The 70580-nt window shown below is 47.9% G+C and overlaps 2 protein-coding genes across 5 annotated transcripts; both read left to right on the top strand.

Moving 5' to 3' along the window:
• Window positions 1-15830: 15830 nt before the first annotated feature.
• Window positions 15831-42332, top strand: VSTM2B (V-set and transmembrane domain containing 2B). 3 transcript variants are annotated; one of them, XM_077310257.1, is made up of 6 exons: window positions 15831-16164; window positions 16940-17828; window positions 18848-19032; window positions 25246-25275; window positions 27789-28269; window positions 41559-42332. In XM_077310257.1, exons 2-6 carry the CDS (start codon window positions 17756-17758, stop codon window positions 41645-41647), a joined length of 858 nt encoding a protein of 285 aa, XP_077166372.1. In that variant the 5' UTR covers window positions 15831-16164; window positions 16940-17755; the 3' UTR covers window positions 41648-42332. The 3 variants fall into 3 exon arrangements, with proteins under 3 accessions (XP_077166372.1, XP_077166370.1, XP_077166371.1); XM_077310255.1 differs by having other exon boundaries at window positions 16860-17828; XM_077310256.1 differs by lacking the exon at window positions 15831-16164 and having other exon boundaries at window positions 16423-17828.
• Window positions 42333-58792: 16460 nt separating this feature from the next.
• On the top strand, window positions 58793-65884 carry POP4 (POP4 ribonuclease P/MRP subunit). Of its 2 annotated transcripts, none has more exons than XM_077310324.1 (7): window positions 58793-58939; window positions 59864-59916; window positions 60661-60884; window positions 62078-62155; window positions 63112-63173; window positions 64541-64642; window positions 65530-65884. In XM_077310324.1, the coding sequence occupies exons 1-7, from the start codon at window positions 58933-58935 to the stop codon at window positions 65664-65666; spliced, it is 663 nt and encodes a 220-aa protein (XP_077166439.1). In that variant the 5' UTR covers window positions 58793-58932; the 3' UTR covers window positions 65667-65884. The 2 variants fall into 2 exon arrangements, with proteins under 2 accessions (XP_077166439.1, XP_077166441.1); XM_077310326.1 differs by lacking the exon at window positions 58793-58939 and adding an exon at window positions 59011-59264.
• The last annotated feature ends 4696 nt before the right edge of the window (window positions 65885-70580 follow it).

Genomic DNA, 70580 nt, shown 5'->3' with positions numbered 1-70580 from the left:
AGGTCATGCAGACAGGGGGGGAAAGAAGGCCCTGAGTGGAAACTCAAGGTCTGATCCCACGGCGCAGCATGTGCAGGGTTGCATATTGATGGGATCAGGTCCCTGCTGCAACACTGTGAAGCATAACACTGTGCCAGGGCTGAATTGTGGGAATCCTGAAGCCAGTAAATCTGGGGTAAACTAGAGAAGGATGGTCTCCTTCCATGTGACCCTGGGTGTATTGGGCAGCCACCTGTAGCCTATCCCACAGCTTAGGGTGGCCCATCAGCCAGAGCCTGGGCGTGTTGCTTCTTGGCTGCAGCTTGGTGCAGTGGGCCCCATGAAGAGGTGAAGGGGCCCCCTCCTTGGAGACCTTCAGGAGGCACTGCCCGGCCTGCCTGTTTGACAGGGCTCTCGAGGGAGGTTGAGTGGCTGGCATTCTTTTGGGGTGGGGGGATAGAGATTTGGAATTAGCTATTCTATTTGGGAGGTTAACTATTATTGGAAGCCACCCTGAATCTCAAGGATGGATGGATGGATGGATGGATGGATGGATGGATGGATGGATGGATGGATGGATGGATGGATGGATGGGTGGGTGGGTGGTTGGGCTGGGTTGGGTTGGGTTGGGTTGGGTTGGGTTGGGTGGGTGGGTGGTGTGGATGGGCTTGCCAGGCAGGAGGCAGTGAACAATCAATTGAGGACCCAGACATCAGAAGAGCTTCCTTCCCACCTTGCTGTCAATCCAGTTTTCCTTTTGAAGTTAACTCTAATAGGGATAGATTCAATGAGTAGCCGTGTTGGTCTGAAGTAGCACCCTTAGGACCAACAAAGATTTATTCAGGGTGTGAGCTTTCGAGGGCAAGCACCCTTCGTCAGACTATGATCTTCTTACATGACAGGGAATATATTGCAAAAATGAATTCTGTTGCATCTGTGTCACAACCAAATACAGCCAAACACAGACACAGATGTAACAGAATTCATTTTTTTACAATATATTCCCTGTCATGTAAGAAGATCATAGTCTGACGAAGGGTGCTTGCCCTCGAAAGCTCACGCCTTGAATAAATCTTTGTTGGTCTTAAAGGTGCTACTGGATTCTGATTTTATTCTAATAGGGATAGTGAGAGGACCACTTCACTCGTTACAAAGCCATTGTGTTTGTCAGTGGATGACACAAAAATTTTGTATCTCATGTTCAACATTGCCTCTTGGACTTGCACGTGCCCCTCCACAACATAGATTCAGCTTTCCACATTCCCAATCCCATCTTCTCTATCTCCACCCAATCTGTAGAGTTGCAGTCTACAGAAATGTGTGGCCAAGAGAGTAGCATAACTTTGGCCCTGGGCCTCAGTCATCAGGACACACTGAGAGGCACAAAACTCCCATGGGAAGCCTGGTGCAGAGTCCTTGTGTTATCCACCAACAAGCACAAGGATTTTGTCATGGGTGGAGTGAACTGTGTTTCTGATAGATGAAACAAAGGAAGGGATCGAAGAAGTAGCTGCTCCCTTCCCTGAGGATCCAGCTGGATGTATCTACTTTTTACAAAAAATAACTACAGAGAAGATCCAATCATACACCTCCCGACATTGCTGGAGGTTTATCAAGTCCTCTGCCTGTCGAGATGGAGCGATGGGCCTTGGGTGCCACCATCTTGCTGTTTCCTCTCCTTCTCCGTTCCACCAAAGTCCGTATATAGATCCTCCTCAAGTGTCCCATGCGAGAGTCATCTTCGCAGCCTCATTCTCACCATCTGCCTAAGGATTCCAAATTCATCCCCCTTCAGATTCCCACTTTTGAAGATCACTCCGAGCCGAGTTCCACAATAGTCTCTGCAGTGTGAAAGAAAAACAGATGGTATACCCAAGAAGCATGTATGTGTGAAAAAGAGACAGAGAGAGAGAGAGAGTGGAGCTAATGAAGGAAACTCAAGAGCAACACAGCGCTACTGATCTGGCTCCCCACCTACCTCCAGGGACAGACGGAGACATTAAAAGAGCCCAGGAGCAAAACCGTGAAGCCCCTCAGGTAACTCTGTCTGGCTACCAGTAGGAAACTCGGGGGTCAGGGTGGGGGGGGGAGGCTACAACATCCCAGGCATGGTGAGAAAGATCTTCCTGATAGGATGGTTCCACAGTGGGTCAGGCTTCCTCGGGAGGTGGTGCACCCTTTGACAGCCATGCTGAGTTTGTGGACCCTGGCGGATCGTGAGACCAGGGGCAGGAAGGGATGAGCCAGCATTCAACTCCCGTGCCTCTCTTTTACGATCACCCCTTTGGGGTCAGAAGGAATTTTTCTCCAGTCCTGGAGGTTTTTTGCTGCCTTTTGGGCAGAGTGAGGGGTCAGTGGGAGAGGGGTCAAATGGGGAGGTAACTGTGAATTTGGACTAAATGAACCCCGTCCAGCTCTGTGCTTCTATGTCATCCCACACCAGCCTTCCCACCCCCCACCACCACCACCCCTTGCTTCTGCCCTTCCACAGCCCATAGAAACCAGATCTGTTCAGGAGGGCACTGTAGTAACGGCAACACAACTTCAGGGTGACCAAATGGTTCAGGAAGGCATTTTTAGAAAGGGAACAGGGCTGTAGTCTGTGCCATGGTGCGTGGCACGTTATTATCTCTCTGCTGTATTATTATCCTGCTCGTGCCGTTTTGTTCCCCACTTTTGTCATTCCATTTCCTGCATTGTTCGACACATCATGCCTAATTCTTTTTTGCTTTGTTTCCATTTTTTGGTAATCCTATTGCATCGGTTATTAGGTATCTCATGCTACTCGAAAGCATTGTTGTGCCTAGTGTAGCCCGCCTTGAGGCTCAACGGGGAAGGAAGGAAGGAAGGAAGGAAGGAAGGAAGGAAGGAAGGAAGGAAGGAAGGAAGGAAGGAAGGAAGGAAGGAAGGAAGGAAGGAAGGAAGGAAGGAAGGAAGGAAGGAAGGAATATTCTAATTCTAGGAACCAACTTGGTGTAGTGGTTAAGAGCAGCAGCTTCAAATCAGGACAGCAGGATTTGTTTCCCTGCTCCTCCTCATACAGCCAGCTGGGTGACCTTGGGCTAGCCACAGTCCTGTTAGAGCTGATCTCACAGAACAGTTCTTTCTGAGCTCTCTCGGCGCCACCTACCTCACAGGGTGTTCATTGTCGGGAGAGGAAGGGAAGGCAGTTGTCAGCTGCTTTGAAACTTCTTTGGGTAGAGAAAAATGGGGTATTAAAACCAAATCTCTGTCTTCAAATGCTGAGGCAAGTCAATTTTGCCACCGTTTCCTCTACTCTCAGAATAAAGGGGACTGGGATAGGATTGCCATCTCCAGATTTGGGAAATAACTGGAGATTTGGGGGGGGGGGGGGCTAGGAGGCAAGGGACTTCAAGTCCAGATTCTAAAGAGTCCATTTTCCACAGGTGGAGATCAGTTATAATCTCAAGAGATCTCCTGCTCCTACCAGGTGATTGGCAACAAGATGGGAATAGATGCCTATCCCAACCAGTGGCCTAAAACATGTCCAGACGGTGTAACAATTTTTTAAAAAATGGGAAAATCATTGCTAAAAGATATTTCAGAAGCAGGCAGGCAGATAAGCTGGCCTTCGTACAGGGAGGGGGAAAGGTCTTACTGGGTGTCAAATAATGGAGAGCAAAATGGAGAGACAAATTAATTATTTTAGCATTGCATCTTAGCATCCTTTTCGAGATGTGCTAAAAATTGCCAAGTAACCGTTTGGTGTCTAAAGGATGAATCACAGTTAGCGACCAGCTGTGTAAACAATAGATTCATTACTTTTCATGCTGCTTTAAAGCTGGGGATTTTCTTTCCACTTGGTAAAGTTGCAAAATATGCAACTTGAGAGAAAACAGCTTTAAATTTACACTTGAATTTTTGTGTCAAGTATTGGGGGGGGGGGGAGGACATCAGTTGTCAGCAACAGGCCAAAGGGTCAAACGCCTGACACTGAAGGCGAAACTTTTCTTTAAATTGGGCATATGAAGCCACCTTCTACACAGTCAGAACTTGGATCTAGCTTGATATTGTCTGCTCTGAGCGGGTGGCCAGGGCTGTGTGCCAACATGTCACTACTGGTTACAGCCTGGAATTGAAAATGAGTAGCTCTAGGAGTTGCTGGAAAATCTATGGTTTTACTGTAGAGTTTCCAGTGATTCCTAGAGCTACCCATTGTCAGGTTGTACTCCCAAGTGATGTCATTGATGTCATATCCCCACACCGAATCCCTCCCATTTGTTGGTAGGTTCAGCCTGGCAGCCTTAGATATTTCCTCCATGTAAGATCAAGAAGAAGAAGAAGTACTACTAGTAGTAGTAGTAGTAGTAGTAGTAGTAGTAGTAGTAGTAGTTGGTTTTTATACCCAATTTTTCACTTCCTGAAGAAGATTCAAAGCAACTGCTCTTCTACTCCCCACAACAAACACCCTGTAAGGTAGGTGGGGCTGAGAGAGCTCTGATAGAACTGCTTGATCAGGACAGCTCTAACAGGACTGTGAGTAGCCGAAATGTCCCCCAGCTGCCTGCAAGTGAAGGAGAGAAGTAGGAAATCAAACCTGTTTTTTTTTTCAGATTAGAGTCCGCCACTTCTAACCACTATACCAAGCTCGTTCTCAGAAGATCCTGGTCCATCACCTATGGATTGCCTGCATTTGCAAGTATGTGCTCACAGAACCACTCCTTGGGCCCTTTATGTTTCTGACCCTATGTCCACTCCACAAAAGCAGAAAGATGAGATGCATAATCCCTTTTTCATGTCCCATTTAGGGGTGTTCTATCCCAGCACTGTTTACTCTCAAAGACGAGAATTCTGCAGACTTTCTAACAAATGAGACAATTTAGGCAGCCTTTGAAGTGCATAAGAGCCTAATACATCCTTTCTCAACTTTTTTACTATTGAGAAACCCCCGAAGCATTATTCAGGCTTCAAGAAACTACAGAAGTGGTGCAATGGTATAGAATATGGTTAGAAAGCAGAGCTGTGGACATGCCCACCCAAAGCCCCTCTCCTCCCCACCTACTCCAGGCCCATCATTACTCTTTCTTGGAGGAGGTCAACATGATCATATCACCCAATAAATTTTTGTCAAATTTAAAAATATCTTTAAAAATTAATTAACTCCCACCCATCAAGGAAACCCATCCAGGGCCGTCAAGGAACCCCACAAAATCCTGGTTGAGAAAGCCTGGCCTAATACAAGGTGTAATCTAATACAACTTGTGTCTAATACAATGTGTAAGTGTACTACAACGTGTAATCAGAGCAAAGCTGCCTCACAGATTTGGAGAAACGTTACCTTTCTGACTTGCTGTAAAATATCTAATTGCGTGTGATCTGCTCAGGTGGCCTTTAGTTAATTCCTTGTTTATTCCTTAAGAGATGATGCAGCCCCTCGCCCTTTCCATAATGCCTCGAACGAAGGAGGGACACGGAGCAAAGATGCAACGGAATGATGGCTCCAGGACAGATGGTATCCTAGATTTGCAAGAAGGGCCTTTGTATAATTAACCCTGGACTCATTACTTCTCAAAACGATCCCTCAGCATCAGGTGCTTCTGTACGTTATCGGCAATCTACGTTAAAAAAAAACAAACCCTCTCCGTTACAATGCTAAGCTCACAAGGAGAGGGAAAAGATGGAGGACTGAAGTAGAAGCCGTTCTCTGCATTTCCAGTTTTATAAATCAGGAGGCATTCGCCAAGGCTATTATTGCTAATTATTCCTTTCCAGAAACCATCACATTTTGCAACTGTTGATGAACTGTTAAGACCGAAGGAAGCTGTCCGTCTCTCTAAGGATATGGGTAGAGACATACTTAGTTCTTATCATTTGTCAAAAGCACAGGCTGTAATAAGCCAGCTAGATGCTGAGAATTTTGGGTAAGCTGCTCCGGCATTAGGAGACAGGCTGTTTTATATGGAAGAAGTTCAGCAGCCCGAGCAAAACCCAACAAACATCTTGGCCCTTGTTTAACCTCATGTATGAAAGAACGAGCCTGGAGGGGTGGGGGGGAGGAGAGAAATCAACCAGTTATTGCTTAAGAAAGGTTAAGAATATGACGCAAACCCTCCCCCTCCCCAAAGAAAATGATGGAACTTTTGTTTCTGGGCAACAACGCTGATGTCAGAAAAATGATGCCAGAGAAATGAGGAAGGCTAAAAAAAGCAAGACAGATTAAATAGGTAAGGCCAAAAGAAAACGGACTAGGTCTTTTAAAGGAAGAGAACAGAGGCCATTCCATAGACGTCAATACCTTGGCTTTGTTTTCTAAGTTCATGGAAAGTGGATTGGAATCCTCCCAGACCATCTTGTACAGAAAAAAAAGGAATGCCTAACTAAGTATGTTATAGAACAGAGGTTCTACCAATTTGAGATCCTACCCACTGTTGGCACATAAATAGACCTGCCAGCTGGAGATTTGGTAGCTGGAGGTCTTCTGGTATTGTCACTGACTTCCATGGGACAGAGATCTGGAGAAATTGGCCACTTTGGAAGGGGGACTCTAGGGTGTTATATCCTCTTGGTTTCCCTTCCCAAGTGAGCCAGCTTGGTGTAGTGGTTAGGAGTGCATAATTCTAATCTGGCAAGCCTGGTTTGATTCCCTACTCCTCCCCCACATGCAACCAGCTGGGAGACCTTGGGCTTGCCACAGAACTGAGAAAGCTGATCTGACCAAGCAGGAATATCAGGGGTGTCTCAGCCTCACCCACCTCATCCTACAATAGTATGTTGTAGGGAGAGGACAGGGAAGGCGAATGTAAGCCACTTTGAGACTAGTTTTGGGTAGAGAAAAGTGGCATTTAAGAACTAGCTCTTCTCCTTCTTCAGTAATATCAGTGCTCTCTCAGCCTCACCTCCCTCACAGGGTGTCTGTTGTGGGGAGAGGAAAGGGAAGGCGATTGTCAGCCAATTGGAGACTCCTTCAGGTAGAGAAAAGCGGCATTTAAGAACCAACCTTCTTCGGTAATATCAGGGTTCTCTCTCAGCCTCACCTCTCTCACAGGGTGCGGTCTCTTTGCAATGTAGTTGTTTGAATCGCAGACATTTTTGAAAAACTGCTATAGTTCTCTCCTGGAGGTTTGGCAACCCTAATTAATACATTTGGGTTTTCCTTTTTTGTTGTTGTTTTTTAGCTCTCATTAAGAGGCTTCCAAGAGACCGTAGAGTTTCCCAGGACAACTCTCAGAGGCATCAAATTAAGGCAACATTCACTTCCCCCCAAAATCCCCCGGCTTTGTGGGTTTCTCAAGCAAAGGAGTCTCCTGCACAAATACTCAACCTGGCCTTCTGGATCAGGTTTCCTTGCAAACAGATGAAAGTAAAACATCTCTGGTAAGGTTTAAAAAAAAATAAGGCAAAACAAAATGGAGCTCTCCATGGCCATTACACAGACATTCATTTTGCACAGCCGGAAACCTCTGATAACTTGCCTCTGTCGATTTCCGCACGTCGCGTTGCCCTGCTGAATAATACCGCGACCACTGGGTTAATTCCGGATCTCTTGGCGATCGCTGGCTTCATCAGCCACCTCTGGCTTCCTCTTCGCATTGACCCTTAAAGACCAAACTGCAGTCCCCGCAGGATCCACCACAGGCAGCATCGGGATAAGGCAGTCGCTCAAAAGGTGAAACGCTTGCCTTTTGTCAAGGTAGACCGGTTCAGCTTCCAGCACACGGACAGCCGAAGAAGCCAGGTGACAGGGGTTCGCCTGGGGACTTGAGGAAAGGTGGCTGCCCTGAATATTTGGAAGATGATAGATACATTATTCACTGCCCAGGCTCAGAGGCCAATTCTGCATGGGCAGAAAAGGCCAGGAGGGTGTTCGTAGGGCAGCGGGGATAATCCTCACTTCCATATGATATTGCCACCAGGGTGGGCCTCTTCTGAGTCTGGTGCACATTAGCCAACTGTTCTCATGCTTTAAGGGAATGCATATGTTTTCCACGTTCCCTTAGGCACTCCAGGGGTCAACGGGGCCTAGCCCGTTGGGAACCCATGTGGATGCAGAGGAGCCAGGCCTCTCCCCATCCTACAAGAGAGCCTGCGTGGTGTGATGATTCTAGAATCAGAACTTGAATCAGAGTGGGAAGGGGCTATACAGGCCATGTGGTCCAACTACAGATCAGCCTCAAGCATCCTGGAAAAGTATCTGTCCAGCCACTGCTTGAAGACTGCTTGAAGATTCCCACCTCCTTAGGCAGTCAGTTCCACTGTGAAGATGTTTCCTGATATGTAGCTGATACCATTCCACACATAGATCGAACCCATTACTACTGGTCCTGTTCTCTGTGGCAAACAGGAACCGCTCCCTGTCCTCCTCCAAGGGACAACCATTCAGATACTTCAAGAAAGCCATCCTGTCCCCTTTCGACCTCCTGTTCTCCAGGCTGAACATTCCCAAGTCCTTCAGCCTTTCCTCACAGGTCTTGGTCCCCAGGCCCCAGATCATCCTCATCACTCTCCTCTGCACCCTCTCCGTTTTGTCCCTGTCCTTCTTACAGTGAGGCCTCCAGAACTGCACACAGGACTCCTGGTGCAGTCTGACCAATGCGGTATACAGCAGGACCATGACAGCTAAATGTGTCCACCTAAGATCTGGGAGACCCAGGTTTGGATCCCCTCTTTTATGTAACGCAGAAAAGCCACAGCCCAGAATGGGAGCCTGTGCCTGCAACGTTCGAGAAAACTGTTCCGTGCTCTTCTTACACACCTAGAACATCTTGGCTTGCATATGGCCATACTTTCTGAAGAGAAGGGGACCGGTGTGGTGTAGCAGCTAAGAGTGTTGGTCTAATATCTGGAAGATCCAGGTTCAAATTCCCAGCCGCATCATGAAAGCTCGGCCAGTCACCCCCTCTCTGCCCTACCTCCCTAAGTGATAAGAAAAAGGGAGGAGAGGAAAACAAAGCGAGATGCTTTGGGTCTCATTGGCAAGAGATGTGGTGTACCACTGAATTAAATAAATGTGGGAGGAAGTGCTACCAGCCCCACGTTGCCCTTTTGGTTCACCTGCCCTAGGCCACCTTAGGCCGTGCAGGAGGGAGCTGCAGTGAAAAAGTTTTTGGGAGCTTCGCGAATGGAGAGGCACCTCTGAGCACCATCGATAACAAGCTTTCATTTCATGTCCTCGTCAATCAGCAATTAGCAGCCACGGTGCAGAAGTGGGGCTCGCGCATCCGCTCTGATTGCCCCGTTTCCAGCCTCGTCGCTCACCTGGGCCGCATCCAGAGCGGGAAGCCTCGTCTCCATGTTGCTCCTTCCCTCGCCTGCTCCCTACCCCCCCTCTTCCCCCCAGGGACGAGCCTTGGCATTAATTAAGACGTCGCAATGCTAATGCCTCAGCCACACGCTATGCTGTGTACTCCGAGTCCCAAAAATAGACTGCCGAAGCAAGAATCCCTGTGCCTTTTGCATTTTGCCCCCAATGTCTCCCCCTCCTTGTTGCAGGCGCCACATTTATTAGCATAAGGTATCCAAAGGCCACGGGAGACATTGCTGCCACGAACGAGGGCATGGGAGACACAATCTCGAGATATCACCGGCTGAGAAATGTGAGATGCACAACTGAAGAAGGGGATGAAGAAGAAGAGGAGGGAGAGTTGGTTTTATACTCCGCTTTTTACTGCCCGAAGGTGTCTCGAAGTGGCTTGCAATTGCCTTCCCTTCCTCTCCCCACAACAGACACCCTGTGAGGTGAGTGAGGCTGAGAGAGCCCTGATATGACTGCCCTGTGAGAACAGCACTATCAGGGCTGTGACTAGCCCAAGGTCACCCAGCTGGCTGCATGTGGATGAGCGAGGAATCAAGCCCAGCTCGCCTGATTAGAAGCCGCCATGCTCAACCATGACACTGTGCTGGCTCTGGGTTTATATTTCCTTGCTTCATGTCATTGTAGCCTGCCATTTCTCTGTACCTATAGGATCCTCTGGTTTTCTCTTCCCAACAACCCTGTGAGGTAGGTTCATGTGCTCAGACTGAGTCCAATGCTGTAACTAAAAAGAGTTCCTTAACGGAAGGTCTGTAAGAGTATGCTTGGGAGGGCATGTGTTCGCAGAACGATCTAGGGTTGTCAGGACCCCCCTCCACATGGCCACCAGTAAGGGAGGGGGGAGGGGGGAGGGTCGCCCTAAGCAGACCAACATTGTAGATTGCCACTAGGGGATGCTACCATTTTTTTTTTACCTACAGTGAATGGGTAGAACTGAACATCTCCACTTCTCCTTCCTGCATCCTTGCTCTGACAGTTTTCTCCACCTGATGAATGAATGGATAGATTGATCTCTTTGCTGGGAGGGAGTTGTTTAGTAACCATAGAAGGCTGGCTGTAAAACATTACGACTGGCTTCTGAAATGCACGCATCTGCTCTTTTATTCGGCTAGATCCTTTATAGAGAACTGTGTTTTAGTGCCGCAGCCCAAAACCATGCTTTAAGTAACTTGGATGGAATAAGGCATAAAAATGGGAAAACCTGTAAAATCTAGATGGGCACCCTAGATGAGGAAACGACTGAAATGCAGATGGACTCCTGTAAAGAGGCATTAAAAACGTAAGGAGATGTCTGATGGATGGAGTCACACGGATCCATTGAGTTGACAAGTCTGTTTCCACCCACAGCTATGCAGATGCCACTAGGGTGCCTGCAAGCCAGCGTTTTCCAACCCTTTGGCCTTGAAGCAACCCCTGAAATCTTTTTCAGGCTTTGGGAGAACCCGGAAGTGGTGACATCCCCCTTCAGAGAAGTGGCCGCTGAAGAAGGGGAACTGATCTCCGTCGCCCAGAGATCGATGGTAATCCCAGGAGATCTCCAGATGCCCCCCATAATTTTGCAGCCCCTGGGAGGGAAAAAGAACAAGCCAGCCAGTATCAGAATCCGTTTTCACAAATACAGTCTTGGACATTTCCTGGTGTTCTTAATGGCAAACTCGCCTTGGCTTGGAAGTTCCATCTTGCTAGGAGAGCTAACAGCATTGGCTAATCATATCTTCCATGACTAGTGCCACATTCAGTGTAGAGATCTATCCGTGGCTATTAGCCAGAATGTAAACATGGAAAATTCAGTCTGGTGGTTGCCTATTCCCCCTTGTCACCAGTGGGAGATAGGGGACTTGTTGCCAGATCCAAGTTAGAACGCTGGAGATTTGGGGATGGAGGCTTGGGAGGACTGGGACCTTGGTGGGATCCGATGCCTCAGAGCCCACCCTCCAAAGCATCCATTCTCTCCAGGAGATCTGATCTGTGTAAGTGTGAGGATGAGCTTTAATTCCAGGGGATCCCCAAGCCTCGCCTGGAAGCCGGAGTCCCTTCATGCAGCTCTCTTTCCAAAATGGCCACTTTCTTCAGGAGAAGTGTGAGAAATGTTTTCAATGAATGAATGAATGAATGAATGAAGTTTATGTAGTCTGGGGGTCAGTTGTGATTCCAGGAGATCTTCACTTTCTCTCTCTCTCTCTCTCTTACACACACACACACAAACACCGTTTTTGGTCACACCTGGGAAAACACTGTCCGTTGCTTACAAATGAGGAACTGTAGGACTGGCAGGGGGGGGAGGCAGCCTATCCTAAGAATGTGAACCTTTTGAACTTCCTGCCTTGTTGAACTTTTGCAAAAATTCATAGGAGAGTACAAACCCGCTGTCACTTTCGTCCTGGTTTGCTTGCGATTGACGTCCCATGAGAGGAGGCGGGGAGGGGAGAGGGGCAATGCAATAAAACCTCCCAATTTCATGTTAAACCACTGACATTTGGGAAAGAACTAAAGTGGCACTTGCCAGTCTATTTTCGGGAGCGACCGTTCAAGCACAGCGAAGGTCGCCGGGCCAGAAGAGAAGTCGGGAGCATTTTAGCAACAGCTGACAGCCTCTTTGGATTGGGGAGGGTTGCCCAGCCATAAATCGATATTCTGACCTCTGACTGCAGGTGTTACACGTTTCGTTCCAAACTGTTCCGGGTGGTGTTTCATATGACAGTGACCCCCGCGAATTAATCAAGACAGCATCCCTCAGTCTACCTGGAGTTCAGACGTGAAGCAGAACTGCCTAGTGTCAAAGTATGTGCTATGACATATGGGGATCCGCATTTCCCCATCACCTTAGGGCAGGGGTAGTCAGCCTGTGGTCCTCCAGATGTCCACTGACTACAATTCCCATGAGCCCCTGCCAGCGTTTGCTGGCGGGGGCTCATGGGAATTGTAGTCCATGGACATCTGGAGGACCACAGGCTGACTACCCCTGCTTTAGGGGGGTCTCCTTGTCCCATCAAGAAGCTACATTTGCAAGTATTCAATGGAGCAGTTACCCTGAATGGTGATTGTAAGCTGCTGCTGAGGCCTGCTGGGTGACCTCGGGCCAGTCGCAGTTCTCTCAGAGCTCTCTCAGCCCCACCTGCCTCTCCTGTTGCATGGAGAGGAAGGGAAAGCATTTGTAAGTTATTTTGAGATGCCTTTGGGTAGTAGAAAGTGGGGTACAAACTCCAGCTCTTCTTCTTCCCCTTAATCCACTAGCGCAGTCTGAGCAGACTCTTGCTTGATCTTCGGCTGCAAACCTGAATCTCGGCGTGTTCCCCCGATGACAGCCAGGCTCTGATATTTATGAAGACGGTCTTAAGTAGCTTGTGTTCCTGTCGCCGCACGCTTGAAGGGATGTTTTTGCATAGCTGCAAGCTGATCTGTTTCCCTTCAGTGATACCGTCAGTATTAAGCGGCAAATAACTGCAGGCCAGTTCCTATAACAATTTGGGTGATGATGATGATGTCTTTGGCTGGCAAGGAAAAAACCCTAAATGCCTCTGGCCAAGGATTTATGTCTTCGCCGCTGCAGTAAACAAAAAGGTTTTCCAGCATGCAAAGATCAGATTCCCTGATTCTAATTAAATCGTCGGAAGCAGAGAAGGGTGACCTCGATGGGACGTGGAGCAGAGTGACTTGGTATTGACAGGCGATAGGAAATATTGTCTTAGGATTTGCATCAGAATGGCCCGGACCCCATATGTATGCACGTCACATTTCTCTGCTGTGCACTGTGAAGATTGACTGCTTGGTGCGGGAACCAGCTAGAGATGCTTGGACACTGAGTGGTCCAGCTCACATCCTGTTCACCGGCCGCAAACTGGGAGCCAGTTTTTGAGTGGACTGTTCATTGTCCGCCTGCTGCAGTGGTTAAGAACGGCAGCCTCTAACCCAGTGGTTCTCGAATGACCATTTCACAGAGATCGCGGCAGGGCAAGCAGTTTGTCCAGGGGTGCGCCAGACACACAACAGCCTTGCGGGATATATATAAAAATATATTTAAATTAATTAACTTCCACCCATTCAGGAAACCCTTGCAAGGCCATCAAGATACCCCAGGATTTCACAATACCCTGGTTGAGAAAGCCTGGCCTAAAAGTTTGTGCTGGTATATGGCTCACAAACTGGGCACACCATGAACCATTTTCCTGGTCTGAAGCCATCCCAAGAAGCTTTGTGGTTTGCGGTGTTCTTAAGCCACCTTGACCGCCCCAGTGACTGAAAAGTACATCAAGATGCCTTAAGAAGCATTTGCGGCTGCCCATCAAGTGGCAGCGGAGTTCAATTTCTGTCTGCCTCATGGCCACTTTTTCCTCTGTGCCATCCGTGAGATCGATTCTCCCCTAGGATCAAGGTCAGGCAGGTCAGGAAACTCAATGATATGAAGCTGGCACTCCAGTTCCCATAAGCCTGGGTGGAAATGTCTGTGCACAAAATAACCTCAACATCATGGAGTTAAACAGAACGACATTTGAGTTTGGTGGCGCCTTTCAGATGAACAAAGTTTTATTCAAGAGGCAACCTCTCATGTGCATGCGCATTCCTTCTTCATGCTCGCACATGAACGCGTCTATCGTGAATACAACCTTTTGGGTCTGAAAGGGGCCGTTGGACTCAAACTTTGTGCTGCTGCTTCAAACGAACACAGCCACGCACCCGATTCTATGTTCATGGACTTAAAACAGTAAGACTTCTTTGAAAACACACCAGCTGACTGATGGATTTGCTCACCCTTTATTTTTATGATTGACAGCCAGCAGAATGTTCTGACGGCTAGGTGGGGGAGGGGAAGACCAGAACTCATGCTGGGCTGTGGGAGAACAAAAGTGTAGGGAATATTGCTCATTGCATGGTTTAGAGCAGGGGTGGCCAAACAGTGGCTCTCCAGATATCAATGGACTACAATTCCCATGAACCCCTGTTGCTGGCAGTGTAACATGGGTATTGTAGTCCATGGGAATCTGGAGAGCCACCGTTTGGCCACCCCTGAACTGTACCATTTGAATATACAAAACATTCCCTGATGCACAGCTTTGAACTGCTCACAATTGAATTTCCCTGGGCATGCAAGAAAGGGCCACAAGAGCCAATATACTATGATATTTATGGAATATAAATATTTAAATAGATAAGGCCAGAAACTGGCTTACTCTGGTTTTACTGGAGGTTCAACCACATTGTTGGGAAGGGGTTGCAGGGATGCTGGTTATATTACGGTGCCTTCAAAAGGAGCAACTCAAGCTTTAAACAAGTCAAGGCCATTTCCCAGGATGCAGGGATCATAATTTTAGTGTCCATACGAGCCCTCATAGACAAGGGGAAGAAAGTGGTTTTCAAGGCAAGAGATGTCCAGGTGTGGTATGCCATTGCCTGCTTCTGTATCATGTGCCCATCTTGCTTGGGAGCCTCCCATCCAACCACTAGCCAGGAGTGACTCTGCTTAGCTTCCAAGATCCTGCTCCCTTTATTGTTATTCTAGCTTGGGTTATCCAGGGCCCATTCCACACATATAGGATAATGCATTTTCAATGTGCTTTGGCAGCTGCATTTTCCTGTGCAGAACAGGATAATCTACTTCTAAAGTGCATTGAAAGTGCATTATCCATTGTATGCAGAATAGGCCCAGGTTACAGCACACAGATGCATATATTTATGCCCCCCAGTATGCCCTCGGAAGTACTTTAAGATCCTCTAACGCCAACATTTGGGTGGTCTCCTGGTCTCAACAGGCCCAGGGTCTTTTCAGCAGTGGCTCCAGCCTGGCTGAATAAGCTGGCAGTTGAGATCCGGGCCCTGACGGAACTACCTCAGTTCCACAGCATTCTTCCACCAGGCCTTCCATTGCAGTCAATAAATCAAATGTATGCATAAATATAATTTTAATGATATAAAAATCGCATCAATACGAACATTGTATTTATATAATTTTTATATCCTTAAAAATAGACGTACTCCAGCTGTTTTTCATGGCTTGAGGGTTTCAAAGGTAGAATGAGGCGGGCCCTGGAAAAAGTTTCCCACGGCTGCTGGCTTAATCTTCATCCTATTTTGACAGGGGTCTAAGCTGAGTTCAATGTTGCTTGTTCTCTCTGTAAGCTACCTTACCTTAAAGTGTTTTTTTTTAAATTTATGCATTCTCTAAATATGTTGCATTACAGCGTAAGTCAGCAAGACATTGCAGGCCTGTTTTCATACAAATAAAAAATGGCATAGACCCACACAGGCCGGGGTTACTGAGAGCCTAACCCCCCCCCCTCTCTCTAACACACACAGAGAGACAGAGACTAGAGAGAGATGGAGACAGAGTTATAAAGGCAAAGGGGGCAGCGATAAAATGAAAAGCCCAAGCTTTTCCTCGGGGGTGGGGTAAATGTAAGAACTCCCTCCCCAGGCCTGCGGCCTCTTTCCAGCCCCTCACCTTCCTTCCTTCCTTCCCTCCCCTTTGCATGGAGGGAGCAGAGGACAATCTCACGCAGCCCCCCCCCCCCCGCTCCCAAACCGGAAATCGATCTTGCTCTGAATCAACTAGTCTGTCTCCAGCTCCCTCCCCCCCCCCCCCCCGTCTCCCCCGCCGCATCCACTGGCGGCGACATCTGCCTGCTCCCTCCCTGGCTCTCCCCAGCCGGCCTCGGTGCTTTCCACTGCGGACTTCTGGCCAGCGGGGAGCGCTCCGGGAACCCCTCCGCCCCCGGCTCCGCCGTCCAGCCGCTCCCGGGAACAAGCGCCTCTCCCGGGCTGCAGCCCCCAAGGACTCGCGCTGGCCTACGAGCGCTTCGCAGTTGCTTAGACTTTTCAATAGGGAGACCCAGCTCCGTTGATTATTATTATTATCGGATGGGCTTGCTTTGGGTTGGCTTCGGAGCTTCCTTGGCCCGAGAAGATGGCTTGAAAAGAAGGTAAGAGGGGCGGTGGGGAAGTGCGGCTCTGCTACTGGGGGGGGGGGTAAATCTCTGCACTTCTTCAGACCCCCTTGTGCAGCGGCGCTAGTTGGGGGGGGGGGGGGGTAGAAGGAGGGCCACGGATATGGAAAGGGGGCGCAAGGGGGGATTCGAATGAAGGTCTTGACTCCCGGCCACCCACACACACACTCATTTTGGAAACTTAAAGCGGAGCTTTGCTGGAGATCAGCCGGAAAGGCGAGAGGAGGAGAAACGGGAATCCGTTTCCCTCCATCCTTGGTGGACCGGAGGGGGGGGGAGATCTGGCTTCGCTTAGGAATGCGGTGAGAAGGAGGAAGTCCATGGGATCCGAAGCTGCCCCTGATTCTCTGGTCTTACCCCACCCCCCACCGCCAACCCCCCACCCCAACACGCACACACGCACACACTTTCCCCTTTCCCTTTTACTCCGCTCGCGTCAATTTCAAGCGAGTCAATTTCATTAGTCAGTTTCAAGCGGGCATCACATTGAAGACGGACAGACCGCCCGCCAGGGGAAGGGAAGGGAAGGGAAGGGAAAGAGCTGGGCAATTCCTCGCCTCTATTGACGACGCCTGGCCTGGCCAACCGCAAACAGTGTCTGTGTGTTTCAGGCTCTGGCGTGTGTCGCTTTCCCCCCTTTTTGTCTTTTAATGCCAGCCCTTTCATTTCAGGGAAATGCAAAACTTCATTCTCTCCCTCTCTCCTCTTTCCCCCGCGCTTTGTGGACCTGCCTGAAACGCTGGAACGTCAGATGGTGAAATTCCCTCTTATAGGTTGAGCGGCGTGTTGGTTGGAGAGTCGCGAAAGAGGGGGCTGGAGAAAGGGGACGGGGGTGGGGGGGGGGGAGAGAGAGAGACGATTCGGACCGCACAAGCCCCACCAGACGAGGAGGCGGCGGCGGCGACAGATCTGGAGGAGCCGACCGCGGCAGGGCGACGGGAGACCCCCGGCACAGCACCCCTGGAGAGATACCCCCTTGAAATCTCGCCGCCTTCTCCGGCTCCTGTCGCCCCCCCTTCCCGGAGGCGAGCCCAGATGGGTCTGCGAAGGCGATCCGGCACCTCCGGCTTGCTTCTGGACTCCGGGAAATCCCATTTAACTCAAGGAAGTTGAACTGCGTCTGCGGCAGAGTTGCGAGCAGAGCGGGGGGAGGGGGGAGGGAGAGGCAGCGAGGAGGAGGAGGAGGCGGAAGAGGGGTGGGGGGGGGGCAACGGTTCGGAAGGATCCAGACCGGCCAGATTTACGACCCGGCGCTGGGGAGCGAGTCCTCCGGGCGTCACGACCGGCGATCTCTCGGGGGACCCACCGAGGCTGTGGATTTTACGCGTGCTTCCAAAACCCAGGACGAAATCTTGCTTGGAGGCTTTGGGGGAGGGGAGGGGGGGTCGTCTCTTCTGGCTCGCCTGGACTTCTCCCGGAATCGTGGCCCGGCGCTTTTGAGCCTCCGTCTATGTCCTCTCCTTTCTGGGGTCCCCCCTTGCCATGGGGCTGAAGATCTCTTAGGTGGGTCGTCGTGACCACCCGCTTGCTCCCGCGGTCCTTCGCTCGGAAAGCCGACATAGATGCCATGGGAAATCGAGGGCTGTTCGGCGCCCTTTGTTACCTGATGCTTCACGTCCCTTGGCTCTTCGTGGCGGAGGGTAAGTCCCCCCCCCCCGCCTGCCTGCCCCCTTGGGGCTGGGGGGGCGTTTTGCCTCCCCTCCCTCTCCCCCGTGAAAAAGCCCAAGACTGCTGGTTGACAGCTTTGGGAGAGGAACATCCACATGTCCCTCGGGGCTGGGAAAGGCGCCTTCCCCTCCCTTTCCAAATCTAGGGGTTGATCCGGTTCTGGGAAACCCGTTTTTTTTAATGCACCCCTCCCCTCTTCAAATGCTCCCCTATGAGGGTCTTCTCCCCCCCCCTTCCCCCGTTAGGCTTGCTTGTTGCAGGCAAGCAAGCTTCCTCTGGTGTCAATATTGGGGGCGGGGGGGGGGGGGGCTGCTGAAGCTAGAGGGTGCACACGCAGGGTACACAGCCCCAGCTGCAGGCTTGAGGAAAGCCCGCACTCTGCTGCAGAGATGGAGTCTCTAAAGCACAGGGGACGTGGGGGGAACCACAGCCCGTGGCCTGGGTGATCCATCCGTGCTCCCCCCCTAGCCATGGCGGAGGGCTCTCTCCAGGCAGGGGTTTCGGGAAGGACGGTTCCGTGTTGCAAACTTCTTTCCCTCTTTGCCACTCCGTCTCCTATGGATTTATGCCCAGACTGCAGTGATTAGAGATGGGGGTACCTGGAAGATTGGGGGGGGGGAGACACAAACTCAAGCCCTCATTTTCAGGGAGAAATGTTTTGGGGTTCAGATTCCCTCTTTCTTGTTTCTTGGGAACTTCCGTGGTCTGGGATTTTGGCCAGATCTTCCACAGACGTCTGGGTCCATGGGGGTTGGCTAGATTGCCTTCATGTCCGGTCCCCGCCCCTGGGATTCTGCGATTCTACCTAGGCTGTGCAGAACCGGTGGGCACAGCCCTGCTGTTAGCCAGCCCGGGCTTCCGAAAAACCTCCCTCTGCCCGAAATATTTGGCTCACAGACAGACAGCGTCTTTGGGGGGGGGGAGGTGGATCTCCCGCTTGCTGCCTTCTTGTCATTTGCCATTTTTTTGTTTTGTGTCTGTGTGTCTTCAGCTACATTTACGGAAGTTCCGAAAGATGTGACTGTTAGGGAGGGAGATGATATTGAGATGCCTTGTGCGTTCCGGGCCAGCGGATCCACCTCTTACTCCCTGGAAATCCAATGGTGGTACCTTAAAGAACCAGCCCGAGAGCTCGCCCATGAATTAGCCATCAGCAGCCCCGGCAGCAGAAGCAAGGTAATAGACCTCTGGCCCCACACCCATGACCTCGGCTCCGAATGCGGTCCAGTCCAGGTTGCTGGTTCGGTAGACAGAGCGATGCTAACTTACGGAGAGAGGCTTGTTTCTTAGGCAGCCCTGTCCTCATCCCCAGAGACATCCAGGGTGCATGATTCAGACCCACTGGCGGGACCACCAGAGGGCGCCATAATTGGCAGGGGGGTTGCGTTTTCACGACTGCTCTGCAGCGGCACAAGCATGAGTCCGGGGTCACACGTGCGTGGTTTTGATTCGACGGCTCCAGCGTTGCAGGGGTCTCTTGCATGCACAAATGCACCTCAGAGGTCAAATGGCGCCCCATGCGTACTGCCCGCAATTCAAGGCGGCACACCACGGCTGTGCTCTCCTCCAATGAGCTAACTGGCCTCCAAAATGGTATGGCACCGGTTCCCCACCTGCAGGCTCATCCTGCATTTCCATGGGTTTCCTGAAGGCGGTCAATGGCGACGCCACAAGGCTTCCGAGCCCAGAGTCAGCCAACCCCTGGACAAAAGTCACCCAGCATGACGAAATCGTCTCCCGGTGGTCTTAATCCACCTGCGGCAGAAAAGAATGGCCTGGCAGCAAAGCCAAGGCAGAGCCCTCTGGGCCACTCCCAAATGGGCAGCTCGATTTTCAGTGCCGGTCCATGCAGAGTGGCTCTAGTCTAAGCCTTCTGCTTTTGGCCCGTAAGCTTGTGCTGTTTAGCGAATGAGCTGAAAGGTTCGTCGTGAGCTGAAAGGTTCGTCTCATAGGCGATGCAGTAAATATAAGTGTAGGGGGTGTGGAAGATACAGATAAGCTCACGAGCTGGCCCATCCCCTCCATGCATTCGTAGGTACCAGTATGGGGGCTGTCCAACTGGCGATCCCTCCCAACCCTCAATGGTTCATCAACCCTTGGTAATAAACGTGAAGGATGTGGGTGATTTGGATGACACGTGAATGGGAAGAAGCTGGGTTTCCATCCACTTGGAGATAACTGCATGCAGCAATCTGATGAAATCTGGCCCGGCTGTTGTTCTAGCCCCATAGGACTCTTGTTTTCTCCACTTGGAAGTAGGGTCTCTATCAGGCCCTGGAATTGTAGGATGGTATTCTCTCATGGGGAGCAGGAAGCCAATGTGTTATGATGGGTCCGTCGCTTGACTTGGATTGGGGAGACTCGGGTTTGAAGGCCTACTTGGCCATGAAATTCACTAGGTGAGTTGGAGCCATCCCTTGGTCCAGCCTAACTACATAGAGATCCAGTTTTGTGTGGTGGATGGACTGGGGTCTAGATGATTGGAATACCCACTCTGTTGTGGAAACTTATTGGGTGACACGCTCTCAGCCCAGACTACCTCACAGGGTTGTTGTCAGTGTGAAATGGAGGCAAGGAGGAGGACGCGAGTTGCGTTGGGTCCCCATGGAAGAGCAAAGTGGAGTATAAATGAAATAGATAAATAAATGCAACGAACCCCCAATCATGGAGAAAGAGGACAACCAAAGCAGATAAATTGCAACATAGGAAAGACTGTGAGAACATCGCGAAGGAATAGTTATTGTTTCAACCTCTTAACATATCATGTTTTGAAAAAGAGGTCTATCTAAACTCTTAACATGTGGACATGGCCATGCAAGTACACGTTCCTAGAAGGATTGGCTACAGCTATAGTGAATGGTCTCTTGGTGGAACACTCGAGATTAATTCCTTCTAATCCATGAGATGGACTTTGGTCTCTTCTCCAGCTCAAGGAAGATGACCTGGGAATATCTCCCCAAGTCTCAGAAGGGCTTGGAGAAGGACATTTCCCTCACATGCAGAAGGTCCCAGGTTCAATCCCCAACATCTCATGTGGCTTCCCTAGCAAGTAGACTTTTCTTTTCTTGAGATCCTGGAGTGCCACTACCTATCAGAGTCCTGAACTTGGGGGATGAATGCCCTGGCTTGGTATAAGACAGATTCAAGTGTGGTGAATGGGAAGAGACCGATGGGTATTCCAGACCACTCTGACAGGGCCATAGCTTAGCAAGAGAACACATGTTTGGCATGCAGAAATCCCTGGGTTCAATCCCTGGCATCTCCACTTAATGCTATCTAAGTAGATTTAGAATGACCTCCATGCTTTACACACAGAAGGGTTCAATCGCTAGCATCTCCAGGCTATCTAAGTAGCTAGATTTTGAATGACCTCCATGCTTTATACACAGAAGGGTTCAGTCCTTAGCATCTCTGGTTAATGCCATCTAAGTAGCAAGATTTTGAATTACCTCCATGCTGTGCACACAGAAGGGTCCAGCCCCTAGTATCTCCACTGAAAGCTATCTAAGTAGCAAGATTTTGAATGACCTTCATGCTTTGCCTTCAGAAGGACCCCAGATCAATTCCCCTCATCAAGTAGACCTTTCTCTGCCTGAGAAGATCCTCTGCCCATGAGTAGACAGGACTGAGCTAGATTGGCCAGTACTTGGTCTAAAGCTGTTGCAGAGGTAGTCCAAGGAAAGCACTGATAGGATTGAAGACCCTTGTGGTGGAGTGACATAGCCCATGTTTTGAATGAAGGAGGCCATGAGGTTCAATCCATGGTAGCTCCAGTGGTAAATCTTAGGCAGCAGAGTCCAACCTCAAACGTGGTGGACCCATGGACCACTCCAGATACAAGATAGCTTCCTGCCTCCATTGCCACCAAAATGAGCATTCCATTCCTGTCTGAGAACCAGACAAACAAACCAAGGGCGTGGGTTATTGGCAGTTCCAAACTTCCCCATGCCGATGATTCATCATCATTGCAAGCTCCCCCTCCTTAATCCCACTCTTGAGGGATGGAACCTGTGCACACGTCCTCCCCCTGGAGATGCAGCAGGATAACTCTGCCGTGGGATGATTTATCGCCGCTCTCGCATGTGATAATTAAAATGTTGTCAAAGGGGGAGCAGGTTAAGCCTTCTGGGCCCGTTCCCTAAGCCAGACGAGGCCTGGTGGCTGGAGGATGAGATTCCACTGTGGGTTGTCTGCTAGTAAAACCTCCGGCGATGAATAGCAGTTCTCGAGACAAGGGTGATAATGACCGTCATGGTCAGCAGGCGTAGTGTGGCAGCAAGGCACACATATTGCCAAGAGCTTCACAGAGGGGAGCTCAATACACCCTTGCAGAGGAAAGTGTTACCTCCCTCTGGACAGTGTTCCTTTCAGTCAAGGGCAGACCGTCGGGCATCAAAGATGTTGGACAGGCTCAAACCTTAAAATGCTGGAGAGCCGCTGTCAGTCTGAGTAGACAATACTGACCTTGGGTGGTCTGATTCCATGGAAGGCAGCTTCAAGTTAACTTTCTGTGTTGTGAGTCAGTCCTTCCTTCTGGGTGCAGCTGTGGTTCAGTGGAAGAGCTTCTGCTTTGCATGCAGAAGGTCCCAGGTTCAATCCCTGGTGTCCCCAGCCGTAGGCGAAGAGAAAGACCTCTTTCTGAGACAATGCAGGCTCTGATGGACCAGTGGTCTGATCCAGTATAAGACAGACTCATCTTTGGATGCTTCAGACTTGTCCTGCAAGGGGGTTGGACTAGATGGCCCAAGTGACGCCTTCCAACTCTATGATTCTATGATTCTTGTGACTTCTGTGGCCACACCAAATGGACAGTGCTGCTTGTCCTGGCAGATAGAGAGGATAGTTCCCCACCCTGTGGAATGCAAAGGGATAAATTCCCTACCAGATTTTTCTCTTTGGGTCGAGTGCATCTCAGGCTTTGAGTCCAAATTAGACCAGACTAAGAAGCAGGGGTCACTGCTCTGAGGTCTGCAGGATCAAGGACGGCAGCCTGCTTCCTTCCTCTCATGGAGCTTAGAAGGATCTTGGCTCCTTTCTGCAGGCTTCTCCAGGGTTCTCTCGTTGGCTGATCTAAGCAAGAGGTGAAATAATGGCTGCTGGCTTGTAAAGGGATAGGGCCAGAGGCTGGTTGGAGCTCAGGGTGTAAGAGGCTCTCCTCCAGAATGCCAAGCTGCTTACCTGAAAAGGTGATCCCACGGAACCTTGGGCATCACCTCCAAATCGCCTTCTACTGCCCTGCAGCAGGAGAGAGGACAGTGTGGCAGAGTGGCCAAAGCCACAGGTCTCAGCCAATGACCTCAGCTCAGATTCAGGCAATGCTTCCGTTCTTTCTACCCTGCACCACCACAATGGAAGCCCTTCAAAGAAAGTCCCTCTGTGGCCCCCATCCACTGCTGCAACTGTGGCCACCGATTTAGGAAACCGGTCCTCCTTGCCACCGTGAGAATCCCATCCCCAAGCCAATCGGATTTAGGCAGGTGATGACGTCACCGACGGCGACCCAAAAAAGCTCATTCGGAGCGAGGGCACTTCCCTCTGCGAGGTCATGCCACCACCAGATCTGATTGGCTCCAGGATGAAGTCTCTGTTCCCAGGATGCGGAAGGGCTGGGGGGGGGGAGAGATGAGTGTCATCTGGGTACCGAACGAAAACAGGCAAATGGGAGTGTGTAGGCTATTCCAGCCCCAACTGCCCCCCAACACGCTGAAAATCCTCCCTTGAGAGCGTTCAGCGCAGCTCTATTAAATTAGGCAAAAATATTTCAACGCGCTTGATTTCCATGACATTTGAGTGGCTCCGTCTTTCTTGAGGCAGGATGTGATTTGTTCCGACGCGGGGTTATGTGTTCAGTGCCCCTGTGCCCTCGAGGTTCAGAGCATGGAGTCTCAGATGTGGCTTGCGGGGGACGGATGTCAAAAAACCCTTCTCAGCCACCAGGTGGCCGTTGATGCCTTCCCACTTGTGTCAGCCCACATGACAACACTTCCCTTGGCAGAAGGCAAGGCAGGCGTTTGCAATAATTCATTCAAGACCCCACTTTTCTCCCCACTTGGGGCTCAAAGCAGCTTGGATAGCCTTGTTCTCCCCTTATGACAACAACTCTGCGAGGTAGGCCAGGCGAAGAGTTTGTGACCCAGCAAGCATCTATGATAGAAGGAGGGATTCGAACCAGGGTTGCTTGGAGCTCTAGACTGCCAGTCTGCCCACCACACCAAGCTGGCTGGCTCTCCCCCACCCTCTGGACCCTTGAGTGACTAGATTTCCGTGGGCCCGTTGGGCTGAAGCAAGAGGGGACGTCAATCCAGAGCCCTGGAGTCTGCAGATGCTTGGCCAGAGGCTAATCAACCTGCTTGCTTTGCAAAGCCACTGGGGAGGCTAAAAGGAAATCCACCCTGAGCCCCTTGTAGTGAAAGTAGTTTACAAATGTCAGAAACAAAACCTTTGAAGCAAACAGCGGAGTACTACACTGTGGCTCAACTGCAGCTCTGGTAGATGGGATCCACAGACGTGAGAAAACCCTGGGTGCGACATATACATTCACATTAAACCAGGCTAAATGGCACAGGAGAGGCAAAGTGGTGGTGTAATGGTTCAAGTGCCAGACACTCTCAGCCTAACCTACCTCACAGGGGTGTTGTGGGGTCAAAATGGAAGAGAGGAGAGCAACGCAAGCTGCCTTGGGTCCCCGCTGGGGAGAAAGGCTAGCTATACATAAAGAAAATAAACAATAAACACTAGGGGTGGGCAGGTAGTTATGAATTTCCTACATTCTGCAGGGGGTTGGACTAGATGACCCTGGAGGTCCCTTCTAGCTCTAGGATTCTACAGTTCTCAGTAAAATGCGTGTTCCAAGTCAGTCTGCCACCTTCTCTCCAAAAACTCTCTGCAGTCTCTGGGATGGAGGGTGAGAGACAATACAGAGATGGAGCAAGGCTTGCCCAAGATGCTTCTCCAAGGTCTCACAAAGGCAATAGCGAAGTAAGGAATCAGAATGGGTATCTAGGCCAATTCGCTGAGCCTCCCCCCCCCCTCTGCCATTTCCATCCATTGCTGTTCCACGTTTCAAGGGATCCCTCTGGGATTGGAACGGTTTGCTATATCATCCATTAACTGCCTCCCAGCCATTCTTGCCCTCCGCTGCCATGAGCTGGGAGCAAAGGCAATGACTTTATTGCAGCCACCCACTGAGGTCGGCCGTCATTCCCCCTCAAACAGCCAATCCACGGAGTTGAGAGCCAATTGAGAGCGTCCCCAATCCAAGCCAGGTGCCTGACATTAGCACAGCTGATGGCTTGACTGCCATCAGAGAGCTCTCTGCGGATGTGCATGTGACGCATTGTTCCTCTTTTTTTGTTTAACTCTTTCCCTCTCCCTCTTTGCCTTTTTCAGGTAACAAACAAGGATGCAACTAAAATCAGTGTAAGTGTCTCTCCAAATATATTCTGCTTTTTTTGGGGGGGAGGTATATGTTTTGGCCAAGGGGAACAAGGGATGGGTAGAAAGCATGTTTTCGGAGTAGACAATGGGCATTGTAATGGGGCACAGAATTCCTTTCTCTTGTTGAGATGCAGCCAGCTGGTTCCTCTTACTCTGTTTCCAAAGACAAATGGCTCTTTCATGCCTCTTTTTGGTAGTTTTCCATTAAGCCATATGGTGGCGCTCTAGGCACCCCTTGGTAACTTCAGTCCTTGCTGAGAGATATTTTTTTTGCATTGCACACCACACGGTGGCGCTCTAGCAAGAGAGGACAGGAAGGCTGAGGAAGAGGTTGCTTGCCTCTGAGCTTCTGCAGAGCGAAATTCCGAAAGGATTTTGAACCTCCATTTCTGCCCCTCTTCTCTTTGAATTTCTCTGTGACTCAAAATGGAATAGAAACAGATTCCTATAAAGTGGAACTGGATTGCTGGGTTTCAAATAGAAATCTGGTCAAGAGGAACTGGGAGGATTTCTCTGAACAACGCTAGTCCCCCCAAAAAAGGAGCTCTAAAAGAACTGTAACTAGCCCAAGGTGACTCAAAGTGGCTTACAATCACCTACCTTTCCTCTCCCCACAACATACCCCCTGTAAGGTACGTGGGGCTGAGAGAGCTCTGGCAAGACTGCTCTGTGAGAACAGCACTATCAGGACTGTGACTAGCCCGAGGCCACCCAACTGGCTGCATGTGGAGGAGCAGGGAATCAAACCCATCTCTCCAGAAGCCACAGAAGCCATCAACACCGCGACCAGATTTTGTCTAATTGTCCGCCCCACTCCACAGAACCCAAATTTGCAGAATAGGATTCTCTTGTAATTAAATACCCAGAATTCTGGAAAATTCCAGAGAACCTGCTGGAAAGGGGCTCATGGGAATTGGAGTCCATGGACATATGGAGAGCTAAGGTTTGGCCACCCCTGGTTTAGGGGAAGGAGGGATGTCACCTCGGAATGCCTCACTTTCTGCAAGAGAATAAGGGCGAGATTTGACTGTAGGCATTGGGGGGGAGGGGGGCTGGTGGTTTTGGGCAGGCATTCCGTGCTCATTGGTCTTGTGGCCAGTAGGAGACGCAGCTGGCATTAGAACTGCTTGTTGACTGCAGTGGCTAAAGACATTTAATGAAGGGATGGAGGAGACAGAATGAGCAAGTTGGCAAGATGCTTTTAGATCAGTACCCCCGAGCTGGGAACGGGAGTAAGGAGTAAGCGGTAATAGGATGTTGGCTTTTAGGAGGAATACGGGACAGATGGCTTTTTGGAGGAATACGGGAAAACACTGGTTTATGCAAACATGTGTTCCCTGAACCCCTAACAATTGGTGGTTGAATGAGTGCAGTGATTTAACTGGAATTAATGCATTTAAGGAGACCTTGGCTGAGCATAGGCCAGCCTTTCTCAGCTTTTTGACCATTGAGAAGCCCCTGAAACATTCGTCAGGCTTCGAGAAACCCCAGAAGTGGCGTGATCCTGCAGAATATGGTTAGGAAGGATAGCTGTGGACACACCCCTATCCTTCCCACTCTTTTCAGGCCCATCACTGGCCATTTCAGGAGGAGGAGTCACCATGACCATATATGGTCATATCACCTGATAAATGTTGGATTGGATGGATGGATGGATGGATGGATGGATGGATGGATGGATGGATGGATGGATGGATGGATGGATGGATGGATGGATGGATGGGGGGTGGAGAGAGAGAGAGAGAGAGAGAGAGAGAGAGAGAGAGAGAGAGAGATTAATTCCCACCCGTTCCAAAAACCCTCCCTGGGCTGTCAAGGAACAAAAACGTGGTTGAAGAATCCTGGTTTGGAATCCTGGAAAGGGGACTGCCATCTGCGGATCATAACAGTTTTTAGGAGGAAGAAGTCAAGGCCTGCTTTGAGGCTACCTGAAAGCACTAGAGACCTGTGTTTGCACACATAGATTCCAGTCGGCCCCATGCCATGCCTGTGCGCCCCTTGTGGAGGAAGGCTATGGCCATTTGGAAGCCAGTCTGCCCACTGAGCCATTGGGAAGCACCTGTTTGCATTATAGATGCCCAGTTAATTAGAGGTTGGAGGCACAGGGTGAGGGTGTGTGTGCAAGACTCCCCTTGTGGGAAGGGGACCTCTGGCACCCCTTTGCATGTGGGGAGGGGGGCTCTTCGGGTCTGCAGTGGGGCTGCTCTCCATCTCGGCAACAGGAGTTGGGGGGCCAGCTACCCATCGCTCAGTGGCTCCCGATACCTGGGCCGCCAGGGTCCTGAGCAGGGGTAGTTAAACTGCGGCCCTCCAGATGTCCATGGACTACAATTCCCATGAGCCCCTGCTGGCAGGGGCTCATGGGAATTGTAGTCCATGGACATCAGTTCGACTACCCCTGGTCCTGAGGAAAGGCAAGCAGCAGTCCCGGGGAGGGTGGGGGTGGTCTTGGGCAGCTGGCCCCCTCCCCTCTCACGGCCTCTTTCCCCTTGCAGACGGTGCGCGTCCAAGGCAACGACATCTCGCATCGGCTGCGGCTGTCGGGGGTGCGGCGGCAGGACGAGGGCGTGTACGAGTGCCGCGTCTCGGACTACAGCGACGAGGACACGCAGGAGCACAAAGCCCAGGCGCTGCTGCGGGTCCTGGCGCGCTTCTCGCCGCCCGACGTGCAAGCGGCCGAGGCCGTCTCGCACATCCAGAGGAGCGGCCCCCGCAGGACCAGCCCGTCGGGACGCGCCACCGCCGAGCCCGGCCTGGGAGACAAGCGCCTCCTGCCGGCGCAGGGAGAAGCCGCCGCCGCCGCCTCGGCCTCGGCCGCCGCCTCCCCGCCCGCCGCCGCCGCCTCGGCCTCGTCGTCCTCTTCGGCCGCCTGCCCGTCGAGCGCCCCCACCCTGGCGGCCGCCGCCGCCGCCGCCTCCTCGTCGGCCTCGCCCCGTCCGGGCACGGCGACCCTCCTCCGCCAGCAGCATGGATCAGGTAAGTGGCCCCGCAGCGACACCCGGCGGGCGCGGAGCGAATCGAATCGAATCGAAACGAAGCGCGGGGAGCTGGCCGTGGTGCTGAGGCGGCCGGAGGGGCTGCGACTGCCAGCGGCGCCCGGCCGCAAGGCGCCCTCTAGGCGCTGCGTTGTCCATCCTTCTACCTGGACAGGCTGATAATAGGTACTACAATTCCCAAAGAATCGTGGGTAGAAGAAAGTTGGTTGCACTACCCCCAAATCCATCCCTATGTGTGATTTTTTCAACATGTTGGGTACCAATCTTTTTTGGTACCCAACATGTTTCATGTAGTGCTTGAGGAATGTGTACCCATGCAGGGACATCTACATGTTGTCCTTGTCATGCAGCATGGCAGGCGCACAAATCAGAGGCATTTTGAACAGGGCGTGACCCCCTCACTGGGCTTCCAGTATGTGTGGCTGTAATGTTTACCAGGACCACAAATAAAACCAGGGGTCAGTACCCGGATAGACGTGGGTTTCTAATCTCGTGTCCAGCCACCCTCCTGCTAAATGTAATATATGAATTATTCAATATGCGTACAAAGAAAAATCAGGTGCATGCTGTATATCAAGGTTGACCGGTGCCCCCTGGTCATTGGCAGGGACTGTGGGGGGGACTTACCAAGAGCAAGGAGACGCCCAGGCCATCGGTGGTGACATGATGATGATGTCACTTCCAGCATGCACTGGATGTGATGTCATCATATCACCAGTAACATGGGGTTATTCTGGTATCTGGACAAAAAACTCTATGGCAGAAGTCAATTTCACCATAGAGATTTTGACCAAATACCAGAGCACTCCGGTGTTGCCAGCAATCTGATGATGTCACTTCCCGTGTGCCCTGGAAGTGAGGCCTAGGCCTTCTTCCATTGCCAGCAAGCCCCCTACCAGCCAACTAAGTGGTTACAGGAGAGGGGCCCCAGTGCAGGGGATCCCCTGACCCTGGTAGGGCCTGGAAAATGTATTGTAGGAAAATTGCATTCATGCCTGTCCTGGGCTAGAGGGTCTCAGTTGTCTGTGGGTTTTCAACCAGATCTGCCAGTGATCATCTCACCCTTGTCCCACTGGTTGGTGATTGCTCCTGAGCGATCTCGGGGAGGGAGCCGGCCTCCTCCGGTGGTTTTCTGCAACCAGGAGTCTTGGTGTTTTTCAAAAAGCCTTGAAGAATCATATGTTTACATGGGCCTTTTGGTAATTAGGGTACCTGTGACTGCTGCCAGCAGCATAATTGTTCAGTTTCTCCATTGAGTTGTTTAGGTAAATTGATTTTCTTGTTGCATTGCAATTTAGCCTTGCTCTGTGCCTTGACGTGAGCGCGTTGCCTGCTGAAAAGCGAGCCCAAAATTTTCTAAATCAATAAATAGAAAGTGGGAAAGGGGGGCCGTGCATTCACCCTTAATTGTTTGCAGGGGGAGGGGGGGTGAGACAGCATGCAAGCATAGTACATAAATAAGTATTCAGGGAGACTTGTGTGCCATCAAGTTGCTTCCAATTTATGGTGTCCCTTTAAATGAAGGGCCTCCAGGATGACTACCTTTCATTAACAGCTTGGCTCAAGTCATGCAGATTCAAGGTTGTGTCTTCTTTGGGATGGGTGGGTGGGTGGGTGGGTGGATTTATATACAGCCCCTCTCTGACATACAGGTCTCAGGCGGTTTGCACAGTCTAAAGCAGGAATAGTCAACCTGTGGTCCTCCAGATGTTCATGGATTACAATTCCCATGAGCCCCTGCCAGCATTTGCTGGCAGGGGCTCATGGGAATTGTAGTTCATGAACATCTGGAGGACCACAGGTTGTGACTACCCTTGGTCTAAAGCACAAGAAAGCCAATAAAATTAGCAATACGAAGAGCTGTAAAAGCCACAATGGAGCACTGTTACATCAGCCAAAAATCTCTAATACTTTGTGGACAACCAGAATCTAATGGGGAAAGGGGGGGCAGGAGGGAGGCCTGTGATTTGGAAGGCAATTGCTGAGTCCAGTGGCACCTTAAATCCAACAAAGTTTTATTCGAGAAGAAATGTTGCTTTTTACACTCCACTTTTCAAAGCGGCTTACGATCGCCTTCCCATTCCTCTCCCCACAACAGACACCCTGTGAGGTAGGTGGGCCTGAGAGAGCCCTGACAGGACTGCTCGATGAGAACAGCACTATCAGGGCTGTGACTCACCCAAGGTCATCCAGCTGGCAGCACGTGGAGGAATAGGGAATCAAACCCGGCTTGCTGGATTAGAAGCTGCCGCTCTTAACCACGACACCATGCTGGCTTCGTCAGATACAATGGAGCACACTCACGGAGGCTTATCCCTTGAATTAAACTCAGGCACTGGATTTTGTTCTCCTGCTTCAAACCAACACGGCTACAAACCTGAACCTTTGTTGCGCCAATCCCTCTCCATCCATGAGGGGCTCAATAATTCAGTTCCCCGCTCAGAATAGCGGGATAGTGCTGGGATGGCTGTTGACCCTCCCTCCCCATCCCATCCTGTGAAGACATAATGCTTCTCTTACCCATGCCCCTCTTCTGGCGCTGTTCATTAACTGAGAAAACTCATCTGCCGCCTTTTGGCTGGAGAACACCCCAAGAGTCTGAGAACGATAAAGGGAAATAGATATCTTTAAAAAAAAATCAATCTGATGCAAGGCTAGAGGCTAAACAAACCGAATGTAAAAGCCTTAGCAACACTATTGCTGTCAATAACTGTAAATATAGATATGTATATACATATAGAACAAAGGCAGAAGCAGTCTAAAATCAACTCAAGATCTTGGGGAAGGTAAAGCAGGCCGCTGCTTTCAAAGGCCTCCTATAGGGTCATGTCTGTGGCTGGGGACAGAGAGCTCTAGAAGAGCTTCATGCCGTCTACTGCCTTTTGCAAGAATCCCAGAAACTTTCCCCCTTCCTTTGGAATGGAGGGACTTCACCCATGCCGGTTGTTAGCATCAATCACCACCAATTGTCTGTTAGCAGCTTCCAGCTGGCTTCGCCTTGGGCGATATTTGCTTGGCTTGTTGAGAGCAGCCCTTCTGCGGTGACTCATGAACAGTTGGTGGCTGAGGGGGACTGGGGTGGAGGAGAGGAAATGGGGCAGAGCTTCACTTCCTGTTAATAGAATCATAGAACCATAGAGATGGGAGAGGCCATACAGGTCATCTAGTCCAACCCCCTGTTCAATGCAGGATCAGCCTAAAGCATCCTTGATGAATATCTGTCCAGCCACTGCTGATAGAACCATAGAACCATAGACCTCCAGCTGACTCTACAAACACACACACAGTGGAATTTTGTCTCCCCAGTCCCCTTTTGTTGGCAGCCATAGTCCAGGTTAGTATTTGGGTGGAAAACCAACAAGGAAGTCCAGGGGTGTTACACGGAGGTAGACACTAGGAAACTTCTTCTGCTTGTCTCCTGCCTTGAAAACCCTAAGGGGTTACCTTAAGTCAGCTGTGGCTTGATGGCTCTTTCTACTCCTAACTCAACTCTACATGCAGCAGACTATCTATCAGAATTACAACAGATATTCAGATTACAAAGATCCATTCCCCTGGAAAAAAATGGATGTTTTTGAGGGTAGACTGTATTGTACTGTACCCTGCTGAGGGACCTCCTTTCCCCAAAGCTTGTCTTCCTTGGGCTCCACTCCCAAATCTCCAGGTATTTCCCTACCTGGATTTGGCCATCCTAATTACTATTCCCACTAAGGGCTTTACCATATTCTCATATTCTTTCCTTATGTTTTCCTGCTGGTTTGTTGTTGTTTTTCTGTTCCATACATGTTTTGCTCCCTCTAGAGGTCAATTAAATGTTACATTGTTTTATCTTGGGCACAACTCCCAGCAGATTTAAACAGCAGGGTTTTAGCACAGACGTAAAGCAGGTGTAATTTTGAACTGACCACTAGAGGGTGCAAAAGACGTGCAGACCAAAAAAAAAAACCCTTAGGAACACTCAAAGGAGGAAAAATAAAAATGCAGAAAAGTCTTAAGACTCTGTGGTGGGGAAGATATCTAGTTGCCAACTCCATCTTGGTAAATTCCTGAAGATTTCAAGGCAGTGTCTGGGGGGGGGGGGGCTCAGTAAGCAGTTGCTGCCAATGAGCTGGTCCGCCTTCTGTAGATGCCATTTTCTCCAGGGTAACTGGTCTCTGTAGTCTGAAGACCCATTGTAATTACGGAAGAATGCCAGACCACCACCCCCACCACCTGCCGGTTGGCAACCCTATAACGAATGTAAAATTATTACATACACACACCCTTCCACAACCTTCTACAGTTTGGGGAAGGCCGCTCTCTGGCAGAACTTGCTGTATGTTTTATATCTCAGTGTGTTTCTAGCAGCCTTTCATTTGTCTGATTAAGCATCTGTCTTTTCCTCATCCTGGGATTTGCAAAATGTTTGCAAGGTTCTTAGCAGGCGCTCCCTGAATAATGCATTCACGAGACTGTTGTGCCACGAGTATTTTTTGCTCTGAACTTGATTCGTTCGAGACACGCCATGCCAGTGCAAAATTACGCGTATGACATACTGTTCGTGGTTTATGACGGTCTGAGGGTTTCGAATTAACTCTGCATTATGTGGTGCTGAGGCTGGCCGGCTGGCCTTGATCTGTGACAGCTGTTCTATGCTGCAATCACTGACAGAGGAGGTGGATTGTGTGCATCTGCTCTTATCTTATGGGTCAACGTGGCTGCAGAACTGCAGAACCAGTGCCTGTTTGTCTAATAGCCCTGCGTGTATCAGACCTGCCTGTTCAGCATTCTGAGTTTTCTAGGGGAGCTTTCATCAATGCAAATCATCTGTCTCTTCTCATGGAGGACAAGGCTAACACCTACTTGTTTCTTTGATCAGTCAACTTGGTATCATTCCTGCAAAGAGATGAGGGTGGCAGTTTTAGAGAATGAGCAAGGCCCTGGCCTAGGGTAGATCCTCAGCCACTAGCAGTGAGTGGGGTTGGGTGGATTTCCCGGGAGCAAAGAGAAGCATAATTCATCGTCACTGCCAATGTGGTGACATCACTTCCTGCTCAATCCAGAAGTGACATCGGTATGTCACTGACAGGATAATGCTCTGGTGTTTGGGCAAAGTCTCTATGAGAGATGTCATTTTTATCATAGAAAATGCTCTGGAATTTACCCACCTCCCCCAAAAAAGTTGCAGGGGTTGTCAGACTGTGACTCTCCAGATGTCCACAGACTACAAATCCCATGAGCCTCTGCTAGCATGTGCTGACATGGTCTCATGGAAACTGTAGTCCATGGACATCCAGAGAGCCACAGTCTGGCCACCCCTGCATGGTAAAATGATAAGAGTGAGTGGTGAATTCTTGACCATCTAATGACATCACTTCCAGGTTTTACCGGAAGTGATGTCAATGCAGCAGGCCCTCAGCCCCAGTTTCCCCCAGGGATCGCTGGCTGTGGCCTGGCAACTCCACAGTGCAAACAAAATCTGGAGACTATTTGTGATCCCAAGATGCCTCTGGATACAACGTGGAGGTCTGGCAACCTTAAAGGGCAGCCTAAAACATGAATTTCTCCTGAAGGTTCAGAATCGGAATACCTTTACAAAACCTTTTATGCAGTTCTAGAGCTCAAAGCCAAAAGGTTCTCTCTTAGAATGGCCAAGAGGATCAAGACAGTTGGGGCAATTGCCATAATAGATGCAGGATCTGTCGCACTTAACATGGGCCCATTCCGCACACATTGGATAATGCACTAACATTGTGCTTTTGCAGCCGAGCTTTCCTGTGCGGAACAGGATAAGCTGTTTCTAAGGTGCTATGAAACTGCATTATCCAACATGTTCAGAATGGGCCATGATCTTCATCCCATGTTTCTTGTCTACACAAAGGAGACTTGACTTCTTCAGACGGCTGGCTAGCGAGGAGGCCCTGAAGATTGCCCCGGGTTTAATGGTGCATGTCTGGTTTTTGTTTGGGGAACTGGTGATCATATGAAGGTTGCTATCTGGCTAAGGGCAAACACACCCACAGACAGAGTTATATTGCCCCCCTTCCAATACCAGCACCCTGTCTTGCCCCTTTAAGCCCTAATGGGGGGGGGGGGTACTCTTTTATTTTTTTTTTTATTTTTTTGCACAATGCCAAGACCAAGATCCCAGGCAGCGCGTTCCACTTACACGAGAGACAAAACAGCAGGAAAGGACACTACCGCTCAACAAATCAGAACCAGGATCTTAAATGTCACTAGATAATAAACATGCAAAAAAAACATTTTTTAAAGATACTCTTATTAAGCACGCTTCGCTAGCGCTTTAAAAGCCAGGTCTGTTAAGGACTCCCTGGGATCTCGGTAAGGTCAAGTGAGGGAATGGAGCTTTCTTTTCTTTTTTAAAATGGGATGTTGATTAATTCCTAGACTGGAGAGTATCAAAAAATGTCATTTTAGCCTAAGTGGAGAAAACAGATCGCTGGAAGGGCTCCTTGATTAGTGGAGACAGTGACGGTCAAGGGCTTATTTCACAGTGCTGAACTCTTGCAGACTTGATTGATCCCAGGTTCAAGGACGCCTGGTGCCTCTGTTCTCAGATTGGGGGGCTGGTGTGGTGTGAGAGAGGCCTCCTGCTTTTTTCATTTTTTTCCTGCATACATTTTATTGGCATTTTCTACCAGGTTTTAACAGACAGCCATTTAAATAGTGTTATTTCCACACCCCAACAATATTTCCTCAATCCTGCCTCCAGATGGGACCTGGGGATCCTACAGAATAATGGCTCATCTCCAGACTACAGACACCAGCTCCCCTGGAGAATAGATGTTTTAGAAGAAGAAGAAGAGCTTTTTAAAAATTCTCCCCTTTTCACTAGCTGAAGGAGTCCCAGAGCACCTGACAAACAGTTCCCCACAACAGACACACTGTGAAATAAGTGGGGCTGAGAGAACTCTAGGAGAACTGTGAAAACTTCTATGAGAGAACCGTGACTAGCCCAAGGTCACCAGCTGGCTGCATGTGGAGGAGGAGTTGAATTGAACCCAGTTCTCCAGGTTAAAGGCTGACATTCTTAACCAGTACACCATGCTGGGCTCTATGATGTCGTATAGAGCAGAGGTAGTCAACCTGTGGTCCATGGACTACAATTCCCATGAGCTCCTGCCAGTGTTTGCATGCAGGGGCTCATGGGAATTGTAGTCCATGGACATCTGGAGGACCACAAGTTGACTACCCCTGGTATAGAGGACCTCATACTCCTCAGGAGATCTCCAGCCCACACCTGGAGGCTGGCAACCCTTATGTCATAGAATTTCCAGCTGCAGGTCTTGAAAACTGAAAAGTCCTAAATCTGCTAGCTATGATCCATGGTGTTTTTGCGCCGTTGTCTTCTCCTTCAGCCTAATTGTTATGGAGATCATTAGAATGAAATGTGTTTCTAAAGAAAATCTTTACAGAAATAGAAGTAATCAAGCGGGCCTGTTTTCTTTTCCCTGCATTGATGGACAGCTCGCAAAAGCACTGGCTGCTCTGTAACTTCCCTGCTGCCCCTGAGACGGGCGTGCTGAGAAATCCACGAAAAATCTTACCAACCCACCCTCCAGGGCACCTGGGAGCCGTCTCAATCTTTACGGGATCATTTGGAACTTGTTTTTTTTTAAAATGCTACAGCTCTCTTGTCGTTTACAAAAAAATATCCCTGTCTAGTCCCTTGTGGGCAAGTCGAACTCACCAAAGATCATAGGGTTATCCTAAGCAAAGTTAGGGCATTCGGCCACCTGTGAGGTCAGTGGGCTTAGAATGGTGAAATTCTGTTTAGGGATGGCATTCACACACAGCGAATCTTGAAGGCCTGTCTCCACTCTGAATTGGGAAATACCTGGGGACTTTGGAGGCGGAGCTGAAAATGGATGAAATTTGGGGGCAGGGAGAGACCTCGGTGGATTACAACGCTATGGAGCTGCCCCCCCCCCAAAGCAGCCATTATCTCCAGGGGAACTGATCCCTGGTGATGAGCTATAATCCAGGAGATCTCCAGGTCTCACCTGGGGACTGATATTGCCCAGTCTGCTAGTTACACTTTTCTTCCAAGACCCTGTCATCTGTGCCCTCATCTTCAAAGGTGAGGGAGCTGACAATCAGAACCGGGGCCTTCTTGGTGTTGGCATCTTGGCTTTGGAATGCATTCTCCCGCGATGGGGGGGGGGGGCTTGCCAAGGGCCCAATCTGACGCTCTTTGAACCACCTGGCTGAAATATTCCTTCCCCCCCCCCACAGTGTTTTAACAAAGAGGTTTCACCGTTTGCACGTGTCAGTTTACTTGTGGCCCGATGATCATTTCATCTGCATCTGCTGAGGCTGCTCAGTGTCGGTTTGATGCTGCCGTTATGTGCCCTGCTCCGTTTCGCTGGCATCAGTTTCTTTTTAGGGGCTCCCTTTCCAGCGTTTTGTCTTTTAACCGTTGTGTTTTAATCGTTTCGTGTCATTGTTTTCGCCGTAAGCCACCTCAAGCAGGTCTCCGGAGAGGCAGCATATGTTTGTTCTAAATAAATTAGGAGTGCCAGCCTCCAGGTGGGACCTGGGGATGCCCCCTAGGATTATAGCTCACCTCCAGGCTAAAGAGAGAAAATGGTGGCTTCGTAGGGTGGGCGGCCCTGCTCCATAGCATTAATCCCCCAGTGAGGTCCTCTTCTTCCAAAGCTCTGCCCTCTTCAGCCCTGCCCTCCCCTGATATTTCCTAATTCAGAACCGGCAATCTGAGACATATTTGGGGAGGGGGAGGGCATAGCAGAGCTGAAATGCAAGCCATTGAGAATTTTTGTTCTCCTGGCTCTCGGAGCCAGTAAGAAAGACATGATGGGCACCTGCTCGGAAATGTATATTTCAGCTGCCTCCTCGCGGACGTGATTTCCTTTCCGCTTGCCGCCGAGGCCGCTGACAGCGCTCCGTCCGGAAGAAGATGAATTGATTCTAGGTTTTTAATTTAAGTCGCAGATTTTGTGGCGAGTTCAGAGCGACTGCATACCGTTGCGCTGCTGCCATGACAAAGCAATTGCATGTGTGTCAGTTTTAAACAACTCCAGGAGGGGGGTTGCGTCGGAGGAATCAGGGATTGTCAGCAAAAACGGCCTTGTCACAACAGCCATTAGCCATTGTTCGTGCCCTAGGCTGGGAGGATACCAGACGGAAGGCCGACGAATCTTCTCTGGAAAGCAGCCGGAGAGCATCGGCCTTTCTGAAGATGTCAGGAGGCTTGCCACCCGCAAGGGGAACATGCCATGTGTCTGGCTGGGTGGCTAAAACCCTGTTGGGTTTAATAGGCAAAGGGGCGGAGCACCAGGCTGCTTAAAAAATAAAATAGTTTTATTTAGAAGAGAAGCAAACTTCACATCGGAAGAGAGAGATTCCTAACTGTCTAACTGTTCTGTCTGTTCGGCCTGTTCTGGAGGCAAGCAGGGAGGAAGTCTGCTCAAAAGAGCAGGAAGTCTCCCCATGAGCCAATCAGGAGGTGACTCTTTGAACAGTATCAGGAAGTTCTTTGTCTAACTGTGCTAACTACAGTTGTCCTCTAGGGATGCCAGTCCCCAGGTGGGACATGGGGACCCCGTGGAATTATAGCTCATCTCGAGGCAACAGAGATCAGTTTCCCTGGAGAAAAGGACACCCTAACATTGTTATGACTACCGAGGTCTCTCCTCACCCCAAATCCCCACCCACTCCTGGATCCAGGTTCTTCCCGACCCAAAGCTGGCAGCTCTATTCTCCTCTGATGTCCCCTGCAGGACACCCTTCATCAGCTGCTGAATCATGAGCACGACAGATTTTGCAGATTCCAACCATCCCCACCATCAGCCCTGATCTCCTGCCCTCAGGAAATTGAGGGGCGGGAAATTGTCTACCATAATGATGCTTTAGGGCAAATGCTGGCAGGGGCTCATGGGAATTGTAGTCCATGGACATTTGGAGGACCACAGGTTGACTACCCCTGCTTTAGGGGTTCCCCCAAGTCTCTAGGACAGCTTTTTATGAACCTTTTTACCACTGAGAAACCCCCTGAAACATTCTTCAGGCTTCGAGTGACTCCAGCAGTGGCATGATCATGCAGAATAGGGTTGGAAAGCAGAGCTGTGGACACGCCCAACCAGGATCACTCCCCTTCCCCCCCCTCCAGCCCCTTCATTGGCCATTTTCTTTCTGCACTACTGTTAAACTATTATGGGAAATTTTGGAATGGTTTAAATGTTTCGTAGGGTCACGGCCCTGGCCCATTTAACGGATTAATTATCTAGCTCTTCACCTTTGCTCTCAGAAAGGCAATTAGCAGATTGTACTCCAAGGAGGAGGGAATGCCACCAGGGCCTCGGTACGCCATCTGTTCTGAGCCAATATTTTTCCAACGCTTTAATTTATGATGTGCGAAGAGAAAGGGAGTGAATCTGTCGACTGGGGGGGGTGGGGGGAGCAGAGAGGTGCAGGTACCTTAAAGAAGGTCAGGAAAACGCTCTTAGAAGGTTGCAAAAATGCTCTTCTACTTGAAGGTTGGCCCGAAGACAGAAAGATCATGGGTGGGAATAGTCACCGGGTGACCTTGGGCAGATCACGTTCTCTCAGCCGGACCTACCTCACAGGGTTGTTGTGAGGATGAAACAGAGGAGTAAATAAAATAAATCAATGTCCCCTTCTCCTCCTTAGCGGATGAGTAGAGATCAGCATGTAAACAAACTTGCAAAGAATGCAACTCTTGGACCTACATTGGCATCAGTCTTTCCCATTAGATATCAGGATGCAAATGCAGTGTGTGATATTTGTCACATCATCCCCCCTCCCCACAGCAGCCAGTGGTTTTGTCTAGTCCACACAAGAAGGGGTGATATTATTACTAGACATCCCAATATGCAGGGGGAAACCATTAGATGGAGGGCTGCCAGTCATAGAAGACGATTCTGAGCTCCACGGTACGATGGACTGACTTGCTCCAAGGCCGAGGGGGCCAGATTGTGGTCTGCAAGTTCATCCTTCTGGAAATGTCAGTTTGGGAGTTACGAAGCGGCAACACCGCCTTCCCACACAAACAGCCAGCACAGGGACAGCAGCCTAGAAAGGTTTGCAGGGACTGGCTTGACCTTCCCCACATCTTGCCCTTCTCTTCAAGGGAATGGAGAAGGAGTAGAAGTTCCTTCCCACCCTGGAGCAGAGCCTTTCACCTTGACAGGAGGCAGCTTGTGTAGGGTTGTCAGTCCCCGGTGGAGGCAGGGTCCCCTGCTGCCAGGGCCCGCCTCCCCACTGCCGATCAGCTGGCAGGCAGGGGGAAACTTGGCCCCCAAAAGAGGGGGATCCATCTGACGTGCAGTGACATGTCTACATCACTCTCCACATGACCTGAAAGTGATGTTATCACGTCCAGGACATTGGGCCGACGCTCTGGTAATCGAGTGAAAACTCTATGGTAGAAGCCAAGTTTACCATTGAGTTTTTTCCCCAAATGCCTGAACATGCTGGGTATGATTATGTCACTTCCAGATCACATGGGACATGTCACTGCTCTGAGTAAGTTCCCCCAATCCACCACTGGTTGCCAGCCTAAATATGTGCAAATCCACCATTCAGTTAGTTAGAATGTATGTTTTATAAATGCCCTCACATTCACACACACACATTCTCCTTTTAATGCAAAGCCAGGTCAGGGTGGAGCGAACCTCGGCAACCGTGGGCGCAAAGCTTTTCATTAAAATGCCTAAAAAGGAGGAGGCAAACCCTGTTCTTCAAGGTGGCTTCTTGGGGGATCTGCAAATTGGATTGTACTGCAATCTAATAAAATGACTGCAGACTTGGAACGGAGCGTTATCGATTGATTGAGTGCTTCTTTAAAATTATTTTTTTTTAAGGAGAGAGAGCGCCTTTTCTCTCTCTCTGCAGGGCCTCGGATGAAGAAAAGGCTTCCCCAGGGCTTTCTGTCTGAAATCCTTCAGCAGGAAATGCTAGGGATTGAACCTGGGACTTCTGGTCCTCTGCCACTCAACTATGGTGTCTCCACGTTTGTGTGTTACATGACATTGCCTCATTCCAGGGGTGGCCAAACTATGGCTCCCCCGATGTCCACGGGCCACAATTGCCATGAGTCCATGGATACCTGGAGAACCACAGGATTGTGACCGTTTCCTCAGAGGCCAGGCCCGACCCCTGAGTTCTTTTCCATGTATGAGCTCATTTTTCTGTAACCTTGCATTTTGCATATTTCAAATGGCGAAAGTAATATCGGTCCGTGTCCGTAGTTAGCTGTGAAAATGTCAAGGTGAGTCCTGCAGCTGGTGGCCAAAAGCAAAAACTGGTTTGAATCCTATCGATCAAGGAATTCTGGATCGAAGCCACTGCATTTTTCAATTGCCTTTAGAGTAATGGGAGGATGATATCCATCATCTGTCAGGAAACCATATGCAAGATTAAAGTGTATGTGCGTGTATACCCGCACGCATACACACAAAAGCTGAGGGCCCAGGGGTAGTCAAACGAATCAGCCAGCGGCAGGGGCTCATGGGAGTTGTAGTCCATGGACACCTGGAGGTCCGCAGTTTGACTACCCCTGAGCTAGGGAATGCCTGGAGGGAGGGGGAGCAAGCTAGAAATCTCCACCTCCAAACATCACCCCCTTCAGCATTCTGTAATCCTGAAAGGGCCTGAACAGGGTAAAAAAAATCCATACCTTTATTTTCCCCTGAGTTGATTCTCACCTGCTCTTGGCATCTTCTGTTCCCTCTCTGAATTCCTAGTTTTCTTTTCTTTTTTAAATTCTACCCCTTTTTGTTGGGGAGGAAAGGGGGCAAATGTGCAAACTGTTTTTGTCTGGACTGACTGGAAAGGAACAGAGGAAGGAGGAGCTGCAAAATGACAGGCGACAAGTCTATTAACCCCATCCTGTCCATAACAATTTGCCTCTGTTTTGTCTTATAATCTCCTCTCTAAGCACTCTGCTTCTTTCGTGTTGATTTCTCTCTGTTTTAATGTCCTCCATGAGGTGCTTAAGCTGTGTCTCTCCAAATGTCCATGGACTACAATTCCCATGAGCCCATGCCAGCATTATGTAGCCCATGGGCATCTGGAGGGCCGCACCTGGGCCACCCCTGCGGATTACGGGAGGGCAAGGTTTAAATTCAGGATTCTCCCATTTTAGCAATTAACCAGCACTTTAATTACGGTAATACCTCAAACCTCTGATTTTGCACAAAAGTGCACAGACATGCCAACGGTTTCTTCACTGTTGCCCAAAATTTTAACCTCTTTCCTTTCTCTCCCTCCTTTCTTCTTTCTTTCTAGGTACAGACCGTATTTACGCGACAGACCCGTTCCTCTGTACATTCCTGTTAATGCTGCATAAGCTTGTACACTTACTATTAAGCCTCTGACGGACCACTTTCTCCAAGACTCCTCAGCCAACCAAGAAGGAACCTATTTTAAAAAAAAATATTTGGGGAGGGGGGGAAGAACCCCCAAGGAGAACTAGAATCTCAAAGACGGACAGAGAGAGACTGGGGGGAAAGCATGACACGCTCAACGGGGGGAGGGGTTAAAGCATATTTTTGGGGACGTCACACGAAAGTCACCTAAAATAAATCATCTAGATTCCAGATTCTATGGTATAAGCAACCTGGTTCCACACAAAGGTATCTATTATTTTTCTCTCCGTTTTTGTTTTTCTTTTCCAGTGTCTTTTTTTTTTTTCTAAACCTTTCCACCGACAATTATTTTTGCACGGACTGTTGAACAGTTGCTTTTATGACAATATGTAAAAATGTAGGGGGATGGGGGCGGGGGGGGGGCAAAAGGACACTATTTTTAGTAGATTATTGTGATTAGACTTTTTTAATTTTCTTGTTCTCCCTCTCCCTTTCTTTTTAATTAAATTATTTCTTTTGAAAACATGGATTTAAAAGAAAAAGGCACATCTTACCATAATGGATATTCACTGTCAATAATATTTATTTTTAAATATAAAAAAAAAGATTGGAAACAAGGTAAGACATTTGTTTATAAACTGTATTGTATATTGCTGAATAACAGTTGAATTAAAAAAAAGAGATTTTGAAATAACCTTTCGTCATCTAGTTGTGAACTTCATTTTGTTGTGCCGTGATTAGAGTTGCCAACTCCAGCTGGGAAACCCCAGAGATATGGAGATAAATCTCATAGAAGGTGGGCCTTGGTTAGAGGAGGTATCTCATTAATTTTGGGCTGGGTTTATGATTCAAACCAATATCCTTGTTGAATATGAGAATATGAGCAGGTAGTTGTGAGTTCCCGCATTGTGCAGGGGGTTGGACTAGATGACCCTGAGGGTCCCTTCCAACTGTATGATTCTAAGGCTGCCTGATAGCCACTAGACTTCACGGAATCCCAGGCAGAATAATCAGGGAAATTTTGTTTAGAGACAATATTGCGCTTGTTGGAAATAGCTCTCTGTGTGATGCCTCCTGACTTGAGACTCAAACAGGGACTTCTCTCTACCATAGAGTTAGTGAGATAGATAGGAACACTGACCACTCGCTTTTGATCTCACCAATCTGTCCCTAGAGGGTAACTTCCTGTTTCCTGAATCTTTATCCTCTTTTCTCCTCCATTCCTCAAGTCTGCAACTTCATGAATGCAGAGCGTCTCTCTCCATCCAACTATTTAGATTAGAATAGGAACCTTCTCTTTACTTCTAAGTATGAAGAATTAAGTTCACTAACAAACAGCTACTATATTAGTTGTCCATGGTAGGTGTGAGTCACAAAATGGCTGCCACATGAGGTGAAACCAGCCACAAAATGGCCACCACAGTTTATTTTCAGCGACTGGCCTTGGGCTGCAGTAGCAGCGGCTGCTAAAGCAATGTCTTTAAACATCTGTAAATCCAATTAAATCTGCAATTGTAAACCAGAAGCCTTGCTGGATAGATGCCCCACCTGGCCCCACCCACTTTCTAAAAGTACTTGAGGGGGCCAGGAAAAGTGTAGGCGTTTGTTATAAGCCGCTTTGTGGCGAAAAGCGGAGTATAAATCAAGAACGTACCACTCAAAGCAGCGGGGCAGTGCTGGCTCAACCAATTGCCATGTAAAACATAAAGCTTCTCTGAATCTAACGCGTCTCTGAATCTCTCGCTTCTGGGTATTCAAAAGGAAGGTTAGCTCTTCCTCATTCTGTATGGTTAGGCACCCTCCACTGTTCTGCAGGGAACATGAGAGGACACGCATTTCCAGCATGCCCTTGAGCTCTCTGAAGATTGTTTTGAAGCAGAGACTCTCCGCATCCCAAGACCTCTGGCCTTCTTAATCTAATCCTGTCCTTCCAAATTACAAACTCTGGATAAACACTAATTCAGTCCACATCTGCTGATTGAGTCACGTGAGCCCCAGTGAATGCATTGTCCTTGACACCTGCTTCCCTTTCTACATTTGAACTTTCGATATTTTAGTCACAGAATCAATTATCGGCGCAAGGGTTTGACATCAATTAAAGGCATTGTGTGTGCTGGGAAATCACATGTGATAATCAGGGGGGGGGCTTGCCTCCCCCTCCCTGTGCGGCATCTTCTAATGGAGAGTGGACAGCGTCGGAAGTAGAACAACAACAGCAAAATCAGGACTTGGTGACGGAGACGATGCCCTTTCTTTCCGACATCAGAAAGTAAATTAGAAAAAAAACTGAAGCTGGAAACAGAGTACGACGCCTCGGAGGAGAATGTCTGCATTCAAAGTTCAAACCTCAAGTAAATCAAGGGACAGAATTCGCATGAGGATCCCAGAACTGGAATGTGATCTCTCGCCTAATGATGGAACCAGCCAAGGGTATATACCCCATTGCTACCCACTGCATGCCTTTGCCACTCACCTGGATGCAGAAATAATTTCTATACTCTGTCAAGCCCGTTTCCAGCCAAATAAATTAACGTTATCTGAACGTAAGAAGATCCCTGCAAGATCGGATCAGTAGCACAGCCCTGAATTTTGTTTCCTACAGAGGTCTCTCAAACTGCCATTGCCCCCAGTAACTGGCGTTCAGAAGTGGACATGGAGATAGATTCCGGTGGGTCGCCAAGTTGGTCCAAAGTAGCAGAACACAGGTGAAGTCGAGGAATCTTTAAGACCAACATAGTTTTATTCGTGGTGTGAGCTTTCGTCTGCAGGCACACTTCTCCTGACAATGAAGTAGAAATCTATTTACTAATCTCCTGCTAGTTTAGTCTTCTGTCCTAATATTTGTAGTCTGTGGGTTGCCATTTCATTGTCTGCACATGAAAACTCACATCTGTTCCACATAATATATTTCTGGTAAGGCCTTGGAGGAGGAGTGTGTCTCATGGCTTAAGTGCCACTCAGCACTTAACACCCACTCCGGGACTGCTGTCCCGCCCCTGAGTGCCTCCTCCTCCAACCAGCTTGCCTGTCTGTCCAGTGGCCAGCCAATCGCCTTCCATCTCCCACCCCTGGCCACCCCCTCCTCCTTCCACTTCCCTCTGAGGTTCGGAGGCTGCAAATCCCTGCTGCGTGAGATCTGCCCCTGCCCTTCCTGGGGCCTCCAACTTGCAGCCTTTCCAGGTCTTGGGGGAAGGGAGAGGCCATCTGCAGAGTTCTTCCACCCCACCCCCCTAATCTAGTGTCCTTTGTATTCCTGAGTGCAACAGGCTTGGCCCCTAGTCTGGAACACAACTTTGTTGGTCTTAAAGGTACCGCTGGACTCAAACTCTGTTCTGAACATCGAAGTTCTAATAGCAGCTAGACAAATGTCTCTCATTTCCTGCTTTCTAACCTTTCAGCCTTCATCTCTCTTTCCTGCTCAGCCTAACATTCGAGGATGCTACAGAGGCCAGTCTGCTTGAAGCAGATGGGTCCCTGGGCTCAGCCGCACAGCCAAAGAGGGAGGTCCAATTTCTGCTCAGGCATTTCCTCCAGTTGGATCAAGTTACCAGGCTTATTTTTCTTTCTCTTTTTACAGAGCTCTACAATTTCTCCCTTCCTTCAAGGACATCATGGACTGGCACGACTGCAAATAACAAACCAAGTGGTGTGAAATTATCCCCCGCTACGCTGTCTTGGCTCTCGTTTACGGACTTCTCAAGATCCAAAGTCAACTCTTGGGGCCCAGGCTCAGGGGCCCAGGCTCAGGGTCAAATGCATCTCGGTGACCTCCCAGAAGTCCTATGGGCCGAGAAATCACCCAATTCCAATGGTTGCTCAGCCACAAATATCCCCAGCATCAGGGGTACGACCAGGCAGCTGTCAGGGCTTTGGAGCTACACCAAGTGCTTCAACGTCCCTATTTCCTTCTCCAATCTGCCTTTGTCCAAGATCTTTAGCCCAACAGTTCTTCTGTTCTGTTTCTTTTGCAGTTTTACTAAACTGTATTAGACTCACACACGTAGCTACCTTGTGCTGGAAGATTCCTGGAGACTGGGGGGGGGGGGAAGCCTGGGGAGGATTGGGTTTGCAGAGGGGGGGTGCTCAGCAGGTTATAACACCACAGAGTTCACCTTCCAAAGCAGCCGTTTTCTTCAAGGAAAGTGATCTCTGTAGCTTAGGGACTAGTTATAATTCCAGGGGGTCTCCAGCCACCCCCTGGAGATTGGCAACCCTAGCAACAGGGCAGGTAATGAAAGACCTTAACCTGAGACTGGAGAATCGCAGCCAGTCTGAGATGACAGCACTGAAAAGGATGGGCCGGTGGTCCGATTTGGCGTAACGCAACTTCATGTGCCACCAAACAGACCTTTCTTCTGCCACGAGATTGCTCATCCCCTTCAAAACCATCTCACTCTGCAGGCCTTTCTGTGTCTGGAGCCGGTTTGGTGCAGTAATTAAGAACGGTGACCTCTAATCTGGAGAACTGGGTTTGATTCCCCGCTCTTCCACCCACTGCCAGCTGAGTGACTTTGGGGAATCACAGTTCTCTCCGTGCTCTCTCAGCCCCACCTTCCTCACAGGAGATCTGTTCTGGGGAGAGGAGGGTTAGATGACTGTACGCCACTTTGAGGCACATGAGACCTCCTGAGTGGCCTTGGGCAGCAACAGTTCTCTCAGAGCTCTCTCAGCCCCACTTTCCTCACAAAGTGCCTATTGTGGAGAGAGGAAGGGAAGGCAATCGTCAGATGCTTTGAGACTCCTTCAGGAGTAAAAGAACAGGGTACCAGAAACCAACTCTTTTTCTAGTTGTTGTGATGGTGAAAGCCCCCAATGTGTTCCGCAGACTCCGACTACAACCCTGGAAGGTTTCAAGCCCCACTTCTCCGAAGCCAGCCTGCTCCTCCCTTCTTCTCCTGCCGTGACATCTCAATTCAGTCTAAAGAGGATTGCAGAAGAATGGTGCTTAGTAGGCACTGACCCGGGTGCGTTCGTCTCAATCTGTAGACAGACAGAGTAATAACTAGGCTGGGCAACGATCCAGAACAAGGGGCGTCTGTTGTGGGTATTGATCACCCTGTTGGAACGACAGGAACCTGTAAGCACTCGGGAGGGGGGAGTGACGGAGGATTCTGGGCAAATGCCAGCTAAACGAAAGCGGCAAAGGAGAAAACCGGATCTCGGATTGAGCTATAGTTAAATGCATTCCCCAAACGTGTGTCCTCTTGCTAGGTGAATGTTGGAACTGTCCTATGCAGGCTGTTTTTTTTTGGGGGGGGGAGGGTTTCCATACATGCCACCAACCAAAAAAAATATATTGTGTCGTTCAATGTTATCGACAGGACTTGTCAATTGGAAATCAACAGGACTCGTCAATTCTGCTCAACGCACTGCATCTAAATCAGGCGTCCCCGGCCTCCCACCTTTGGGGTGTTGGCACAGCGTAGAGGAGAACACGGCCACAAAATGGCTGCCGCAAAAGAGCCACTGCAGAAGTCTGAGCCGGCCACAAAATGGCTGTTACGGTTTTGCCTTCATTTGAAGAGAACAGGGAACCTGTCCAAGTCAATACGTTTGTAATAATGTATACAATGGGTTTAAATTCGATTTCTTTGACAATCCTTTTGTATACCAGAAGGAACAACCATAACGGCTTCTAGATGAATTCCGTTTTCATTGACTTCATCAGTGCTATCATTCTCGTTTTTCAGACTGAGGCTTTTATGTTGTGAACCGCCCCAAGACTGTCGTCAGAGAGGGGTGGCCTACAAGCATAATAATAAATAAAATAGATTTTAAAACTCCGTGGTAAGGTAAAGGTAAAGGTATCCCCTGTGCAAGCACCGAGTCATGTCTGACCCTTGGGGTGACGCCCTCCAGCGTTTTCATGGCAGACTCAATACGGGGTGGTTTGCCATCCCCTTCCCCAGTCATGACCGTTTACCCCCCAGCAAGCTGGGTACTCATTTTAACGACCTCGGAAGGATGGAAGGCTGAGTCAACCTTGAGCCGGCTGCTGGGATCGAACTCCCAGCCTCATGGGCAAAGCTTTCAGATGGCTGCCTTACCACTCTGCGCCACAAGAGGCTCTTAAACTCCGTGGTAGAAACCAGATTTATCAGGTTGCCCACATATCAGAGCATTGCCCCAACATCCTGGATGGGATGACATCACTTCCAGGTCATGTGGACAAGTCTCTGTATGGCGGAAGGTCCTTGCTGCTCCCGGTAAGTCCCGCCTCCCCCGCCGTTTGCCAAGAGGGACCTGACAACCTGGAATGCAAGTCATAACTTCTCAGCAACCTCATGGGACCCAAAATAAAATACGCAGCCTCATCACCTTTGAATTTGCCGGTTTTTAAAAGGATATCAGACGTCTGTGCTACAGCCGTCACAGAAGGAAACTTTTGCAAAGAAAAAATCCAGAAGTGTATTTTCTCCCCCCCCACCCCCCTTTTCCTTGTGCAGAATGGATTTGTCAACACGGCCATAAAAGCGCAGGGGCGATTCAAGCAAGGGATCATTAGCCAGGGATAATTAAACCTCGCCACCACAATGTGGTTCTGGGACAAGTGCAGGCCAGGCTCGTGGCCCTGGGAAAGGCTCTGCGCTTCACGCTGCGGGTTTCACTCTGTGCAGCCATCATCTGCCACCGTCGCCGGCATCTGCAGGGCTGCAGAGGAAAACAGCTGCCTGCTTTGTTGCTTGCCGTAGAAAAGCCAATCAAAAGGACAAAACCAGGAGCACGGGAGTCGTTTACCTGGACGCTGCAGCGCTGGACAGCTGCGGATGGGAAGAGCGGACACGATAAAATTTGGTGTTTGAAATTAGTTCATTCCTGTCAATAGGCCTGCGGAGGATACATCTTCCACGAGCCATTTCTGCTTGAAGCATGGGCTTGGAAAAGCAACTGATTGGTACGTCACAAGAGGACTTGGTTTTTATACCCCACTTTTCTTTGCCTTGCAGCAGTGCTCCATTTAGCCATGGATGTAAGCAAAGTTTCGGGCTTCTCCTTGAGAGGCGTTCGACCCAACATAAAAAGTGGCACTTCCGTGAACAATTCCCACCGGTAATCATTTACACTGTTCATTCCCACCTAATTTGGGCTCAATGAAGTGGGTAATTCAAAGGCTGCAGAGAACTGAGACAGATTTAACTACCCTTGCAAAATGGTGAACGGGGGAGAACCGGAGGGAACCAGCCCTGCGACGGGAAGGCCACGGGGGGGGGGGGGGTCTTGTGGCATGAGTGCCACAAATGCCATAGGCTGGCCTGGGGTGCACACCTGAATGATGCATGGGTCTGCATAGGGCACAGCAACAGAACCCAACTTGTGCCGACAGATCCTGCCGTGTACTCCTCCATCTACGCCGCACATTCTTATTACAAACACGTACTGAGACCGAACAAACCCAAATAACATCCCCAGGTCCCCTTCAGACATCCCCTCCACGGCCTGAACCAGCCTGTCCTCTCTGGGGGGGCCTTAGCCAAGTTACCGTTCCTGTTATATTGTTGTTGTTTAAGCCCATTGAAATTGTGTTATTCGGAACCACTGTTGAATTATTGTTGATGTACTGACTATGTTATATGTCAGTTCGTTCCATGTATCCCCCCGTGATGTTATATGTAAACCTCCCTGAGCTGTATGGAAGGGTGGTATAAAAATCTAATGAATGAGTGAGTGAGTGAGTGAGTGAGTGAGTGAATGAATGAATGAATGAATGAATGAATGAATGAATGAATGAATGAATGAATGAATGAATGAATGAATGAATGAATGAATGAATGAATGAAAATACGCAGTGAGCTCAGGAGGCTCTAGCGGTCAATGTGGCAGGAGAACTGGGATGCAGACATATGTTGTTTCTCATTGCACTGATGGGTAATATCGCCTCTGGCAAAAAAACAACCCAAAACCAGCAGTGACATCATCACATCGGGGTAACCCTCCTGGAGTCACACAGTGTTCAACCATAGAGTTTTGGGCAACTCCTCGAGCATCACTCCATCACTTCTGATGGAACAGTGGAAGTGACAACACACGTTGGTACAATGTCAAATGCCTTCCCCCCCCCCCTCCCGTTCTTCTCTCTATGCCTTGATGAGCACTAGTGGGGAATAAATGACTAACCCAGCCTTTTTCAACCTTTTGACCATGGAGGAACCCCTGAAATATTTTTCAGGCTTTGAGGAACCCCGGAGGTCGTGACACGCCCCTCCAGAGAAGTGGGTGAGGAAGTACGATGCGGGAACCAGCCGAGCAATTGATCGATCGTTTACCATTCCGATTGTGGAGAGACGAGGCCTGCAGAGCAACAGGAGAAGGGGTCTCCAGTGATGTTCAGTGATATCAGCAACCATCTGAACTTCGTGGAAAGGCCGCCTAACCCCTGGAGAGCTCTCATGTAACCTCAGGATTCCACAGAACCCTGGTTGGGACTAACCCGTTAACAGGAAGTGACATCACAGGTGATCTTCAGGGGGGAAAAGGAAGGCTGGATTTTTTGAAACTTGGAAAGTGATCTACAGTTACGTTTTTGAATCTAGACCAAGTTGGGTCTGCATGTTAGTCTGTGTGCAGCAACCAAAAAGAGCAAAAATTCAGCAGCACCTTAAAGACAGACAAAAATTTGTGCCCGGGAATGAGCTTTCATGAGTCACAGTCTACTTCAAATAATCAAGGGCTGATGGTTCTAATGTTAGTGGTACTTTTTGTACTGCTGGAAACCACGGAGTACGGGAGATAAAAGCATCATCTCTTTCTAATCACTAAACAGGACTGAGTGCACGGGTCTCTCTCATCTCTCTTCTCCAACAATGCTTGAAGGTATGTTAGGCTGAGAAAGAGGCTGTTAATGGTATGAAGTTTTGGAAGACATTCACTCGTAGGGCTGCTATAAGTCAGAAGTGACTTGTCGAACCTTAACAGGCACAGGTAGCGAATATTCGGTTATGAAATCTATTTCATATTTGGTTATGAAATCTCCCCGGAGGAGGAGGCCAGTATTAGACCGGCCTGGTTCCCCAGATTGTTCCACCCTATGCCCAATTATCCATCCGCTCCCTTCTGCTCATCTAGTAGGCCTGTATGGGAATTACTTATTTCTTAATCACCATCATTGTGAATGAGTCATTGTTTAAGGGGTTTTAATGGGGAGTTTTAATGGTTTTTAATGTACCGTTATTTGTATTGAAATATTGTGAACCAACGGGAGCCGGTTTCCGAGAGTGGCGGTCATACAAATCGAATGAATGAATAAATAAATAAATAAATAAGATCATTTCAAAATGGGAACAATTAAACTGACATTGGTAGCATCCTACAGGTGTGGTTGTTTTAATGCTTTTAGATTAACGAGCTATCTTTCCTTGCACCTTTGAGACCAGACCTGCCACATGAAATGTATTGACTGCTGGCAGATTTCAGATCCAATTTCTCCTCTGCTTTGCCAGCAGATCAAAGATCTCAACGTTCTCTCCTGATTAAAACTGTACAACGGAGGCCGCAGTCTCCATTGTGTCAAAGGGCAAATCCTCACGAAAAACATTCCACTCCATTGCCCCCCTCTTCTGCTGCAATTAGCTTCAGAGTTAATCAAATTCTGCCTGGTAACGAATGCCCAGCGTTGTGAGAGTCACCGCAATCCTCAACAGGGTTGCTCCCTTCTAAAATCCACTGGAGTCAATGGACTTAGAAGGGTGTAGCTCTGTTTACAGCTTCGCCGTAGAGGCTGTAATTCCAAGCTGATCTCTTCCTGCAGTCTATTTAGCTTGCATAATTAGAATGATTTGGAAGGTCAGCCCAATGACTTAGGGGATTAAGTCAATCATCTTGCAAGGGAAGGGACGGCAGCGGCTCTCGAACTCGCCTGCCGTCACGGAACCAAAGCAAAACCGACATCCCAAGTCACAGGCAGCTTGCTCAAGTCCAGCAAGGATAACAAGCAATGCAGCTCTTGCAAACAGGTCAAGGAAATGCAAATCAAAAGATTGTGGCGCCTTCTGGTTGGTGATGATGGTGATATTGGGACTATGGTGTTTTTAAAGCTTGCACAGAGGAAAAGCAAAAACAGGATAAGTCTTTGCCGTCAGCTAAAAATCTCACTACTGCCACGAATACTTTGCACAATCAGTTAAAGAGGGCATGTAGACTCAACGCCTTTACTTTGACTAGGTGTCAGTTTAATTCCCTTGTCTTCCCCAAATAGCCTGGGGAGTCGTCGTCTGGCGAAGATGCTGAGAATTCCCTGCAAGGCATCCTCCTGTATTTTTTTCACAGAATTATAGCTCCGAAGGTTCTCTGAGGAACGCCCCAAGTGACTATTCCCTTCTGCACTCCAGAGATTCCCAGACAGGGGTCCGCAGCCTCTCCCGTCCCCAACAAGGAAACTAGCTGCTTCCATTGTTTCTCATCTCCCCCTCCCGAGCGTGTCTCATATTTTCTGCCCCTGGGAGGAGGTGGAGTCTGCATGCCTTCCTTAAACCGAGAGCCAGCTTGGTGTAGTGGTTAAAGGCAGTGGCTTCTAATCTGGTGAGCCGGGTTTGATTCCCCACTCCTCCTCTACATGATGCCAGCTGGGTGACCTTGGGCTCTCCCCAATTCTCTCAGAGCTCTCTTAGCCCCACCTATCTCTTAGGTCTGTTGCGAGGAGAGGAAGGGAAGGCAAGTGTAAGCTGCTTTGAGACTCCTTCGGGAGGGTGATCAAACTCTTCTTGTTGTTTCTCCTCCCATCCTCCTCAAAGCTGCCTGTTAACACAGGTAATGATGTCACTTCTAGGGTGTATGGCAGAGGGGCGCGGCCAGCTGACCTCACCTCCGGGGCTTCTCGAAGCCTGACAAATTATTTCAGAGGCTCCTCCATGCTCAAAAGGTTGAAAAAAGGCTGGTCTACACACACATTCATACTCCACCAAGGAAAACTAGTGGGGGATAGGGGTTTATTTATTTATTTATATACCGCCCTCCCCGAAGGCTCAGGCTAGAGTACAAGCCACAAAACAGCCACCACAGCTGTTTGTGGTCCCACAAGGCATCGTGCTAGGATTAGAATGTCAGCCTACCTTTTAAAAAATTAATAATGTAGCTAAAGAATAGCACGTCCTGGGAATAGCTGTGGGGAATAGGACACACTCACAACTGCATGAGAACTGTGATACGCCCAGGGCTAACTCATAAGCAACGATCCTTGTGTTTTTGGAACCCTGGAAGCTGGAGATTAACTCTGTTGGCTTTTCGTTGGATGCATATCCCGATCATCCAGTCAACGCCCTTAAGACCTGTTCGCATAGCATGTTTGCTGCTAAAAATAAGCCACATCTCGGGGGGGGGGGGGTACCTGGGTTGGGAAACGGCATACACTCTTTCTCCTTGAATCCTGGAAGAAGCCATTATACAGATGCCCACATTCCTAAGTCATGTTTAACCCCGGTTAATAAAGCCAGCTTCAAACCATGGCTTCAGACCCTGGTTTGATATACCTCAAATTGTCTGTAGAGCAGCAGCAGACATTTTGACGAGTACAGTCGGTTTAATTCAACCACCATTTTGCATAATATATGAACTGACCTTTTGAGACTGGAAGGGTTCTTTGGAACTGGCTTAAAAATCTGCACAAGGCAGACCAAAACAGTTGATCCATTGTGCAACTCGACTGAGAAAATGTACTGACGAAAGAGAGAGAGAGAGAGGTCCAGATAGAAGCATTAAATTTCTTAAAACATTTTTGTTAGACGCTCTTCGGTCAACATCACATTCTTCTCTCTTGACCCCAACCCACAAGAATCCCATTTTGGTTCCAGACGGGACCCTCATTCCACCAGAAGAATTCAACTGGAACTAATTGTTTTTTTAAATAAATTTTTGCATTTTTTTTAAAAGAATGATTGCTTCGGGCACCAGGCATGAGAAAATGAGAGAGAAAAGAATGGAATGAAGAGGAGGGAGAGGGGAAAAAAACCCGCTTCTTGTTCCATCTGTAGCAAATCTAGGTCAGACATTCTGAAAGAAGTGTTAGCAAATGGGCTGTAATCAAGTTGAAAGACAAGCGAATATTCTTCCTCGAAGGTGGGAAGGGAGAAAAAAAAATAATAAAGAAGCCAAGATGAAGGGGAAATTGCTCAGCTGCCTGAATACCAAATACTCTTGGGAGTGTTTAAAAAACAGACAGAAAGAATAAGTATCCACCTGTTTTAGAATACGAGGCCCCCGGTGTAGCACATTCTCGGCTGTGCTCCTGTCATTGTAGTCTGAACAAAGGTTTCCAAGATGAGATGTCATAGGTTTATCTTTCCAGATCCGTGTATAACCAGATAATCCAAACAGAAGTTCTCTGGCTTTTCAACTAAAGTGTACAACTGCTAACTTAGACATATTTTTTAAAATCACTGTAGAAATAGGAATAGAGCCAGTGCGGGAGGAATGGAGGCAGAATCTAGTGTGCTCAGAGGGGAAGCCAGAGCAGATTTGGGAAGCTTAGGGAATGAAAACTGGATGGAAACAAAGAACTAGCACAGTCTTGGGCAGAGCTGGAATAAATCTTGATAAATCATTGATGAAACATGGGCCTTTTTCACATTCTTATTTGCATGTTCCAGAATCTCCGAGGAGGGGGTGTCGGGTCTGCTCCTTCTAGTGGCCAATTTCATATTATATCGTTTATGTCTGGCATATCTCCCTGCAGGTTTTTAGGCCGGACATTACTCAGTGTAATAGCAAATCAACTGCTAGAGGGAGCTAAATATGTACAGCACAGGTAAAAAGAAAAGAAAAAAAACCCTGAAGAAATAGGAAGTTACACAATTGAGGAAAATGAAAATGCAGGAAAGGCCATTCATGAATCTAAAGTTTACTGCTTTGATAGACATCCATGCTGGTTACCTAACACAATGTGATTTTACTGGTCAGACGAGCAAAGCGGCTGGTTGATAACCCTCTTGATGTAACCACTATGTTCTATTTCTCTGGGAGCCATCGATTGAGCCAGGCTTCTGATTAGGACATCATATATAGACAGCGTTATTACCTCCAAGCTAGGAATGCCCTGGCAGTTTTGAAATGGGACCTGGTGAAGGCAAGGTTTGGGGGAAGGACCTCTATAATGCCACAGAATCTACCCTCCAAAGCAGCCATTTTCTCCCGAGAAACTGAACTTTGTTGACTGGAGATTGGTTGTGATTCTAGATCTCCAGGCCCCATCTGAAGGATTGAGACAAATCAACAAAGGAATAGGAATATACAACCCAAAAAGTGGAAAAATACTGTAAAGAGCTAATAATAAGTGGAGACTCTCATGTACAGCATGTATAACGCAAAGATAGGCCACAATAATGCAACAATAACCATCAAAAGCCCAAAGTCCATTGCCTCCCAAATAGGTCCGCATGCTGAAGAAAAAACCTTCAACCAGCTTCACTCAAAGCAGGTTATCTTTTTCCTGCCTGATGGGAAGTTTCCATGGAGTCAGGATGCCAATTTTGGCTGGAACAAACGTGCCACAAACACAAGAGTCCTCGTGTAAACGAAGGACCAATGGAACTACCGGGTCTGTTTTTCTATTTTGTATATCCAAGGTCAATTAGAACTCACAAAACATCTTCTCATCTTGATATCAACCTGGTGGACTGCAACTTTGCATACAAATATTTCAAAGCACGCTGCTCAGTCTCAGGGCAGAGCGGGGGGGGGGGTGGACTAGATGGCCTGGATGGCCCCTTCCAATTCTATGATTCGATCAGTGCTGCGTGGTATATACTTTATTGGCCTGTTCAGCCCTGTTGGAGAGCACAAAGAAGAAAGTGGTAAAACAGATGAAAATATGCTTTTTAGGGGGACTTGGAAACTCAGCTTTTTTTGCCCAATAGTCTCCTAGTCGAGGTAAGCTTCAGATTCAGTAGCAGGGGTGTTTAAGAGATTTGTCGTAGTGATCGGTGGTTTGAAGTAATCAGCCAGGGAACATGTCCTCTGGGGAGAGGAAAGGGAAGGAGATTGTAAGCCGCTTTGAGATTCCTTCTGGTACAGAAAACAGCCAACTCTTCTTCTTCTTCTTCTTCTTCTTCTTCTTCTTCTTCTTCTTCTTCTTCTTCTTCTTCTTCTTCTTCTTCTTCTTCTTCTTCTTCTTCTTCTTCTTCTTCTTCTTCTTCTTCTTCTTCTTCTTCTTCTTCTTCTTCTTCTTCTTCAAAACAGTTGGGAAATGTGTCCCGGCTTTTGCTTTTCAAAACAGTCAGTAGGGAAATATGTCCTCTTTTTTGCTACATTCAATCATTTCAAGCCTGGCTTGGTAATGCGGAAACTCCCCCTGGCAAGGAAGGCATTGCTGGCTACTACCATCCTGCATTGTAGAGAGAGAGAACGGGCATCCCTTTTTTAATTCTGGTCTTCTTCTGCCCTCTAGTGGGGGGAAAGACACTTTTGTTACAACATAAGAAGCTCCATGAGAACATTTATGGTAAGGTGAGGTTGCGAATGCTGATAATTTTTCACAGCAAAATCTACTGCAGCAAGATTTAAGGCGGGGCCTTTAAGAGGAGACCCCATTAAAGCTAGAACATGATTTGTAGCTGAGATTCTCTCATGAATGTTCTTATTAGCTGCCAACACTTGATTTATGTAACTTCCACATGCACAGCAAAACAAGAGGCTTCATTCAACTTAGATACCTTTAAGGGTTATAGCGGGCTTTCTCAACCAAGGTTTTGGTAAACCGTGAGGTTTCTTGATAGCCCTGGAAGGGTTTCCTGGATGGGTGGGAGTTAATTAATTTTATTTTATTTTTTTTCTAAAATGTGTTGATCACTATGATCTATGAGACTCATGAGAATACACTCAGGCTGAGAAGGGTTTCAATAAGGGTGGCACAGAAGCTAGATAGCCATCTGACGGAGAGGCTGATCCTGTGAAGGCTCAAGGGGGTGGCAGATTACAGTAGATGAGCGATTGGGATGTGAGTGTCCTGCATAGTGTAGGGGGTTGGACTAGATGACCCAGGAGGTCCCTTCCAACTCTATGATTCTATGAACTTTGCAGAATAAATCTTTTAATTGGGAGGCTCCAAGAGAGAGAGATCTAGACACATTTTATAAGTGTGGGAGCCTCTTCATTTATACTTTTCTACCACCTTATAACCCCATTCTTTTATATCACATGAGTGTATTTAAATATTAGACCACTGAAGAAGACCCCAAGAGACGTTAAAACACATTTGGTTTTTTGTCATTGATCCACATGTCAATACGTTTTGGATTTGTGCAATAGTGCGTGACTAATGTCGATGTTTTAATATTTTATATGTGCACATGAATTATAATAAATATCTGCATTTTCATAGTTAATATATTCTTCTGCTGAAAAATCTGAGGCCAGATCGTTGAATCTGGATTCCAAGGTGCAGGAACAGATTCCATTAAATCTTTTTCATCTCCATATCTGTCCAGATGCCATGAGCGTTTGACTATCACCCTAGCTGTGGGTCAGTTGAGCAGTTTTTGGATCCTAAAGATGGGAAAGGACAAGCGACTCATGTTGCATAGGCTATGTCATGGCTGTTCATTCCACCTGTGTCTGACCTCCTCCCAACATCACCTCTGGTGCTTATATCCTTCACCCGATTCATCAAGAAGAAATTCAGTCTCGTAAAAGAAGCACAGATGTTGAGCTGCCGGAAGAAACCAGCTTCCCCAGGTGCCAGTTTAGCTTGGATCGCTGGATTTACAGCCCGGTATCGCCAACACCGATTTGACGGTTAATGCCTTAAGCACTTTGCAAATTACGACATAAATCCAATGAAGGAGCACTCTTTTGACTCTGAAGACCCATACCACTTATCTTGATTTTTCATTCATGGAAATTGTGCCTCGCTTAATGATGGGGACAATTCAAGGGGTTAAAATGGATTTTAGAAAGAACGGTCTAATTGGTCGTGACTTCATTATTTTGAGAAACGGGGAAGATTTAACGACAGGATTCCACGGGGGGGGGGGGGGGGTGAGGAAGGAAGGAAGGAAGGAAGGATCATAAATGAGTGTATATCATTAGAGTCCCAAGCAAAGGAAATCTGCATAAAGGCATCACTGGGCCATTCATTACTTGTAACTATTAATACATCTATACTGGCATGCTTTATGAAGGGGCGGCTTCAAAATGACAAGTAAACATTGGCATCCATGTATATTGATTCCAGATTTCATTTAGGGAACTATTTCCTTTAAAGCATTTAGGGACTGCTTTTCTAAAATAAAGTGTTATAGTACAAAATACCGGAAAACAAGGCATTAAAATGGGATTAGAGTCATAAAGGTGAGATCCATCAGTGTCTCCTAACCATGGTGAAAAGCAGGGTATAAAAAACAGCTCTTCTTCTTCTTGAACTTTGTTCTTATGTGAAGGAGTCTGTTCAGGAAGGAGATCAAGCATATACAGACCACAACCATAATAATAATAGAGACAACCGTTGAGAAGAGTTCCTCCATTTATCATTCCGAGCTTAGCACAAAAAAGTCACTGCGCAGTTATTGCATTGCACACCGTGATTTTCCTACATGAGGTATAAATGCAGAAATTCCACTCCCATGCATCTACTGAAGTGAGCGCAAACTTACAAAAGCTTATATTTCCAATAAACCCACTCCTACCCAGCTTGCTGGGGGGTAATGACTGGGGAAGGCACTGGCAAACCACCCCGTCTTGAGTCGGCCAAGAAAACACTGGAGGGCGTCACCCCAAGGGTCAGACATGACTCGGTGCTTGCACAGGGGATACCTTTACCCTTACCCTAAAGTACTAGAAGGCTAACATTTGAGTCCGCTCAACAAAAGAAACTAATGGGGGAGGCGAAAACTGGACACTAGAAAGACGCCGTGAAATAATCACAACCTATTTCGCATTCTATTAAGAACCTCCTTTATATAACTACAAGGCCCTGCCGCTCTACCCCTTGCCATCTCTATGGCGACTGCTCTCTCTATTTTAGATTGGAAAACAAGAAGGCAAACGGAGACAGGAAGCGCCTTTAAGAGCCGGAAAACTCTAGCCTTTTCAACTCTATGGAAACAGCCGCTTTGAACGAGTCCCGACCCACGCTAGTTTGCCCTCACTCTAGCGAATACGCATGCGCATTCCAACCAATGAGACTTGGGGGGTTTGCCTTTCGTTATGAGTCTGACGCATGCGCTTGTGCCTCCAGTGTAAGCTACAAGCGGCTGCGCGTGCGCATTTCGCTTGACAGTGGAAAGAGAGAAAGGGGCGCTAGAGAGTGGCTGGATGCAGTTGTAGCCTTCCCTGCAGCACGGAGGGTGATTTTGGCAACACGCGTTAACATGGAGAGTGAGTATGCCTGGGGAAAGCTACTATCATTCTCATTGGGGGGGGGGTATTCCCCCCTTCTTTTTACTCCGAATTGCAGTTAATCCGGAGTGACTCCGGTTGTGCTGCCCCGTCTCATCTGTTTGAGATCTGGAGTGAAGGAGCCCCTTTCCCAATTCTTAGCTGCTTATCGGCAAAGTAGGCTGGCGCTTTTTAAAGAAGGGAACAGACAGAGGAAACGTTTTTCCAAGATGTTCTGTTGAGATCTTTGATGTCCTGTTCGGAGTGGTACACGGAAGCTGAAGATCCGTGTCTGAAGCTCGTGTGAATGTGGCAAGTTTTCAAGGCGAGTGCCAGGGGCCAGCTGGGAAGGAGAACTTGCAGAGAAAGTGTGTTAAACAAAAAAATACTTGGGAATTGACATGTGCCCCCCTCCCCCCAGAAAGGTACCTTTTAATGGGGAAGGAGGATTGGACGCATGTAGTCCCTCCCCTCCCTAGAATAAACTCCTGTCTTCTATATTTCTACCTGCCTTTCTCTTGACCCTAAGTTCCATTCAGAACTAGAGTAAAAAAAAAATGTTGGGTTGCTTAATAAGCCACAAAGGGCAAGGGGTTTTAAATACTTTATTCCATGTACATGAATGTCTGGGGATAAACCTAAAGCTTAACCTTGGGGGAGGCAGAAGAGCAGTGAAACGGGGGGCCTAAGAAGCAGTAGGGCTGTGGGAAGGAAATCTACGCCGGAGCGTGGGGAAGGTGGAGGGGATATAGACTTGGCATGAAAGGTAACATGGGAAAGGAAAAATTAGTGAACCTCCCTGTTCTAGAACAGTGTGCTTCCAGAAAATTGCAGTTCCTTATTGCTCCTTAGGGTACAAAAGACTTGCCAACAGCAGCTGCTTGATCTGGTATTTATATATAAACCTCTCACTTTCTTTTCCAGGTATCTTATATAGTCAACTGCCCCAACAAACAGCTAAACTTGTGAATATGCAGGTATTTTCCTTTTATTGTGTTACAGTAGCTAAAACTGGGTATTGCTGTGAGTCTGAAAGGGACGAGGTTTTGTTGCCTGTCTATAGGACAATTGGTGTGGAATGCTTGTTGAAACCAAAAGCAAGTTTTGAATCCATAGCACCTTAGAAATGAACAGGGAATGCTTGACTCTTCACAGAGAAAACAGTTATCCTAAAAATTGCATGGGGGATGGGGGTTGGAAGGGACCTGAAGAATAGTCACCTGAAGAACCCTAATGCTTCGCTTGTATTGAACTTTGTGGTTCACAAGTTACTGAACTTGGAACTGAGTATACTTCTAATATGAATTCCCCAACTGGTGATTCCGCCATTCTGGGGGCCAAAGAATGGGGGGCCCCATTCCGGGGGGCAAAGCATGTCGGCTAATTGTTCCCTTGTGGTTGGATTGCTGGATTCAGATCTTGGAGATCCAGGTTCGAATCCCTACCCTGCCATGGAAGCTAACCTTGGCAACTTCTAATTTGGCGAGCCGGGTTTAATTCCCCACTCCTCCTCCACATGCAGCCAGCTGGGTGACCTTGGGCTTGCCACAGCCCTGATAAAGCTGTTCTGACCGAGCAGTGATATCAGGGCTCTCTCAGCCTCACCCACCCCACAGGGTGTCTGTTCTGGGGAGAGGAAAGGTAAATGTAAGGCGCTTTGAGACTCCTAGTAGAGAAAAGCGGCATATAAGAACCAACTCTTCCTCTTCTTCCTTATGTAGCCTCAAAGGCCAAAGGAGGCCGATGCCTTTGTGAAAGCGTTCCTGAAGCGCAGTCTGCCCCAGAAGAGCGAGGAGGCCATCGAGGACCTCTTATCCCGGAAGGCTGTTGTCCTCGAGCATCTTCATAAAAGGCGGAGACGGGGCAAAAAGACAAGAGGGAAAGGGCTCTCTTCCAAAGAGAGGAGGGAGATGCGGCTCTTTGAAATTAAACCAGAACAACAGAGGTAAGAAACTGAGGCTTGTCCTGGCCAGGTAGGAAATGGTTAAAGGGAAAGTCCTTGAGAAATGTTCTCAGCCACCAGTTCAACATGGCAGAGACCCAAGGAGCATCCAAGTGGGTGTTTCTCAGCATGCTGCATGATCACAGAAGCTCATATTATTGGGGCATGGCATGCACTGCTTTCAGGTGAACTGGTGTCTAGACAATTCACAATTTTCCTTCCATCCTTCCGAGGTCGGTAAAATGAGGACCCAGCTTGCTGGGGGGTAAACGGTAATGACTGGGGAAGGCACTGGCAAATCACCCCGTATTGAGTCTGCCAAGAAAACGCTGGAGGGCGTCACCCCAAGGGTCAGACATGACTTGGTGCTTGCACAGGGGATACCTTTACCTTTTTAAAAGGAATATTCTGTTTAAAGAGCGTTGGCCACTAGAGGGCATCTTGTGATCTTTTATTCCAAATGCATCTTGTCTTATTAAGACTTAAAAGGGATCTAAAGAGGCAGGGAGCGGGTCTAAAGTGCAGCTGTGACCGTGACCTGATAGATGATTGATGTGCTATGCAGGAAAGAAGTAAAAGGAAAGAGGCGTTGTTCTGAAATCATGGAATCCCGCTGTATACCACATTGGTCAGACTGGACTTTGGGGTATTCTGGGCAGTTCTGGAAGCCTCACTTCAAAAAGGACGTGGACAAAATTGGGAGGGTTCAGAGGAGAGCGATGAGGATGATCTGAGGCCTGGAGACCAAACCCTATGGGGGAAGGCTGAGGAACTTGGGAATGTTCAGCCTGGAGAAGAGGAGGTTGAGAGGAGACGGGTTGGTTATCTTGAAGTATCTGAATGGTTGTCCCTTGGAGTCGGGCAGGGAGCAGTTCCTGTTGGCAGCAGAGGATAGGACCCATATTAATGGGTTTAAACTACGTGGAGAACGATATTGACTATATATCATAGAGTACTTCAGCAGTAGAATCGACTGCCTAAAGGGGTGGTGAGCTCCCCCCTCACTGTCAGTCTTCAAGCAGCGGCTCGATACTGATCCTGGATGCTTTAGGCTGATCCTGCACTGAGCAGGGGGTTGGACTTTAGATGGTCTTTGTGGTCCCTTCCACCTGTATGATTCTAAATGCTAAACTTTAACTGATTTGACAAAAGACATTGATTATTGACAGTGAAAAAGGCTTCTGATTGTTCTTCAGGTACAAGATATTCTTACCTTTGCATGAATTATGGAAGCAGTACATCCGGGACCTTTGCAACGGACTCAAGCCAGAAGCGTAAGTTTGGTTGGCTTAATTTTATCGTTTGCCACTTACGATAAGAGATTCTTCCTGGTTGTGTCAGGATCATGTTCCCAGCTGAAACCTGAATTGCATTAGTCTTCCAGGACCATACCACTGCAGACAGTATGTATGTTTTTGCCCTGTGGGTAAGTAGCTATTGCTTGAGGAATAATGGTTTTTCCATTGGGAGAAGACATCAAGCCCGTACAATTTTCCCTCTCTTTTCTCCTATGTTTGGGCTTTATATAAATTTAGAGTTGAATGACCATCCAAAGAGGAGGAAGCCCTAGTCTGGGGAGGGGGGGCAGACTGTAGCTCTCCAGAGGTCCATGAACTACAATTCCCATGAACCCCTGCTGGGCAATTGGCAGGGGATCATGGGAATTGTAGTCCATGAACATCTGGCTTTGGCCACCCCTGCCCTCATCAGTTGACTTACTTCCAATGCATAGAGTGGCTGTCCTTAGAATTTTCTGGTATCTCCTCCAGGTTTTCTTTCACACTTCAGGTTGAGGGCCAGGGTGGTATAGGGATTAAGAGCAGCAGACTCTAATCTGGAGAATCAGGTTTGATTCTCCACCCCCACCCCCTGCTGGGAAAATATGGTTGTACCCTAGAGTTCCTCGTGATTCCTACAGCTACCTTGAAGTGACAAAGAGGACCTCTAGGAATCATCTCAACCTCTATGGTAAAACTGGAAATCCAAAATGGCTTCCTGGGCAGGGAATTCCCCCATCCCCATCAGGAGCTAGGAATCCTAAAGAGAATATTTTTTCGTCTTTTCTATGTAATACAGTTAGCGAGTGGGCGATAGAGGACCACCAGAAGAAAAACATCACGTTGGCTTATGTGGTAGCTTTATCAGAGCTTTAAGCTAATGTTTTGGAAGTGGATCCATTAGATCTTGTGCAAATGTAAGATTTTAATTTTCTTTTCTTTTTTTAAACTAGACAGCCACAGATGATTCAGACCAAACTGCTAAAAGCTGATCTGCACGGGGCCCTTCTCACAGGTATTCTTGGGGATGGTCACTTAGGAACGAAGTCTGCCATGCTGTTTTTTATTTGTGCATGCCTGTGCATGAGTGTGTTCATTCACATTCATCAAGGCTTGTACTTACAGGTTGTATGCATGGGCTCATAGCTGAGGCTATTCTTTAGAAGCCAAAATCTACATTCAGTACCATATTATCATATAAAATCTTTTTTTTTTAATTGGCATCATTCTGTGTCTTTTGTCAGGTGCTTCCTTGGCATACTCAGAGACAGGGTTCACCCCCAGTGGACCAGAGAATGACATTTAGGGTGAATTCCTTGCCTCCAGCATCTCAAGAACATAAGAGGTGCCCCACTGGATCTGAAAAATAGCCCATCTAGTCCAGAATCCTCTCAGTGGCCAATTGGAGGAGCCAGCAAAGAGGGCATAGAGGCCAAGGCCTTCACCTGACGTCACTTCCTGGCACTGGGATTCCGAGGTCTGCTGCCTTTGGATGAGGAAGGACCCCTTGGTTCCCTTTCCTGTAATTTTTTTTTCAGCTCTGTGGCTCTGATTGGCTCATTTGCTCTGCTGTCCAGCAGCCAACCTGTTTTCAGGCAATTTGGTCTGAATAAAAAGAGCTTGAGGGGGAAAAACAAGCAACTCCAAACTCAGAAAAGTTTGGTGAAAACCGTATGAATATTGGCTTACGTGAGCTTTTGAGTTACGGCCTGGTGGCACCACCTGATTTGAGGTAGAACAGGTGATGGTCCCAGCCATGTGTCATTTGGTGCATGTGCTTGGCCACTTCCTGCCTTCAAAAAGTGCGCAGCTTGCTAAATTATTGTCATAAATGTAAGACTAAAACTGGCTGGCTGGCAGATATTCTGTCCAGATCTATGCCCGGACTTGATCTCTTCTGCAAAGGGACAGTAGAAAGTTTGGGGATATGTTTGTTCCATCATAGGTAACTCTTGTATTGTAAAATAGCTAGACTTATGTGCGTATTCTAGTTTAATTTTTCATAATAGCACTTCTTTCCTGTTCCAGAAAACAGACTGACTCAGATCCTACCTAAATGCTGAAAACTGCTCATACATGCTAAGGAAATTTATACATGGGAGGGGAGTTAAAGCTCTGCCCTTTCTACTTGCTCAGAGACAGCCTTACCAGAATTCTCCAAGGCACTGATTATGCGATTTGGGTTTTGTGTCATTATTAAATGTCCTATCTTGCAGGTCATATTGATTTATTCTTTTGTAATCTGCCTGGAATACCAGTGAGAATGGCAGGCTATGAAGAACGTAATTTTTTTAAAGTAATTATTTAATTCATTGATGTAAAATACAGCTGTGCCAGTCTTTTCTCCCAAAGCAGGTAATGATTCTGATTTTCTTTTTGCAGTGACAAAATCAAAATGTCCCTCCTATGTCGGTATTACGGGTATCGTGGTTCAGGAAATGAAACACGTCTTCAAAATTATTACCAATGAAGACCAATTGAAAGGTATGTGGGCAGCACGCCCCATTCTGACTGGCCTCACTTCCTCGGAGAATGCCTGTTGCCTTCCCTTTTCTCCCAGCAAACTGGGAAACTTTTGCAGATTATAAGTAGCTGGGCAGAAAGGACTGTATCGGTGCCTGGTTCTTGTGGCCCTTTCTTGCATGCCCAGAGAAATGCTAATTGCCACTTTTGGGTCAGGAGGTGAATTTCTTCCAGGCCAACCTGGCCAGGGAGTCTGGTGTTTGTTTGTTTGTTTGTTCGTTCATTCGTTTGTTTGTTTGTTCGTTTGTTTGTTTGTTTGTTCGTTTGTTCGTTTTGGGGGGTAATCATCTGGGCATGGAACTAGGGTCACTGTGGATCGGCAGGTAGTTGTGAATTTCCTGCATTCTGCATGGGGTTGGACTAGATGACCCTGGAGAGCCCTTCCAACTCTGTGATTCTGTGATTCAGCGTAGCAAGCATTGTGTTTCACCCTGGGGAAATCAGTAGTGACACTCACTGAAGATTGTTAGCAGAGCTGTGATTTTTCTTTTCTCCCCAACATTAAAAGCTGAAGGAACTGGTAAATAGTCCTACTTCTGTCCATGTCTCTAATGAGTGTGATCTAGCCAGACTTCAGCACGTAGGGGAAAGCTACGGCTCAGTGGAAGACCATCTGCTTGGCATGCAGAAGGAGGCTTGGATGGAATCTGAATTCAGAGGTCTGTGTGACATAAACTGCAGGTTCTGTGGACTTTTGGCCCAGTGAGTTTTCCAGTCCGAACAAAGAAATCATTCCTGCTTAATAAGCAATTGATCTCGAACATGTCCCTTGGAGGAACATGCAAGTACTTATCAGGACTCAAGGCATACACTCACAAACAGTGGCTATGTTTTTCCTTCTCTTTCAGTCGTTCCCAAATTTAACAATGTTTTCAGCATGGAGATCGATGGCTTCGTATCCTATATCTTCGGCAGCAAGATCCAGTTCCGAGCCAGCGAACGCTCTGCGAAGAAGTTTAAAGCCAGAGGCACTATTGATCTCTAACTAGTTTTGCGGAGACCTTGTTACCACTGATGGGCGACGGGGAGCGTCGATGGCAGCATATGAACTAAAAAAAAATTGGCCATAACCACCAAGCACAAGTACACCTCATTCCCAATACGCATTAATGCTTCTGTGTTTGAAGCACCTATTTTTTACTTTTTTGTAAATGATTTGTATTTATAAACTTTGTGCTTGAATAAAATTATTCTGCTGTCTGACTTAGAGATAGCATTTCTTTCTGGTATGAAGGCAAGCATTAAGAAGCCGGGAACTTCTTTTTATGGCTTTTCATAGACATGAATAAATGGAGAAATGCAGAGAGGTTTAAGTTCTTCAGAAATGGTTTCTTTCCCATGAATGAATGAATGAATGAATGAATGAATGAATGAATGAGCCGAGCGTCAGGATATGCTACTTCGTGTGAGGAAAGAACAAACCAGCTGCAGAATGTACAATCACATTTTTTATCATTTACAACTGCGCATGTTATATCTGGTCATGCTGACCTGCCTGGAAGGGCTGGGAAGGGGAGGGGCCTCGGGTGGGCGTGTCCACAGCTATGCTTCTCAACCAAATTCTGCAAGGTTAAGCCACTTCTGGGGTTTCTCGAAGCCTGAGGAATCCTTCAGGGGTTTCTCAATGTTAAAAAAGTTGTAAAACACTGCTCCGTAAGATTTTAGGGTGGGGCACTCCCTTTCAATATAAAGTTGGATGGTTTCACTTTATTAAGCATTAGATACAACATCCTGGACTGTCTCCCTTCACATTCTCTCATTCTGTTCTCTTGTTCTCTCCCCCCCCCTTGCTTTATTTGATCCTGTCCCTTCCCCAGACATAATTACGGCACTTCAGTTGTAACAATCAGTCATGGGGAACAAACGTGTTGAAAACCAGGCTAAAAATTACGTTTTTTTAAAAAAAGCCATGCAACGCTTTAACACATAGATCCTGTCCTAGAATATTGTGGTTTTTGAAAAAGAATCTTGCATTAATTTCATTTCCTTTGTGTTAAAAGTTTGGGGTGAGGGAAGATGGGTTTGGGCACACGGAAGCCTTCAAAACTCTGAATTCTTTTCATTATTTGGAGCTGGTGAATGACAGCCTGGGAATAGTATTGTTTTGCAGTCCCCCCCCCCCCCAAAAACACCTCTTTTTTCAGTCCCTTTTCTCAGTTTAATGGGTAGGTGTTTACTACTGAACAAATCAACAACTTAAAAAAAAAGATTATGTAAATGCAGCTATATTGTAAGGCGAACGTTACCTCCCGCTTCATTGGCCCCACGTGCTGTTGAACCGTGACAACTGCTGCGTCTCGGATTAGTCTTCAAATTCAGATGGAAAATAATTCTTTTGATACTTTTATAAGCGGCGCCCGGCAGCAAGCATTGTGATGCAAAGTTTGAGCCATTGTTTCCTCTTGCGGCGAGGGAAAGGAGGGAGTGGCCCTCCGACGAGCGCCATTCTCAAGAGTAAACATGTGTTTCAAAAAGATTAACGGGGCTGAAATTTAAAAAAAAACAACAACAACAAGAAATCAGAATGCACATTGAAATTGAAATGAGAACGCATAGGAGGGCATTCAGTGGGTCAGGATTATAAAGAAGGGCAAGCCGGCATGCTGCTTTTCTCTGCCTGAAAAAAAAAATGCATAAAACATTACTTTTTTTTTCCAGACTTCTCACCTTCAAGCATACTGGACCAGGTATGGCCCAAGAACTAAAAAATCCATTTACAGTTCAATGAGTTGTCTGCTACGGCCTCAAGATCTCTTCCCTGGGCAGGAACAACCGATTTTCCCTAGTTAGAATCCTAGAGTTGGAAGGGACCTCCTGGGTCATCTAGTCCAACTATGCAGGACACTCACACCCTATCGCTCATCCACTGTCACCTGCCACCCCCTTGAACCTTCCCAGAATCAGCCTCTGTCAGATGGCTATCCACCCTCTGTTTAAAAGTTTCCAAAGATGGAGAACCCACCACCTCCCGAGGAAGCCTGTTCCACTGAGGAACCTGCCTAACTGTCAGGAACGTCTTCTGGATGTTTAGATGGAGTTTCTTTTGAATTAATTTCATCCCATTGGTTCTGGTCCGTCCCTCCAGGGCAAGAGAAAACAACTCTGCTCCATCCTCTATATGGCAGCCTTTTAAGTTAAGTGTCAAGTTAAAAACTTTAATCCCGCCCCAAAAATCCCAAAATCCTTTTGTCCCAAAGTGTGTCATTTCTCCACACAGCTCCAAACTCCCCTTCAACAATGGCTTGATTCTAATTTACCTCATTCTTTGATGTAACATCTAATTAGGACATCTGTTAAATGCCTATCATATTAATTTAATAGGGGGAGGCTAATAGAACTTTATTGGCACAGTCCAGTTAATTAACATTATGGGCCTTTAATGGATGTCTTAAATCGACATCGTTAGAGAAGATGCTACACAAATTGAAAGGAGGCCTAACTGTGTTTCATTGGACTGTGAAGGACACACACAGGCACTTGTGTGGGTATACAACTCAATTGATTGCTGCCGGTAGCTGACACATGGCCTAAAAAAATGCACATTTTACAAATATTTCTGGATTTCTGTGAATGTCAATTGATAAAAACAATAATAACGTATCTGCAGTTCTCATGGAATTGGCTCAATCTCAGATTGCAGAACACCAAAAAGCTTCCTTGGAAGAGGGAAGATTCAAATTGGGGTCCCTCAGTCCAACCACAGAGGAGTTGGTTTTTATACCCTGCTTTTCTCTGCCTGGAGGTGTCTCAAAGCGGCCTACAATCTCCTTCCCTTCCTCTCCCCACAGTCACCCAGAAGAGCCCTTACGGAACGGCATTATTGCCAGGGGTAGAATTACACCAGTTTATATGGCCGGCTTGATTATATGTTTCCCGCAGGCCTAAAAAGTCCCCTCCCCTGTAAATTAGTCGAAAACAAGATTTCTTTTCCCCCTTCCATTTGCCGGCAGCCCTCTCTGTGAGCCCCGTCCATGATCTAAAGGATTATTTCAAAATTATAGACTTGGAACACTGTTCAGCTGGGTTCGCTGGAAGAGCCGGAGGGGGAGGCGGGGTGGGGGGAATGCCAATGATGTAGCAGCTCTTGAACACCCCATTAGGTGGCTGCCTAATTAATGTAAATGATCGTTATGTCTCACTCACCGAGGCTTATTTTACACAAAGGAAAATCTACTCGCTGTCACAGTGCCCATTTGAAGAGTTTTTATAGGAGCACTTGCATTACGGCTACCCATTGAGTAAAAGGTAAGTAGCCATCCTAAATAATGGAGATGAAAGGTTTAATTGTCTCCATAACAGATTCGGCGGCATTTTATTCCAGGAATTAGAGTTTGATTGCAAACCGATGATAATGAGGAGGGAAGCGCCGTTGGCAAACAGAAATCCTTCGGAAAGACCGAGCGGGTGCAATGCATGGCCGGATGTCTGCCTTATGCGGGGAGGAACCCGGAAAGGTAAGACAGGAACAGATCTAGAACCACACAAAAAAAATACGGGACCCCTTTGTTGACCCACAAGTAACTGTCGAGATTGGCTGATAAATAATTTTGATTATATTCGGGTTGCCAATATATTCGGGCAGGGAAATGCCTGGAGATGTTGAGGGCGGAGCCTGAGGTGGGCTGGGTTTGGGGAGGGGAGGGACTTAAACATGGCGTAATCCTACAGAGTTCAACCTTCCATTTTCTCCGGGTGAGCTGATCTCTGTCAGCTGGAGGTCACTTGGAACAGGAGATCCCCTGGCACCACCTGGAGGTTGGTAACCCTAGTAGGGGTCATATATATATATAGACACAGACACTCACATACATACATACATACATATATATGTATGTATGTGTATATATATGTATGTGTATGTGTATATATATATATATATATATATATGTATGTGTATATATATATATATATATATGTATGTGTGTATGTATATATATGTGTGTATATATATATATATATGTATGTATGTATGTGTGTATATATATATGTATGTATGTATGTATGTATGTGTGTATGTATATATATATATATATATATATATGTATGTATGTATGTATGTGTGTATATATATGTATGTGTGTATATATATGTGTATATATATATAGTTATCTCCTTCTGTCTAGTGAAATGGGGCAATATAAATATAAGTTTGGTGATCAATAGGGCCAGGATTTTTGTATTATTTCAGGCCTCAATCATAGGTCTGGTGGACCAACTCAATGGCCAGTCAAACCAGTGAAGTGTTGTGGTTCGCATTTCAGCTTAGGATCTGGAAGACTCGAGTTCGAGTTCTCCCACTGCCACGTAAGCTGCCTCTGCCAGTCATTCTCTCAGCTGAACTAATCCACTGGGTGGTTGTTATTTTGAAGAGCTGGTTTTTATACCCCGCTTTTTTCTGCCCGAAGGAGTGTCAAAGTGACTTACAATCTCCTTCCCTTCCTCCCCTCTGAGCTGAGAGAACTCTGACAGAACTGCTCTGTGAGAACAACACTATCAGTTCTATGACGAGCCCAAGGTCACCCAGCTGGCTGCATGCGGAGGAGTGGGGAATCAAACTCTTAACCACTACACAAGCTATGAGGGTAACGCATCATTCTGTCAAGATAATGCGGGCTCGTCAATGTTGCAAAGTTTCTATGGGATGTTGCAAAACTGGCAGCCTTTTCACAGTCTCCCATCTGGAGGCCAATTTGGTGCACAACAGTGTTCCTTCCACTGGGTGGTGCCACAAACTCACAAAGTGATGCTACACCCGTCTAAACCCACCTAGCGATTGTAGGACGAGTTTTATGTACAATTTTAACAAGTCACCCAAGTTACTCCCAGAGAATTTCTTACAATAAATCGCGAACCCTTATACAAGTGACTTGTCTGTAATGTTCCTTAACACCCTGACACT

The sequence above is a fragment of the Paroedura picta genome, chromosome 14 (assembly GCF_049243985.1).
Source record: "Paroedura picta isolate Pp20150507F chromosome 14, Ppicta_v3.0, whole genome shotgun sequence".
Lineage (NCBI taxonomy): Eukaryota > Metazoa > Chordata > Lepidosauria > Squamata > Gekkonidae > Paroedura > Paroedura picta.
Note: the sequence above shows the minus strand (reverse complement) of the source record. Positions and strands in the feature narration are given on the sequence as shown.

What these genes read in the sequence shown, in the direction of transcription:
- POP4 (XM_077310324.1), top strand. An exon ending in CTAAACTTGTGAATATGCAG is followed by an intron (nt 59,917 to 60,660) that starts GTATTTTCCTTT and finishes TTCCTTATGTAG; the next exon opens with CCTCAAAGGCCAAAGGAGGC. An exon ending in CAATGAAGACCAATTGAAAG is followed by an intron (nt 64,643 to 65,529) that starts GTATGTGGGCAG and finishes CTTCTCTTTCAG; the next exon opens with TCGTTCCCAAATTTAACAAT.
- VSTM2B (XM_077310257.1), top strand. Translation starts at nt 17,756, where the DNA reads ATGGGAAATCGAGGGCTGTTCGGCGCCCTTTGTTACCTGATGCTTCAC. An exon ending in GCCCCGGCAGCAGAAGCAAG is followed by an intron (nt 19,033 to 25,245) that starts GTAATAGACCTC and finishes TGCCTTTTTCAG; the next exon opens with GTAACAAACAAGGATGCAAC. An exon ending in CCGCCAGCAGCATGGATCAG is followed by an intron (nt 28,270 to 41,558) that starts GTAAGTGGCCCC and finishes CTTTCTTTCTAG; the next exon opens with GTACAGACCGTATTTACGCG.